This window comes from Meriones unguiculatus, chromosome 12, assembly GCF_030254825.1.
Source record: "Meriones unguiculatus strain TT.TT164.6M chromosome 12, Bangor_MerUng_6.1, whole genome shotgun sequence".
Classification (NCBI taxonomy): domain Eukaryota; kingdom Metazoa; phylum Chordata; class Mammalia; order Rodentia; family Muridae; genus Meriones; species Meriones unguiculatus.
The window spans coordinates 49,580,065-49,652,153 of NC_083360.1; positions in this window are offsets into that span (position 1 = coordinate 49,580,065).

Below are 72,089 nucleotides of genomic sequence, written 5' to 3' on the forward strand. Positions count from 1 at the left end.
GGAAAAGTGTCTTCCAGTCCTTTACTCTCAGGTAATGTCTATCTTTATGACTTAGGTATGTTTCTTGTATGCAACAGATTGTTGGGTCTTGTTTACATATCCATTTTGATAGTCTGTGTCTTTTTATTGGAGTGTTGATTCCATTGATGTTAACGGAGATTAATGACCAGTGGCCATTAGATGCTTTGATTTTGCTGTTGGCTATGGTAGTGTGTTTGTGTGTTTGGCTACTTTTGGTTTTGCTCTAGTAAGGTTATTTTCTTCCTGTCTTTTCCTGAATTTAGTTAGTTTTCCCGGGTTTTATTTTTCCTTCTAGTATCTTCTGTAACATTGGATTTGTGGGTAGGTATTGTTTGAATTTGTTTTTGTCATTAAATATCTTGTTTTCTCCATCTGTGATGACTGAGTTTTTGCTGGATATTTTAGCCTGGGCTGATATCTGTGCTCTCATAGGGTCTGCATTATATCCATCTAGGCCCTTCTTGCTTTCATAGTCTCTGTTGAAAAGTCAGATGTGATTCTGATGGGTTTGCCATTATATATTACTTTTTTTGGCCTTTTCTCTCATAGTTTTTAGTATTTTTTCTTTTTTCTGTATACTTGCTGTTTTGATTATTATATAGCAGGTGGATTTTCTTTTCTGGTCTAATTTTTTGAGTGTTCCGTAGGCCTCTTAAGTTCTTGTAGGCCTCTCCTTAAGTTAGGGAAATTTTCTTCTATGATTTTGGTGAAGACATTTTCTGGGCCTTGGAGCAGGGAGTCTTCTTTTTCCTCTATTCCTACTATTCTTAGACTTTTTCTTTTCATATTGTCCTGGATTTCTTAGATGCTCGGTGTCAAGAATTTTTTTGGATTTAACATTTTCTTTAACAGATACATCGATTTTTTTCCATTGTATCCTCTACACCTGGGAGTCTTTTGTTGGTTGAGCTTTTATGCTGACCTCTACCCATTTGGCTGTTTTAGGTGTTGGCTCTTAGTTTCTGGTGCTTCCTGGAATCCTGGGGTAGGGAGAATCCCCTTGGCAGGAAGATGATTTTTCCTGAAGAAGGCCTCCCCCACTTTTTGGGTATGGTCACTGAATGGCCAGTGTTTCTCAGGAATTACCACTGCTCACCTCAGGTGTATAGACCTGAGTAGTGGCTGTGGTTTTTGTTAGTCAGAGGGACTCTCCTCTCCTTTCACCTGTAGAAGTCCTGGAGACAGCTGCCCTGCTGCTGGGTTTCTTGTTCTGAATTTAGTGAGCTGCTGCTGTTTTTACACTGTTCTCTAGGTACAGTCCTCTTGAAGAACCTGCTGATTCCCTAGTTGTGGTGTTTTCTCCCAATAGGGAAATTCAGTCTGGTACTCTGGGGCACTCAGTTCTGTCTGGGAAGGTGAGTCTAGTGCACACCAAGTCTCTGGACCGGGGGCTGAGTGCTCTGCTCTGGGCAGGAGACTGTGTACCCCGGTCTGGGATGGCTGCTGTGGATGCCACTATGAATCAGAGGCTTGGCACCTCACTCTGGGCTAGAGGCTGTGCCCACCTGATCTGAGATGGTGGCTGGGGTTGCTGCCCTGAGCTGAAGGCTGTGCACTTCTATCTGGACTGGCAGCTGTGCACCCAGCTTTGGGCCAGAGGCTCTGCACTCCTCTCTGAGCCAGCAACTGAGGTCTCCGCTTTGGTCCAGAGGCTGGATGCCTCACTCTGGGCCGGAAGCTGTGTGTCCTCATCCGTGATGGTGGCTGGGGGTGCTGCAGGAGGAGGCTGTGTGCTTTGATCTGGTGGGATGGGTGTGTTCGCTGGTCCCCAGGACTTTTTCCAGGGTTTGACTGGGTGACCTGAGTTTGGTCCCAATTGACTTACAATCCATAGGATTTCCTCTCACTTGGCAATCAGAAAGCCTGGTGTTTTAGGTTCCAGAGTTCATTCTCCTGGTCACTGTGCTGACACTGCTGTCCTGTTCCTCAGACACAGTGTCCTCCTGGCACCACCATCTTGTCTAACCTCCGATGGGTACTATCTTAATAAAAGGAGTTTGAGAGCATTCTTTCTGTTTAATTATGTTTAATAGTTTAAGAAGAATTGGCTGTAAATCTTCTATAAGAGTAAAGCAGAATTATGCTTTGAGCATATCTGGCCCTGGCCTGCTTTAATTAGAATACATTGTATTACTATTTTAGTGTTTGTTATATATTTGCTTAAGTTGTTGACTTTTTCTTGGTTTAATTTTAGTGGTTTGGCTGAATCTAGGAATGTGTCATTTCTTTAAGGTTTTACAGCTTAGTGGAGTACAGTTTGCAAACCATACCCTTCTATAGTTTAAATTCTGAATTTCTTTGGACTATGTTGTCATGTTTCCCATTCATTTCCTATTCTGTTAAGTTGGATCATCTCTTTCTTCTATTGGTTACTTGGGCCAAGTGTCTCTCAACCGTTTTTACCTTTACAAAGAACCAGCTCTGAGATTCATTGATTCTTTGTATTTTTTTTCCTTAATTCTATTTCATAATTTCTGGCTTCAGCTTTTTAGTATTTCTTCCCAGCTAGTCTTTGGATTTTCTTTCTTTTTCTTTTTTCAAACTTGTGTATTGCACCATTAAGACATATTTTGTGCTTTGTTATCTTTTTAATATATGAACTTAAAACTATAAATTTTCTTCAGTAGTACTGTTTTAATGTGTCACAAAACCCTTGTTGTGTTGTATTTTCACTTAGTTTCAGGAATTTCTTTTTTTCTTTCCTGATTTCTTCTCTCTCTCTTTTTTATTTTTGAACCATTTTTTTTTTTTTTACTAGGTAATGAGCTGCTAGAGATTTGTTCATTGCCATTACTAAGTTTTATTACATGTTCTGGTAAGACACAGAGTTATTTCAATCCCTCTGATTTTTAAATTTGCTTTGTGTCCTTGGATATGGTTTATTTTACAGAGGCTAAATAATGTGCTGCTGAGTAGAATGTGTCCTTTTATTGATTAAGTTTTTTATTCTATGTTAGTTTCACCCATGTTCCACCATTTTCCTCATCTCTTAATATTATCCCTTTGCCCTTGCAACCTCCTCACAAAAGAAGATAAAAAGCAAACGTTAACAAAAAAAGAAAGAAAACGAACCAAAACATAGAAAACATCTTATTGTGGAAGTTTTAGTGTGTCACACTGTGGCCCACAGCATACCTCTGTGTCCATACATCTTTTCTTGCAAATGTTCATTGCAATAAGTCAATGGTCTGGTTTGAGACCTCTGGCTTCCACTACACCATCAATACTGGATCCTCACTGGGACTCCGTTCAATTATTCTGTTGTTGTTCTGTGTCATGAAGATCCTGTAGCTTTGGATCAACAGGACCAGCCTTTTTACATCCTGCAGCAGTTCAAAGATGAGATTGATATTGGGGTGGGCCAACTCAAAGCTCTGGATCTGGGCTGAAAGGTAACTGTGCCTGAGGGATATCTGAGCTGATCAGCTGGCCAACTCTCCTGTTGTCACACCTCAAGTAGTGGGGATGGGGTTTTTTGAGGGGAAGGGCCTGGTTTGCTACTCACAAAAGTCAGAAAATCTCCACCTCTCTGTCTCCAGTTTTACCTCTTTTCATAATGCTCACACTTTTCTGCTTCTCTTTCTCTCCCATCTGACCACCTGAACATTGTAGTCACTCCACCATGGGCAGGACACACAGTGGGTGGGTCTCTGGATGTCTTTCTCCTCCAAAGCTGCATTTCATGGTTGCCCTCTAGGTGTCCTTGGACAGCTGTTGTTGGCTTAGCTCTTCTCTGTGTTTCTACAGCCTGTCAGTGCCTTTTTGTAGGTGGGTCTTTCTGTCCTCTGTCTTTTGTCTTTCTTTGTATCCTATCTGCCATGGAGTGAACAGCTTTTCTTCATCCTCCACTGTCATGATATCAACCTTACCACAGTCTAGACAAATCTTTGGATATGGATTACACTATGAACAGCACTAAAGCAGGAAGTCATGACAAAACATAAAACCTTAAAATGATGTTGATCTTCACCTAGCCCAGTTTTTATGACATATGAAAGAAAAGTACATTAATAAATGTCTGCCACCCTTGGAATAATGTAGAGTAGATAAATTTCAGGACCAAGAGGACATACACCAAACACAAACCGAGTCTTTCAAGATGTACTCTGAGTTCCAAACATGCCCCATGGAAGGAACACCCTCACACATTCACACACTTTTTGTGTGTGAATCTGATCGGCCTGCTCTTTGATCACCTCCTCCTGAGGGGGAGCAGCCTTACAAGGCCACAGAAGATGACAATGCAGCCACTTCTGATGAGAACTGATAGACTAAGATCAGAAAGAAGGAGGGGAGGACCTCCCCTATCAGTGGACTTGGGGAGGGGCATGCATGCAGAAAGTGGAGGGAAGGTGGGATCAGGAGGGGAGGAGGGAGGGGCTTATGGGGGGATACAAAATGAATAAAGTGTAATTAATAAAAGTTAAATAAAAAATTTAAAAAAGAAAAAAAGAAAAAAAGAATAATGAAAATAGTCATTCTTTGACTGTAGAAAGAACCCAATACTGAAAACACTTGGATGCCATAAGAGGTGGACCTGAAGTGTGGTCTTAAGACAGTGTCTAGGGTTCAGAGACATGAGGAGCTCACTCACATTTTTTGAGTGACTTTCCATACTGACTTAGTGGTTGGAATAATATTTCCACCATCAGTGAATAAGGGTCCCTTTTTGTCTACATCCTTTCCAGCATTTTTTTTCTGACACAACTCTTTTGTTTTAACTTTTTATTGATTCTCTGTGATTTTCATATCATACACCCCAATTCCCCTCATCTTCCCATCCCTTTTTATTCAACCTTTGCCCTTGCGGTCCCCAAATAGAAAACACACCAACAAACAAAAAGTAAATAAACAAAACAAAGCATTCAAAACATCTCATGGAAGCCGTAATGTGTCAGTGTATGTCCCACAGCAAAACCCGCTGTCCACCCATTTTCCCTTGCAAATTATCATTGCAGTGAATCATTGGTCTGTTTTGAGGTCTCTGGCTCCTGTAATTTCACCAATATTGGATCCTCACTGGGACTCCTCTCAATTATCCTGTTGTTGCCCTCTGTCATGGAACTTCTGCAGTTTTGGATTGGAAGTACAGGCCCTTTTGACATACCCCAGGAGTTCTCAGATCATGTAGATTTTGGATGGGCCAACTTAATGCCTTTGATATGGACCTGTGTGGTAACTGAGCTGGTAAGCTTGCCAGCTCTACTGCATCTACACCATCAGGCCAAGTTCTTCATTGCTGCTCTGACTAGGTCATAATACCACCAGCAGCAGGAGGCAGGGTCAGCTCTACTGCTCTCAGCCCTTAGGTTATCTCCCATGCCTCCAGAGTCAGCTCCACTATGCTGCCTAGTCAAGGTACAAGGCCAACTTTCCCAAGCGCTTCAGCCTGCAAGGGGCTAGGCTAGCTCTCCTGCTTTCATCTCTTCAGGGATGGCTCACCAGTTCCTTTGCCATCAGGGCCAGCTTCACTGTAATGCCCAGGTAAGGCACAGGACTCTTTCTTGTAGGTGCTACAACTAGTGAGGGGCAGGGATCATTCTCCCACTCTCATGACCTCAAAGCCAATTCTCAATTTTTGCAGGTGGAAGGGAGCTGCGGGTAAGGAATCATCCCTGTTCTCACATCACCTCAAAGCAGATGAGTGCTAAGACAAGCTCTCACAACCCCATACCCATGCGACAGGCTCACCTGCAGCCCCTCCACCAAGGCCACCTCTACTGGGCTGCACAGGCAACACTGCCATGGCCAAGTGACCAACTCACCTGCTCTCATTACCATGGGATCAACTCTTTTATCAGTCTCAGGTGGTAAGGGGCAAGCAGATAGAGAGCACCACACCTTGAGAGCATTTGTTAATTGTGTCCTTAATGGCTGCCATTCTGACTAGGTTGAGATGAAATAGTATAGTTTTGGTGTGCATTTCTCTCTTTTGTTAATGGACAGTGAGAATAAATATTTTCTAATTTTTTTATATTAATTACAGTTTATTCAATTTGTATCCCAACAGTAGCCCCCTCCCTTTTTCCCTCCAAATACCACCTTTCTTCTCTCATATCCTCAATGGCCCTCTCCAAGACCGCCGATATGGGAGGTCCTCTTCTCCTTCCATCTGACCTTACCCTGTCAGGTCTGATCAAGATTGGTTGCATTGTCTTCCTCTGTGGCCTGGTAAGGCAGCACCTCCCTCAGGGGAAGGTGATCAAAGAGCCAGCCACTGAGTTCATGTTAAAAAACAGTCCTTGTTCCCCTTACTGGGAGACCCAAGTAGATACTGAGCTGCCATGGGCTATATCTGTTCAGGGGTTCTAGGTTATCTCCAGGCATGGTCCTTGGTTGGCGTCTCAGTCTTAGAAAAGACCCCTGTGCCCAGATTTTTAGTACTGTTGCTCTCCTTGTGGAGCTCCTGTCCCTTCCAGGTCTTTTTATCTTCCCCTTCTTTCATAAGATTCCCTGTACTCTGGAAAAAGTACAAAGTATGGCTAAGAGTTTCAACATCTGCCTCGATATCCTGAAGGGTAGAGCTTTTAGAGTCCCTCTGTGGTACATTCCTGTCCTGTTCCCTATTTTTCCCCTTCTGACATCTATCCCATCTGGATTTCTGAATAAGGATTGATCATTTTACCCAGAATCCTTCTTCTTGCTTAGCTTATTTAGGTGCATAAATTTTGGTATGATTATCCTATATTATATATCTAATATCCACTTATAAGTGTGTACAAACCATGTGTGTCATTCTGCTTCTCATGATGATCTTTTCTAGTTACCATTATTTGCATGCAAATTTTATGATTTTCTTGTTTTTAATGGCTGAGTAGTATTCCAATGTGTAAAAGTCCCATAATTTCAGTATCCAGTCCTCCACTGAAGAACATCTGGGTTATTTCCAGCTTCTGGCTTTAACAAATCAAGCTGTTATGAGCAAATGCCCTTGTTGTACACTTGAGCATATTTTGGATATATGCCTAGAAGTGGTATAGTTGGACTGTAAGGTAGCACTATTCCTAATTGTTTGAGAAGCACCAGAGTGATTTCCAAAGTGGTTGAACAAGTTAACATTCCTATCAGCAATGAAAGATGGTTCCCTTTTCTCCACATCCACTCCAGCATATATTATCACTTGAGTTTTTGATCTCAGCCATTCTGATGGGTGTAAACTGAAATTGCAGGGTCATTTGATTTGCATTTCTTTGATGACTAAAGATGTTGAGTATTTCTTTAAGTGTTTCTCTCCCTTTTGATATTCCTCTATTTGAAAATTTTCTGTTTAGCTCTGTAGCCCATTTTTAAATTAGATTACTTGATCTGTTGCTGTTTAACTTCTTGAGTTCTTTATATATACTGGATATAAATCCTCTCTCAGATATAGGGTTGGTGAAGATCCTTCCCAATCTGTAGGCAGTCGTTTTGTTCTGACAACAGTGTCCTTTGCTTTACAGAAGCTTTTCATTTATTGATTGTTGCTCTTAGAGCCTGTGCTGTTGGTATTCTGTTTAGGAAGTTGTCTCTTGTGCCAATGAGTTCAAGGCTCTTCCCCACTTTTTCTACTAACAGGTTTAGTGTGTCTGATTTCATATTGAGGTCTTTGAATCATCTGCACTTTAGTTTTGTGTAGGGTGATAAATATAGATCAATATACATTTTTCTACATGAAGATATCCAGTTAGAACAGCACCATTTGTTGAAAATGCTGCCCATTGTATGGTTTTGAATTCTTTGTCAAAAATCAGGCATCCTTAAGTGTGTGGGTTTATATCTAGGTCATTGATATATCCAGCTGGTTTCAATGACAATACCATGCAATTTTTACTACTGTCATTCCATAGCGGAGCTTGAGATCAGGCATGGAGATAACTCCAGAAGATCTTTTATTGTAGAGGATTGTTTTGGCAATTCTGGGTGTTTTGTTATTTCATATGAACTTGAGAATTTTTCTTTCAGAGTTTGTAAAGAATTGTGCTAGTAATTTGATGGGAATTGCATTGAATCTGTAGGTTGCTTTTGGTAAAATAGACATTTTTACTATGTTAATCCTGCCAAGCCATGAGCACGAGATATCTTTCCATCTTCTGATATCTTTTTCTATTTCTTTTCAGAGACTAGAAGATTTTTCATAGAAGTCTTTGACTAGCCTGGTTAGAATCAGAACAAGGTAATTTATGTTCTTTGTGGCTATTGAGAAGGTTGTTCTTTCCTTAGTTTCATACTCAGCCCATTTGTCTTTTGTATAAAGGAGGACTATTGATATTTTTTTTTTTTAGTTAATTTTGTATCCAGCCACTTTGCTAAAGGTGTTTATCAGCTATAGAAGTTTCTTGGTAGAATTTTTGGGGTCATTCTGGTATACTATCATATCATCAACAAATAGTGATACATTGACTTCTTCCTTTCCAATTTGTATCCCCTTCATCTCCTTTAATTGTCTTATTGATCTAGCAAGGACTTCAAGAATAATGTTGAAAAGATATGGAGAAAGTGGGCAGCCTTGCCTTGTCCCTGATTTCAGTGGGATTTATTTAAGGTTTCTCCACTTAGTTTGGTTTAGTGTGATGTTGGGTATAGGTTTAGTGTGATGTTGGACATAGGTATTGCCTTTACTATGTTTAGGTAAGTGCCTTGTATCCCTGATCTCTCTACGACTTTAAACATTAACGGATGTTGGATTTTGTCAAATGCATTTTTGGCATATAAGGAGATGATCATGTGGTTTTTCTACTTCAGTTTGTTTATATGATAGATTACATTGATGGGTTTCCATATATTGAAGCACCCTGTATATGTGGGATGAAGCCTTCTTGGTCATAGTGGATGATATGGTTGATATATTCTTGTATTCGGTTTGCAAGTATTTTGTTGAATAACTTTGCATCAATGTTCATAAGGTAGATTTGCCTGAAATTCTCTTTCTTTGTTGGGTCTTTGTGGTAGAATTCTGCATGAAAGCCATCTGGGTCCTGGGCTTTTTTTTTTTTTTTTTTTTTTGCACGGGAGCCTATTAATGACCACTTCTATTTCCTTAGAGGATATAGTATTATTTACTTGATTTACCTGTTCTTGATTCAGTTTTGATAAGTGGAATTGATGAAGAAAATTGTCCATTTCATTATATTTTCAATTTTTGTGGCATATAGTTTTTTGAAGTAAGACCTAATTACCGTATGGATTTCCTCAAGTGTCTGTTGTTATTTTTCCCTTTTTATTTCTGATTTTGTTGATTTGGATAGTGTCTTTATGCCTTTTAGTTAGTTTGGCTAAGGTTTTATCTATCTTGTTGATTTTCTCAAAGAATCTCTCTTGGTTTCATTTTTCTTTGAATTGTTTCTAATTTATTTTAATTGAATTTGTTTCTAATTGATTGATTTCAACCCTGAGTTTGATTATTTCCAGCCATCTACTCCTCTTGGGTGTGGCTGCTTCCTTCTTTTCTAAGGCTTCCAAGTAATCCATTAAGTTGCTTGAATGATATGTTTTGAAATTTTTCTTGAAGGCATTTAGTGCTATGAATTTTCTTCTTAGGACTGTTTTCATTGTGTCCCATAAGTTTGGGTATATTGTGACTTCATTTTCAATGAATTCTAGGAAAACTTTAATTTCTTTATTTCTTCCATGACCCAGCTATCATTGAGTAGCGAGTTGTTCATTTCCCATGTGCTTATAGGATTTTTGTTATTTCTGTTGTTGTTGAGATCCAGCTTTAGTCCATGTTGGTCCGATAGGATACAAGGGATTATTTCAATCTTCTTCTATCTGTTGAGGCTTGCTTTGTGACCAACTATGTGGTCTATTTTGGAGAAGGTTCCATGAAGTGCTGAAAAGAAGATAAATTCTTTTGTGTTTGGGTGAAAGGTTCTGTAAATTTCTGTTAGGTCCATTTGATTCATGACATCTGTTAGAGTCACTATTTCTTTAATTTCTGTTTTGTTGACTTGTTCTTTGATGAGAGAGGGGTATTGAAGCCTACCAATATTAATGTGTAGGGCTTTATATGAGGTTTCAGTTTTATTAATGTTTCCTTTACAAATGTTGCCCCTCTATTTGGGGCATTGATGCTCAGAATTGTGATGTCTTCTTGGTGGAGTTTTCCTTTGATGAGTATGAAATGACCTTCCCCATCTCTTTTGATTAATTTTGGTAGAAAGTCTATTTTATTAAATATTAGAATGGCTACTCCTGTTTGCTTCTTGGGTCCATGGGCTTGGAAAACCATCTTCAAGTCCTTTACTCCTAGGTAATGTCTATCTTTGTGATTTAGGTGTGTTTCTTGTGTACAATAGATTGTTGGGTCTTGTTTAAACATCCATTTTGTTACTCTGTTTCTTTTTATTTGAGAATTGAGTCCATTGATGTTGAGAGAGATTAATTACCTGTGGCTTAGATGCTTTGATTTTGATGTTTGTTGTCTTGGCTACTTTTAGTTTTGCTGTAGTGAAGTTATTTATTTTTTGTGTTTTTCTGAAGGTAATTCTTTTTTGGGGTTGTATTTTCCTTCTAGTATTTTCTGTAATGCTCTGATTATGGCTAAGAATTGTTTTAATTTGTTTTTTTTTTTTTTTTTTTTTTTTTGTCACTGAGTATTTTGTTTTCTCCATCTATGATGACTGAGAGTTTTGCTGGGTATAGTAGCCTGGGCTGACATCTGTGTTCTCTTAGATGTCTTAGATATCATGTCTGCATGATATCTGTCCAGGCCTTTCTGGCCTTCATAGTCTCTGTTTAGAAGTCAGGTGTGATTCTGATGAGTTTGCCACTGTATGTTACTTAGCCTTTTTCCTTTGAAGCTTTTATTATTTTTTCTTTGTTCTGCATACTTCTAGTTTTGATTATTATGTGGCCAAAGGATTTTCTTTTCTGATCTAAATTACTAGGTGTTTTGTGTGCTTCCTTTATGCTTATAGACCTCTTGTTTAAATTGGGGAAATTTTCTTCTATGACTTATTGAAAATATTTCCTGGGCCTTAGAGACTGAAATCTTCTTTTTCTTATCATTCTTAGGTTTTCTCTTTTCATGTTATCTTGGATTTCTTGGATGGCTTGTGTCAGGAATTTTTTAAATTTATCATTTTCTTTGAAGGATACACTGATTTATTCCACTGTATATTCCACACCTGAGATTCATTCTTCCATCTCTTGCAGTCTGTTGGTTATGCTTACCTCTGCAGTTCTCGTTTTCTTCCCTAAGTTCTTCCTCTACATGATTTCCTCTGTTTGTGTTTTCTTTAATTTTTCCAATTCTATCTTCAGATCTTGAACAGTTTTGTTGATTTCCTTCACCTGTCTGACTGTACATTCCTGGTTTTCCTTCAATTCCTTCAGCTGTTTGAATATTCCTCTGTTTCTTTTATTTCTTTCAGTGATTTAATCATTTTCTCTCTGAAGGCCACAAACTCTTTGGCTGCACCTTTCTATATTTCTGTATGGTTGGCCATAATCTGTTTGACTTTATCTTCCTCTATTTCTTTACAAATTTTATTTTTTCCATCCATTATCTTCTTCATAAGCATAGATGTAAGGTCATCTTCTTGAATTTCACTTATGCTAGGGTGTCCAAGGGCTACTTTCCCCTGGATAACTTGGTTCTGGAGATGCCCTATTTATTTGCCTGTTGTTAGTTGTACTTTTATTCTGGCTTCTACCCATCGGGGTCTCTCAGGTATTAGCTGGTAGTTTCTGGTGTCTGCTGGAATCCTGGAGTAGGAAGAATCCCCTTGGCAGGAAGATGCTTGTTCCTAAAGGAGGCCTCCTTAGCTTTTTGTTTGTGGTCAACCAAATGGCCTTGCTTCTAAAGAATTGCTACATCTCACCTCAGGTGTATGGACCTGTGTGGTAACTGTGGTCTTTGGTAGACAGGAGGTCTGTCCTCTCACCAAGAGAAGTCCTGGAGATAGATGCCCTGCTGCTGTGTTTCTTGCTCTGAATTTAGTAAACTACTCCTGTTGCTCATACACTGCTTTTGCTTGGCACAGTTCTCTTGAAGAACCAGGAGGCCCCACGGTTTGGTCAGTTTAGCTAGTTAACTAGCTAAACAGTTTAGCTAGATAACTGGTTTCGCCTTGGAGCAGTATCTGGGTGATGATCCAGTGACTCTCGGGTTTCCGTGGGTCTGAGTTTGGAGCTCTGTGTCCTACTACTCATTCAGCAATCTGTAGCAGGTGAGTATAGCACTCATGCCCAGCAGGAGGCTAGAGCCTGGATTTTGGAGTCTGAGAAACACAATAGCTGGTCTTTTAGTGCCCAGTTTCTCTTGTTTGCTATGCAGTCACTGCTGTCCTGCTCGTCAGACATAATGTCCTCCAGGTGCCACCATCTTGGCTCCCTCTATCTTTCATCTTTTGAGAACATTAGTTCATTTATTTATTCAGCTGTTTGCTTTCTTTCTTTTCAGCTTTTGTTGTTTTGCTATTGTTGTTTTAGTTCTTTATGTATTCTAATATCAGTCAGCTGTATTAAATATATAATTATAAATAGAATATATAAAATGTATCATATATATATATATATATATATATATATATAACTATTTTGTCCCATTCTGTAGAGACAAAATAGCTGTATCTTCATTATATTAACTGTTCTTTTGCTATACAGAAGCTTTTTAATTTTATGGTCTTCCATTTACAAGTTGTTAATTTTCAAAGCAACTGTCATCCTACTTTCAAAATCCTTTATACAGACTTCTATTTTCCTATATTTTCTTTTAACTTTTTAAAAATATTATTTCTAACATTAAGGTCTTTGACTCACTTGGAGTTAAATTTTTGTACAGGTGACAGATAGTGATCCAGCTTTTTTCTTCTACTTGTGAGTAACTAGTTTCATGGCACCCCCTTTTTTTCTCCAGTGTTTATTTTTGGTATCTTTGTCAAATACTTTGGTCTGTTGTTGGTTGAGCTATATCTGTGCTTTCTATTCTACTTCATTTATGTGTATATGTGGTCTTGCGCTTAAAAAGCATGCTCTTTTTTTGACGGTCTGTTATAATTAAAATCAAGGATTGTGACATTTTTAGAATTATTCTTTTTGATTGCTAATATGAATTTTTGGGTCTTTTATATTTTATGAATTTGCAGATGATATTATTCTATGTATGAGAGATCATGTAGATTTCACTAGGAACTCTTAGTCTCAGGTCATAACTCTTAACTATATGGATAAAATGTTTGATTATGAATCAACATATTGGGATTTGCATTTATTTTTAACCTGATGAACTTTGGAAGATTATATATTTTATGATTTCATGTATAAATGTAATGTATAAACAGTATACAGTAATTTACCATGGTACATAGAGTACCTTATACTATCTATAGTTATATTACCATATAAGCCCATGATGATGATTGAGGATAAAGTGTAGTCTATATACTATAGTGCAATATATAGACACTATATACTCTGTACCATATACTACAGTATATACTCATAATGCTTGCTTCATTTTTCTACATGGATGTTCATCTTTTTACATTCTGGAAGATAAGTGCTACCACACATTGGCTTTAAGTCTTTCTATTCTTACAGAGTACTATCTATGACTGATCATTAGAAAACATACTGTTTGGGTTTGTAATTGATATCTAAGTAATTGCTAGCAGACATACTCTCAGGTTATTAACTGTTTCCTAATTCTCCTTTTCATAAAAAAAATAAATAAAGAGCAATGCTAAAAGACTCTCATTTATTTGCCTGGTGGGACTCAAAATATTATTTTGTCTTATTAACAGTAATAGATCTTATTGAATGCTGAAACCATGTGATTGCACTTAAGAAATTTCAAATTGATGGCAGACATTAGCCCAACTTGAAAATATTTCAGTTGAATTTACTTAGTATATTTATTCCCATTTTCTTATGTATCTGAATCTGAGTTATTGAAGGTGACTTATTGCATCCCTGGAATCATTTTGTGATTCTAGAAGACAACTCTCTTACCAAGTTCACCACCTTACCCATCTTTCTCTACTCACTGAATTACAAAAAATAATAATGAAATTAAGTAAGTTAATGTAACATTCAATCACTAAGAATAATACAATTTGGCAGAGGTTAGTGGAAATGAAGAATTTATGTGTAGGACATTAATAAAGATTTGGCTACACTAATTAGTCATTTTAGGATAATGAGGTATCAGCAATTGTAAATGGGAGATTTGAATGTTCTAATCACTGTAAAAAGCTATTAACAAAACCCCAAATGCAGTAAAAATCTTTGGTAGACATGAAAGTGTGGTTTACAGGTACATGGGAATGATTGAGTCTTCCTCTGTGGTTCTTGAAGTGCTATAGGCACAATGGCAAGCTGCCTGATTGCTGTTGAATCTTCCTGTATTTCATTTCAAATATAGATAATAAAGCACAAAGCAAAGATTATATTTTATAAACATCCTATTTGTGAAATGCTGCCAACATTTGTTTTTCCAGTTATTATCTTCAAATATATCACTTGTTTAATTCTATTTATCAATGAAGGAAAAATAAAAAAATATGTCATGATTTCTTTTCCTGGCTTCCAGTAAATTACCTGAACTTTGAAGTATGTGCTATTTAAAACAAGACATCTGAGGGAGAAGGGAGAAGTGAGATATAGTTTTTAAGTAATATTGTCATTACTTAGAATCTCAGGATTTACTAAACACATTATTTTGTTAAAAACTCTAAATATGGGGAGATCCAAGAAGGGGGCCACCAGTGTGCACAGTTTCTGAGAAGCAGAGGATCAGAAATTCCGAAATTGGTGAGTGGAGGGGCAGCTAAAGCCAGAAAATTGACACTGAGGCTTCCTAAACAAGAGGGAACATCAAATGAGTTGAGACCTTTAAATTCAGGTCTCCTTCAAACTTCTCTGGGGATGGAGAAAAGTGAGATTTTTTTTTAATCACAAGTCATTCACTTGTATCCCAGCTGTAACCCTCTCTCTTTTTTCCTCCCAATCCCACCTTCCCTCCCTTGGTAGGGGTAGGTAGTGCCCCTTACCAAGTCCACTGATCCTCCTCCCCTTCATCTTACCCTAGCTTATCAGGTATCTTCAGGACTGTCTGTAATGTCCTTATCTGTGGCCTAGCAATGCTGTTCCTCCAAACTTTTGAACCCCATGAACTTCCCTTTTTTGGGCTTCCCTCCTCTGTGGAGCCAGCCTACAGCGGCAGAGACTCTCAGCACAGAACTCACCACCTGGGGACTGAGACAGCAGAGGTGGGGTTCCTAGCTCCTCAAACACTGCTGCCAGCTGCACTCATCTTCTGAGTCCCAGATCCTTGATCCTCAGCACCACCCCCCCGGGTCTTGGGTCTGCAATCAGCCATACCTATTCCACAGGGCCTCCCAGCCAGTCAGTGACTGTATGGGTCACCCAATCCCTCAGTGGTGGACAGCCAGTTGCACAGCAACCAAAGTCCAACAGACCAGCCAAACAAACCAGGTAGACCAGATGCCAGATCACCTAGGTCTGTGGAGCACAGTTGTGGCTCCCCAGGATTTCCCAGAAAGCACCTGGACCAGCCTACCAGTTCCATGGCTGTAGCACCACTGAGCTAGCAGAGTTCGACCATCTTCCAGCTTTTGATTCAGCAGGTCCAAACCTGTGAGTAGATAGCAGGGGTAGCCCGATGCTTACTGATGTGACCTGCTAGAGAGTGAGTGTGCCCTCAAGGGCCTGTAGAGCCCCAGATACAGGCTCCATCTAAGCTAGCAGCTAAACATCAGATCCCTCCCACCCACACATCCACTGTGGTAAACAGAGGAACTCTTGGGACATTGAAGCCCCTGCTCTGCAGGTTCACCAGTGGAGTTCAGGCAAATAACACCTCGAGCTTAGTCACAGATGAATACCAGTAGCTGGTAGGCCTCGGAGGTATTCAGGGAATTTGCATAAGGAAATTGTGCACACAATAATCAACAGATCCTACTACACATTCAGCGCATGCAATCTAATCAGTGCCTGCAGGTCAGTGCCTCTCCCCCCCCACACAAGGCTTCAACATTTTCTAGCACCCTGTCCCTCAAGAAACACTTTCACACACATGCACATTCTTGCTTGCATTTGTCATTCTGCACCCACAGACAATCTTCCCACAGGTACAGCTGAAATACCAACACACTCACTGAAACCACTGGACCAATCTCATCTTCCTGAAAAATTCCCAAGACACCAGAGAAAGACGGTACCAGTCTGAATTGCAGAATCCCAGAACAAACAGTAAAAGTTATGGAGAAGCAAATGGCCAGAGGTCTGAGAAAGAACACATCCAACAAAAATCAGGACATCATGGCTTCACCAGCAACCTCCCAAATCAATGGATACTCCAATTCATTGGAAACATAGGAAAATTACTTTAAAGCTATACTTATCCAGTTATTAGAGGCATATAAAGAGGAAACAAAGAAATATCTCAAAGAACTAGCCATAAAAATAGAGACAGTTAAAAAGGAAAAGAACAAATCTCTCAAAGAATTGGCTAGACAAGTGGTGGCAAATGAAGAGGAAATGAACAAGGCTCTCAAAGAAACACAGGCAAATATAGCAAAACAAATAGAGACACAAGTAGAGGTAAAATTATTGGCATATAGAGAGGAAATGAACAAAAAAAATAGAGACTATCATAGAGAGACAGAAATCCACATTCAAACAGATGAAATAAATGGTAAAAGGCACAAAAACAGAATTAGAAGCAGTAAAAAAAACACAAACAGACAAAATCCTGGGGCTGGAGAATTTAGAGAAAAGATCAGGAACCAAAAAGGGAAGCATCACCAATAGAATACAAGAAATGGAAGAAAGAATCTCTGGTGCTGAAGACACACTCACAGAAATTGATACTTCTCTCAAAGAAAAAGTAAAATCGGAAAAAAGTCCCAAACATAAAACATCCAAGAAATCAAGGATGCCATGAAAAGGCAAAAATCTAAGAATAATAGGAATTGATGAAAAAGAAGATTCCAGGCTCCAAGGTCCAGAAAATATTTTCAAGAAAATCATAGAGGAAAAATTTCCCAACCTAAAGAAAGAGATGTCCATAAACATACAAAAGGCCTACAGAATACCAAATAGACTAGAACTGAAAAGAAATTCCTCACATCACATCATAGTCAAAGCACTAAACATACAGAACAAAGAAAATATATTAAAAGCAGCAAGAGAGAAAGGCTAGGTAACATAAAAGTAGACCTATCAAAATCACACCAGACTTCTCATCAGAAACTATGAAAGCCAGAAAGGCCTGGTCAGAAGTCATGCAGACTTCAAGGGAGCACAGATGCCAACCCAGATGACTATACCCAACAAAACTTTCAATCAACATAGGTGGAGAAAACAAAATATTCCATGACAAAACTAAATTTAAGCAATATCTACACAGAAAATCAGAAGATAGGAGAAGGAAAACTCCAATCCAACGAAAACAACTATACACAAGAAAACATAGGTGTTGGTATAATGTTTTTTTGAAATGTATATACCTTACCCTTGTTGATTCAAATGCTTATTTCCACCCCCCCCAACCACTCTCTGGTTTCAATCCAGACATTGCATTGTGATACTTACTCTAAGCATCCTGTCTGAACTTGGTGTAAACTTCCAAATAAAGCAACTAGACACAATGTTGAGCAGGGAAAGGAAGTAGGTGGGAGAAGGGAGGAGCCAGAGGGCAGGAAACGAGTGGGAGAAGACAAGAGGTGGGAGAGAGAGCTGGAGGAGAGATCTTGGAACTATGTGGTGTGATGGACTGGACCTAAGATTTCCCAAAAAGCAAATAGAATGTGGGAAATCTAAATGTTAAGAAACTATGAGGGCTTGAAGGTTTAGGATAGAGTAGCTATTGCCCAACATTGTGTTCTAGGTTAACTAAATAAACCCAGTGTCTGTGTGGTGATTTGGTTATACAGCTGCTTAGAATTAACAACAGCATTTCCAGAAGACAATTAATAATAAATATTATTAATATCCTACAACACATAGGTTACAGATAATTTCCCAAGAAAAATTAAAAGAAAGCAAGCAATGAATCACAGTAACACCACCAACTCAACAACAAAAGGAAATAACGTTCATTGGTCACTGTTATCTATCAACATCAATGGACTCAACTCTACAATATAAAGACACAGACTAACCAAATGGTTGTAGATTCAGGATCCAACATTCTGCTGTATCCAAGAAAAACACCTATGCAACAAAGGTAAACACTAACTCAGAGTGAACAGCTGGAAAAATGTTTTTCAAGCAAATGAACCCAGAAAACAAGCTGGGGTAGCTATCTTAATATCTAATAAAATAGACTCTCAACCCAAACTACCAAACTTGTCAACCCAAACTAAGAAAAAATGATGAGGAAGGTCACTACATTCTCATCAAAGGAAAAACAAAAACCAAAAAAAAAAAAAACAAGAGGACATAATAATTCTGAACATCCATGTCCCAAATACAAAAGCGCCTACATTCGTAAATGAAACATTATTAAAGCTTAAATCACACATCTATCAAAACACCTTAATGGTGGAAGACTTCAAGCCCCCACACTCACCAAGGGACAGATCGTCTAGATATAAGCCAAATGAGAAAATAAAGTCACTTACAGAGGCCCTAAATAAAATGGACTTAATAAATGTTTACAGAATTTTTCACCCAAACCCAAAAGAGTATACCTTCTTTTCAGCACATCATGGAACCTTCTCCAAAATAGACCACATAGTTGGTACAAAGCAAGCCTCAACAGATACAAGATGATTGAAATAATACACTGTATTATTACTATCTGACCACCATGGATTAAAGCTCTACCTCAACAAAAACAGAAATAGCAAACTGAACAACTGAACAACTCCCTACTCAATGACAGCGGTTTTAAGGAAGAAATAAAGAAATTAAAGACTTCCTAGAATTCACTGAAAATGAAGGTACAACATACCCAAATGTATGGAAGACAATGAAAGAAATGCTCAGAGGAAAATTCAAAGCACTAACTGTCTTAAAGAAGAAATTTTTAACATCTCATACAAGCAAATTAATGGCCCATCTCAAAGCCCTAGAAAAAAAAGAAGCAGATACACACAAGAGGAACAGTTGATGGAAATAATGAAACACATGGCAGGAATCAATAAATTAGAATCAATTAAAACTATTCAATGAATCAATGAAACCAACAGCTTGTTCTTTGAGAAAAATCAACAAGATAGACAAACCTTTAGCCAAACTAACTAAAAGGCAGAGACACAATACCCAAATCAACAAAATCAGAAATAAAGAGGAGGACATAACCACAGACACCGAGGAAATTCAAACAATCATTAGGTAGTACTACAAAAGCCTATGTGCCACAAAATTTAAAAACCAAAAGGAAGTGGACAATTTTCTTTTTTTAATTCTTTTTTTTATTTTTCATCAATTACACTTTATTCATTCTGCATCCCCCCATAAGCCCCTCCCTCCTCCCCTCCCAATTCCACCCTCCCTCCTCCCTCTGCATGCATGCCACTCCCCAAGTCCACTGATAGGGGAGGTTCCCCTCTCCTTTCTGATCTTAGTCTATCAGTTCACTTCAAAAGTGGCTGCATTGTCCTCTACTATGGCCTGGTAAGGCTGCTCCCCCCCAGGGGGAGGTGATCAAAGAGCAGGCCAATCAGATTATGTCAGAGGCAGTCCCTCTTCACATTACTATGTAACCCAATTGGACTCTGAACTGTCCTGTGCTACATCAGTGCAGGGGTTCTGGGTTATCTCTATGAATAGTCCTTGGTTGGAATATGAGTCTCTGGGAAGTTCCCTGTGGTCAAATTTTCTTGTTCTGTTGCTCTCCTTGTGGAGACCCTGTCCTCTCCAGCTCTTACTATTTCCCAGTTCTTACATAAAATGCCATTCACTCTGCCCAACAGTTGCCCATCAGGCTCAGCATCTACTTTGATAGTCTGTAGGGCAGAGCCTTTCAGAGGCCCTCTGTGGTAGGTTCCTAGGTTGTTTCCTGTTTTCTTCTTCTTCTGATATCCATCCTCTTTGCCTTTCAGGGTGGGAATTGGACATTTTAGTTAGGGTCCTCTCTCTCACTTTGTTTCTTTAGATGCACAAGTTTTAGTGGGTTTGTCCTTTGTTGTATGTCTATATGAGTGAGTATATACCATGTGTGTCTTTTTGCTTCTGGGACAACTCACTCAGGATGATCCTTTCCAGATCCCACCATTTACCTGCAAATTTCATGATTTCCTTATTTTTCATTACTGAGTAATATTCCATTGTGTAGATGTACCACAATTTCTGCATCCATTCTTCAGTTGAGGGGCATCTGGGTTGTTTCCAGCTTCTGGCTATTGCAAATAAAGCTGCTACAAACATGATTGAGCAAATGTCTTTTTGTGTGCTTGAGCCTCTTTTGGATATATGCCCAGGAGTGGTATGGCTGGATCTTGAGGAAGCGCTATTCCTAGTTGTCGGAGAAAGCGCCAGATTGATTTCCAGAGTGGTTGTACAAGTTTACATTCCCACAAGCAGTGGAGAAGGGTTCCCCTTTCTCCACAACCTCTCCAGCATGTGTTGTCACTTGAGTTTTTGATCTTGGCCATTCTCATGGGTGTAAGGTTAAATCTCAGGGTTGTTTTGATTTACATTTTCTTAATAGCTAGTGAGGTTAAGCATTTCTTTAAGTGCTTCTCTGCCATTCGGTATTCCTCTACAGAGAATTCTCTGTTTAGCTCTGTTCCCCATTTTTTAAGTGGATTACTTGGTTTGCTGATTGTGGGCTTCTTTAGTTCTTTATATATACTGGATATGAGTCCTCTGTCAGATAAAGGGTTGGTGAAGATTCTTTCCCAATCTGTAGGCAGTCTCTTTGTTTTGTTTCCTTAATTTCTTTCTCAAACCTTTTGTCTTTTATATACAGGTTGGCTACTGACTTTTTTGAGTTAAGGTTTTATCCAGCCACTTTGTTGAAGGGGTTTATCAGCTGTAGGATTTTCCTGGTAGAGTTTTTGTGGTCACTCATGTATGCTATCATATCATCTGCAAATACTGATAATTTGACTTCTTCCTTTCCAATCTGTATCTCCTTGATCTCCTTCAACTGTCTTCTTGCTCTAGGAAGGATTTCCAGCACTATGTTGAAGAGATATGGAGAGAGTGGGCAGCCTTGTCTTGTCCCTGATTTCAGTGGGATTGCTTTAAGTTTCTCTTCGATCAGTTTGATGTTGGCTTGCTGTGTATTGCCTTTACTATGTTGAGATATGTGCCTTGTATCCCTGATCTCTCCAATACTTTAAACATGAATGGATTTTGGATTTTGTCAAATTCTTTTCAGCATCTAAGGAGATTATCATGTCTTTTTTTTTCTTTCAATTTGTTAATATGGTGGATCACATTGATGGATTTCCGTATATTGAACCACCCCTGCATACCTGGGATGAAGCCTACTTGGTCATAGTGGATAATATCTTTGATGTGTTCTTGGATTCAGTTTGCAAGTATTTTATTAAGTATTATTGCATCAATGTTCATAAGGGAGATTGGCCTGAAATTCTGTTTCTTTGTTGAATCTTTGTGAAGTTTAGGTACCAAGGTGACTGTGGCTTCCTAGAATGAGTTTGGTAATGTTCCTTCTGTTTCTATTTTGGGGAATAGTTTGAAGTTAATTGGAGTTAGCTCTTCTTTGAAGGTCTGGTAGAATTCTGCTCTGAAGCCATCTGGTCCTGGGCTTTTTTTGGATGGGAGACTTTTGATGACCGCTTCTATTTCTTTGGAGGATGTAGGACTATTTAATTAATTTACCTGGTCCTGATTCAGCTTTGGTAAGTCAAATCGATCAAGAAAATTGTCCCTTTCATTTAGATCTTCAAATTTTGTGGCATATAGACTTTTGAAGTAAGTCCTAATGATTGTTTGTATTTCCTCAGTGTCTGTAGTTATGTCCCCCTTTTCATTTCTGATTTTGTTGATTTGGGTGGTGTCTCTCTGCCTTTTAGTTAGCTTGGCTAAGGGTTTGTTGATCTTATTGATTTTCTCAAAGAACCCAGCTCTTGGTTTCATTGATTCTTTGAATTGTTTTATTTGTTTCTAATTGATGATTTCATCCCTGAGTTTGATTATTTCCAGCTGTCTACTCCTTTTTGGTGTGTCTGCTTCTTCTTTTTGTAGGGTTTTTAAGTGAGCCATTAAATTGCTTGAATGAGCTGTCTCAAATATCTTCTTGAAGGCACTTAGTGCTATGAACTTTCCTCTTAGCACTGCTTTCATTGTGTCCCAAAAGTTTGGGTATTTTGTGTCTTCATTTTCATTGAGTTCTAGGAATACTTTAATTTCTTTATTTCTTCCCTGACCCAGGTGTCATTTAGTAACAAGTTGTTCAGTTTCCATGTGTGTGTAGGCTTTTTGCTATTTCTGTTGTTGTTTAGGTCCAGCTTTATTCCATGGTGATCAGACAAGATTCAAGGGATTATTTCAATCTTTTTGTATCTGTTGAGGCTTGCTTTGTGACCAACTGTATGGTCTGTTTTGGAGAAGGTTCCATGAGGTGTTGAGAAGAAGGTAAATTCTTTTGTGTTTGGGTGTAAATTTCAGTAAATGTCTGTTAGGTCCATTTGATTCATGACCTCAGAGACATTGTCACTTTTTTAATTTCTGTGTTGTTGATCTGTCCTTTGTTGGGAGTGGGGTGTTGAAATCTCCCACTATTAATGTGTGTGGATCTATATGTGGTTTAAATTTTATCAATATTTCTTTAACAAATGTGGATACTCTTGTATTTGGGGCATAGATGTTCAGGATTCTGATGTCTTCCTGGGGGAATTTTCCCTTGATGAGCATGAAGTGTCCTTCCCAATCTCTTTTTATTAATTTTGGTTGAAAGTCTATTTTGTCAGATATTAGAATGGCTACTCCTGCTTGCTTCTTGCGTCCATTTGCTTGGAAGGTCATCTTCCAAATCTTTACCCTCAGGTAATGTCTATCCTTCTTCCTTAGGTGTGTTTCTTGTATGCAATAGATTGCTGAGTTTTGTTTATGTATCTATTTTGTTAATGTGTGTCTTTTTACTGGAGAGTTGAGTCCATTGATGTTGAGAGAGATTAATGACCAGTGGCTGTTAGGTCCTTTAATTTTGATATTGGCTGTGGTCATAAGGTTGTGTGCTTGGTTGCTTTTTGTTTTACTGTAGTAGGGTTAATTATTTCCTGTGTTTTCTTGAAAGAAGCTAATTTTCTTGGGTTGTATTTTCCCTTCCAGTGTCTTCTGTAATGCTGGAATTGTGTGTAGGTATTGTTGAAATTTGTTTTTGTCATTGAATATCTTGTTTTCTCCGTCTATGAGGACTGAGAGCTTTGCAGAGTATAGTAGCCTGGGCTGACATCTGTGTTCTCTTAGGGTCTGCATGATATCCGTCCAGGTCCTTCTGGCTTTCATAGTCTCTGTTGAAAAGTCAGGTGTGATTCTAATGGGTTTGCCATTATATGTTACTTGGCCTTTTTCCCTTGCAGCTTGTAGTATTTTTTCTTTGTTCTGTATACTTACTGTTTTGAGTATTATGTGGCGGGAGGATTTTCTTTTCTGGTCAAATTTGTTGGGTGTTCTGTAGGCCTCATGTATTCTTATTCGCCTCTCCTTTATGTTGGGGAAATTTTTTTCAATGATTTTGTTGAAAATATTTTCTGGGCCTGGAGGAGAGAATCTTCTTTTTCCTCTATTCCTATTATTCTTAGTTTTTGTATTTTCATATTGTCTTGGATTTCTTGGACAGTCTGTGTCAAGAATTTTTTGGATTTAACATTTTCTTTGACAGATACATCGATTTCTTCCATTGTATCTTCCACACCTGAGATTCTTTCTTTCATCTTTTGTAGTCTATTGGTTATGCTAACCTCTGTAGTTCCTGTTTTCTTCTAAAGTTATTTTTCTCTACAATTTCCTTCATTTGTGTTTTCTTTAATTTTTACAATTCTATCTTCATATCTTGAGCCATTTTGTTGAGTTTCTTCACCTCTCTGACTGTATTTTCCTGGTTTTCCATCACTTCTTTCAGCTGTTTGTTGAACCAACTTCTGTTTCTTTTATTTCATTAGGTGCTTTAAGCATTTCCTTTCTAAAGGCCACAAACTGTTTTGCTGCAACTTCCTCTATTTCTTTACGGATGGCAATATTCTGTTTGAGTTTATCTTCCTCTATGTCTTTATGTATCATATTTGTTTCCTCTGTTATCATCTTCATGAGCATAGTTGTTAGGTCATCTTCTTGGATTTCAGTTATCCTGGGGTGTCCAGGGCTTCTTGCCCCTGGGTAACTGCGTTCTGAAGATGCCATATTGCTCTGTCTTTTGTTGCTTGAGCTTTTACGATGGCCTCTACCCATTGGGTTATCTTAGATGTTTAGTGTTAGTTTCTGGTGGTTCCTGGGGATCCTGTGGTGGAAAGAATCCCCTTGGCAGAAAGCTGTTTTTTCTTGAAGGAAGTCTTCTTAGCTTTTTGAGTATAGTCCCTGGATGGCTGGCGTTTTTTCAGGAGTTGCTGATGCTCACCTCAGGGATAGAGACTTGAGTGGTAACTGTGGTCTTTGTCAGTACAGCGGGTTCTCCTCTCACCCAGGGTAGTCTTGAAGACAGCTGCCCTGTTTCTGGGTTTCATGCTGTAAATTTAATGATCAGCTCCTATGACTCAGTTGGACATCTGGCACGCAGTAACTGTTTGTGCCTCTGTCTGGTGCACAGCTCAGTGATGGTGGCTTGGCCCCGCTGGTCTGTGAGAATTTTTCCAGGGAAGGACTGCGTGATTTAAGTCAGTACAGTTTCCTTCGTTCCCTGTGGATTCTCTGGGGACAGGGACTCTCAGTCTCTTTTTTCCCCGGGGCACACCACTCAGTGTCAGCCATCTAGCTGGCATGCAGAAACTACCTGCGTCTGCCTTTCTGGCCTTTGGGAGCCTTGGCGTCTGCCTAAACTGTATAATTTTCCTGAGACCTTTTTGGGGTGGGGGTGTCGGCTGAGTGCTCTGAGATCAGACCAGCCATTTCCCTCCCTGTGGATTTGCACCCAACAGTGAGACTCAGTGTCTGGTTCCCTGGGACCCACAGTTCTAGCTGAGGCAGCAAATCAGGAGTGCAGGGAGGGTTCTGTGCAGGAGCCTGGGTTCCCAGCTCTGGCTCTTGGCTGGCTCCGGGCTGGCTCCTGGGGCATTCTCGGAACCCGAGTCTTTTCCAGGGGCTGTCTGGGTGACCCAAGGTTTGTCCCAATCATTTCCTGCACCGTGGGGTGCACATAAATGGAAGAAATTGTGGAGAGAAAGAACTTAGGGAAGAAAGCAGGAACTACAGAGGTTAGCATGACCAATAGGCTACAAGAAATGGAAGCAAGAATCTCAGGTGTGGAAGATACAATGGAAGAAATAGATGTATCTGTCAAAGAAAATGTTAAATCTAAAAAATTCCTGACATAGACCGTCCAAGAAATTCAAGACAACATAAAAAGACAAAACCTAAGAATAATAGGAATTGAGGAAAAGAAGATTCCCTGCACCAAGGCAAGAGAAAAAGGCCAAGTAACATATAATGGCAAACACCTGACTTTTCAACCGAGACTATGAAAGCCAGAAAGGCCTGGACTGATATCATGCAGACCCTAAGAGAACACAGATGTCAGCCCAGGCTACTATACCCTGCAAAACTCTCAGTCCTCACAGACAGAGAAAACAAGATATTCAATGACAAAAACAAATTTCAACAATACCTTCAAACAAATCCAGCATTACAGAAGACACTTGAAGGGAAAATACAACCCAAGAAAGCTAGCTACATTCAAGAAAACATAGGAAATAAATAACCCCACTACAGTAAAACAAAAAGCAACCAAGCACACAACCATATGACCACAGCCAACATCAAATTCAAAGGATCTAACAGCCACTTGTCATTACTCTCTCTCAATATCAATGGACTTAATTCTCCAACAAAAAGACACAGACTAACAGAATGGATGCGTAAACAAAACCCAGCAATCTGTTGTATACAAGAAACACACCTAAGTCACAAAGATAGACATTACCTGAGGGTAAAGGGATGAAAGACGGCTTTTCAAGCAAATGGACGCAAGAAGCAAGCAGGAGTAGCCATTCTATTATCCGATAAAATAGTCTTTCAACCAAAATTAATCAAAAGAAATGGGGAAGGACACTTCATACTCATCAAGTGAAAATTCCACCAAGAAGACATCACAATCCTGAACATCTATGCCCCAAATACAAGGGCACCCACATTTTTGAAAGAAACATTGATAAAACTTAAACCACATATAGATCCCCACACACTATGAGTGGGAGACTTCAACACCCCACTATCAACAAAGGACAGGTCAACAAAACAGAAATTAAACAAAGAAACAATATCTCTAACAGAGGTCATGAATCAAATGGACCTAACAGACATTTACAGAACATTACACCCAAACACAAAAGAATTTACCTTCTTCTCAGCACCTCATGGAACCTTCTCCAAAATAGACTACATAGTTGGTCATAAAGCAAGCCTCAACAAATACAGGAAGATTGAAATAATCCCTTGTATCCTGTTGGATCACCATGGAATAAAGCTGGACCTTAGTAACAACAGAAATAGCAAAAAGCCTACACATACATGGAAACTGAACAACTTGCAACTAAAAGACATCTGGGTCAGGAGAGAAATAAAGAAAGAAATTAAAATCTTCCTAGAACTCAATGAAAATGAAGATACAACATACCCAAACTTGTGGGACACAATTAAAGCAGTGCTAAGAGGAAAGTTCATAGCACTAAGTGCCTTCAAGAAGAAATTTGAGATCAGTCATTCAAGCAACTTAATGGCTCACTTAAAAACCCTAGAAAAAGAAGAAGCAGACACACCAAGAAGGAGCAGATGGCTGGAAATAATCAAACTCAGGGCTGAAATCAATCAATTAGAAAAAAATAAACAATTCAAAGAATCAATGAAACTAAGAGCTGGTTCTTTCAGAAAATCAACAAGATAGACAAACCCTTAGTCAAGCTAACTAAAAGGCAGCGAGACACCATCCAAATCAACAAAATCAGAAATGAAAAGGGGACATAACTACAGACACTGAGGAAATCCAAGCAATCATTAGGACTTACTTCAAAAGTCTATACGGAACAAAATTTGAAAATTTAAATGAAATGGACAATTTTCTTGATTGATTCCACTTACCAAAGCTAAATCAGGACCAGGTAAATCAATTAAATAGTCCTATATCCCCCAATGAAATAGAAGCAGTCGTCGAAAGTATCCCATCCAAAGAAAGCCCAGGACCTGATGGTTTCAGCGCAGAATTCTACCAGACATTCAAAGAAGAGCTAACACCAATTCTCTTCAAACTATTCCATGAAATAGAAACAGAAGGAACATTACCAAACTCATTCTAGGAAGCCACAGTCACCTTGGTACCTAAACCTCACAAAGACTCAACAAAGAAAGAGAATTTCAGGCCAATCTCGCTTATGAACATTGATGCAAAAACACTCAACAAAATACTCCCAAACCAAATACAAGAACACATCAAAGATATCATCCACCATGACCAAGTAGGCTTCTGCCCAGGTATGCAGGGATGGTTCAATATACGGAAATCCATCAATGTGATCCACCATATTAACAAATTGAAAGAAAAAAACACATGATTATCTCTCTAGATGCTGAAAAAGCCTTTGACAAAATCCAACATCCATTCATGTTTAAAGTATTGGAGAGATCAGGGATACAAGGCACATATCTAAACATAGTAAAGGCAATATACAGTAAACCTATAGCCAACATCAAACTGAACGGAGAGAAACTTAAAGCAATCCCACTGAAATCAGGGACAAGACAAGGCTGCCCACTCTCTCCATATCTCTTCCACATAGTTCTGGAAGTCCTAGCTAGAGCAATAAGACACTTGAAGGACATCAAGGGGATACAAATTGGAAAGGAAGAAGTAAAATTATCACTATTTGCAGATGATATGATAGTATACTTGAGTGACCCCAAAAACTCTACCAGGGAACTCCTACAGCTGATAAACACCTTCAGCAAAGTGGCCGGATACAAAATTAACTCAAAAAAAAAATCAGTAGCCCTCCTGTATACAAAAGAAAAAAGGGCTGAGAAAGAAATTAGGGAAACAACACCCTTCTCAATAGCCACAAATGACCTAGGTACCTCGGAGTAACCCAACCAAGGAAGTCAAAGACTTGTATGAAAAAAATTTCAAATCTCTGAAGAAAGAACTAGAAGAAGATATGAGAAGATGGAAAGATCTCCCATAATCATGGCTTGGCAGGATTAACATAGTAAAAATGGCCATCTTACCAAAAGCAATCTACAGATTCAATGCAATGCCCATGAAATTACCAACACAATTCTTTACAGACATGGAAAGAAAAATTCTCAACTTCATATGGAATAACAAGAAACCCAGAATTGCTAAAACAATCCTCTACAACAAAAGATCTTCTGGAGGTATCTCCATCCCTGATCTTAAGCTGTACTATAGAGCAACAGTTTTAAAAACTGCATGGTACTGGCATAGAAACAGATTGGTGGATCAATGGAACCCGAACAGAGGACCCAGAAATAAACCCACACACTTATGGACACCTGATCTTTGACAAAGGCGCCAAAACCATACAATGGAAAAAAGATAGCATCTTCAACAAATGGTGCTGGTCCAACTGGATGTCTACATGTAGAAAAATGAAAATAGATCCCTACTTATCACCCTGCACAAAACTGAAGTCCAAGTGGATCAAAGACCTCAACAACCAGACACATTAAATCGGCTTGAAAAAAAGTGGGGAATACCCTAGAACTTATTGATACAGAAGACAACTTCCTGAACAGAACACCAACAGCACAGGCTCTAAGAGCAATAATCAATAAATGGGACCACATGAAACTGAAAAGCTTCTGCAAAGCAAAGGACACAGTCATCAAAACAAAGCGACTGCCTACAGATTGGGAAAGAATCTTCACCAACCCTTTATCTGACAGAGGACTCATATCAAGTATATATGAAGAACTAAAGAAGCTGAAAAGCAGCAAACCAAGTAACCCACTTAAAAAATGGGGAACAGAGCTAAACAGAGAATTCTCTGTAGAGGAATACCAAAGGGCAGATAAACACCTAAAGAAATCCTCAACCTCACTAGCCATTAGGGAAATGCAAATCAAAACAACCCTGAGATTTCACCTTACACCCATGAGAATGGCCAAGATCAAAAACTCAAGTGACAACACATGCTGGAGAGGTTGTGGAGAAAGAGGAACCCTTCTCCACTGCTGGTGGGAATGTAAACTGGTACAACCACTCTGGAAATTAATCTGGCATTTTCTCAGACAACTAGGAATAGTGCTTCCCCAAGATCCAGCCATACCACTCCTAGGCATATATCCAAAAGAGGCTCAGGCACACAAAAAGGAAATTTGCTCAACCATGTTTGTAGCAGCTTTATTTGTAATAGCCAGAAGCTGGAGACAACCCAGATGCCCCTCAACTGAAGAATGGATGCAGAAATTGTGGTACATCTATACAATGGAATATTACTCAGCAATACAAAATAAGGAAATCATGAAATTGGCAGGTAAATGGTGGGATCTGGAAAGGATCATCCTGAGTAAGTTGTCCCAGAAGCAAAAAGACACACATGGTATATACTCACTCATATAGATATACAACATAGGACAAACCCACTAAAACCTGTGCATCTAAAGAAACTAAGCAAGAGAGAGGACCCTAACTAAAATGTCCAATTCCCATCCTGAAAGGCAAAGAGGATGGACATCAGAAGAAGAAGAAAACAGGAAACAACCTAGGAACCTACCACAGAGGGCCTCTGAAAGGCTCTGCCCTACAGACTATCAAAGCAGATGCTGAGCCTGATGGGCAACTGTTGGGCAGAGTGAATGGAATTTTATGTAAGAACTGGGAAATAGTAAGAGCAGGAGAGGACAGTGTCTCCACAAGGAGAGCAACAGAACAAGAAAATTTGAACACAGGGAAATTCCCAGAGACTCATATTCCAACCAAGGACTATTCACAGAGATAACCCCGAACCCCTGCACAGATGTAGCCCAGGGCAGTTCAGAGTCCAATTGGGTTACATAGTAATGTGAAGAGGGACTGCCTCTGACATTAACTGACTGGCCTGCTCTTTAGTCACCTTTTCCTGAGGGGGAGCAGCCTTACCAGGCCATAGTAGAGGACAATGCAGCCACTATTGATGTGAACTGATGGACTAAGTTCAGAAAGGAAAGGAGAACCTCCCTTATCAGTGGAATAGGGGAGTGGCATGAATGCAGAGGGAGGAGGGAGGGTGGTATTGGGAGGGGAGTAGGGAGGGGCTTATGGGGGGATGCAGAATGAATAAAGTGTAATTGATGAAAAATTTAAAAAAAAAAGGGAAAAATAATTTAAGAACCTTAAATGACTTTCAAAAGTGGAGGAAAACATGGAGTTAGTCAATTTACATGGAGCATGTCTCGCCCCTGGGGACAATGGTCTCCTGAACCTACTCAGATCTCGGATACCACCACTGCTAGTTCTAGAACTGATGCAGGATGTTCCAACGAGGGGGTTAAGGCTTCTCATAATATTTCCTATAAGCCCACACCTGTTTGTTTATATCCCCCATTTCTATTCATTATTAGCCAGATAGAGCCAAGTAATTGTGGTAATGATACTTGCTTTTTTGCCCAATGCTGGAATGCTAGTAAATTTACTAGCTGGTTACTCGCATGCCTCGCTGGGTGCCTGTGCCCGTTGATGCCCCTTATGCTATGACTCTCTTCAGACAGAAAAGGGATCTTGGAACTCCAGCAGCCATTGTTATTGCCATCTCATTGGCAGCTGTTGGAGCTACCACAGGGGCATTAGCCATGAGTCATACTGGGCAGACTGCTCAGACCCTGAATAACCTTTTAGCCAATGTAGCTCATGCCTTAGATGTACAAAAAGGAATTAATGCTCAACTAAAAGGAGGCTTGATGGTGTTCAATCAGAGGATTGATCTCGTGCAGGTGCAAATTGATACCCTATGGCAAATCGCTCAACTTGGCTGTCAATGAAAGTATGCTGGACTTTGAGTCACTAGCATACAACATGAGAATTTTTCCTGTGCTGCAAATCTGTCTAAACAATTGTCTAGCTATATTTTAGGTAATTGGACTGAAGAATTCAATACTACGATGGAGCAGCTGAGAGTGGCCATTGTCACAGTAAATTCTACCAGAGTGGATGCAGGACTAGCCACAGGATTATCATCATGGATTGCTGCAGCCATGAATCATCTGAAGGAGTGGGTGGGCATGGGAGCATTAGCAGGCCTTCTGGTCTTGGTCTCCTTTGTTTGCCTGTGGTATATATGCAAGATTAGAGTCTCACAACAGCGTAATGCAGCCATGATAATTCAGGCCTTTACAGCCATTGAAGCAGGACAGTTTCCCCAAGCATGTTTGGCTACCATAAATAGCTAAAATGTTACGCTCAGGATGTGAGGCTAAGCACTGCACTCAGGGTCAGCTGCTTTGGACCCAGAGAAGAGCATGTCTGATTGCTTGCGGGTTGATGCCCCAGGTCCCGCCTCTGAGAAAAAGGTATGGGAAGGGTCTGATGCTCTTTGGGTGGGTGACACCTAAATGAACATCAGTACAAAGTTCCAATTTATTTCTAATATCAGAGATCAGACCTCTACTCTTGCCTGATGCGTCTAAAACAAAAAGGGGGAACTGTAGAGAGCTGCGTAATGCCGCGCCTTAAAGATGGAGCTGGTTTCTGCCTTCCACCTTCCCGATGGTGAGTGCTCTCTGTCACGAACAACTCCACATTTGGCTAAGGCTGAGGATCTGGCTTGCTTCCATGTATGTGGACCTATCTGCATTGCCTACGTGGCATGCTGGGGTTGGCTACCCAGAGGCTATTTAAGCTGTGGGCTGGCTTTCCCCAGGGTCAGATGATTGTTCAAGGTTCTTGAATAAATTGCATTGAAAAAAAAAAAAAAAAGCTGATTGAATCCCCCACCGTGGGGCATCCTCTCACCTGGGAAACATAATCACCTGTGTTTTATGGCCGAGCGTTCTGATTGCTGGTCACTGTACCGATCCTGCTGTGCTGCTGGTCAGAATGAGAGTCCTCCTGATGCCTCCTTCTTGCCCCACCTCGACTTTCATTTTTCTTAATAAGACCAATACACCCACATACACTTTTGTGTGCACACTTTCACTCCTAAATACAGGTCACTATTTTCTTTCCTTTTTTCCCACACAATTAATTCATTATATACACCAATTGAAGCCCCCTCCCTCAGGTCACTATTTTATTTTTTGAGAAATCTTGTATTTGAAGATGTCTCAGAAGACAACAGTTTAAAGTCATGCAATTAATGATTACAACTAAGTACAAAATTCCAGGTAAACTTGCCTTTCAAAATAAACAAGGCTCTTGTTTACAAGAGTTTTTTTTGTTTTGTTTCATTTCTTTTAAAAAACAGGTAATGCCACTTTGATAAAAAGCATACAGAAATACAGTATTTCAATAAAAGTGAAAGACCCTAGCATGTATCTCAGCAGCAGTTTATGAAATGCCAGCCACTCAGATGAGACCTCAGCCTGTTCACCATTTGTCCTCCTAGGACGGAGAACAAGCATTTCTCTTGCTACCTGAAAACCCAGCCACTTAAAAAAATGTCAAAAGATCTTTTTTTTTTTCAAATGAGAAATGTCTTTTGTAAAACTCACATTATCTTGTACAATGTTCACTTTTCTTTGCATGTATCAGATATGACAGCTGGAGCCATGGTACTTAATACTCTATTCTCTTAATAGCTGCCTAGATTTAGTAAATCCATTTTTTGTAAAAGATAGAAAATATACATGTTAGCATGCATTTCTACAGATTCACCAAGATGGACCTTCCTAGTGATATTCTTCTTTATTCTGTACTGGAAATTTCTTTTTTCCAGCTTTTCTTATTTTCTACTACATACAGAGAGAGATTGTATTATAGTACTGTTTTATTCTTTTAAATGCATTGAAATTACCTTTTGTATTTCAGGAACATTTTTTTTTTTTACATTATACAAATCCTCCCACATAAGGCATTAGAACAAGAGAACCATCCTTGATGCATTTTAAATAGTGTCACTTTGCAGAATAAATTCAAACTGGGTTCTGTGGGAAGAAGAAACTTTATCACTCCTACAACAGATCTCTTAATAAGAATCGCTATGCTAACTTATTGCTAGTAATAATATTAGGATATAATGAGAAGAGAATAGAATAATGTAGTTATTCTTATGATAGGTATTACAATAAGGCTGGGACCAGACAAAAAAATAATAATAATGAGTTAGCTGAAAGAAAATGGGCTAGAACAGCTTCAGTTCTTGTTGACTTCTGGAAAAGATGATGCTCTTATCAGGTTCTGGTTAAATCCATGTCCTTGCACAAAGGTTCTTTTATGGATAGTCAGTCCCCTCACTGGACCAGGCACAAAAATAATAAATCCTGCAGAATTTAATATTTTTTATTTTAGGAAATTAATTCTGTGAGGTCCTAATCATAACAGGGAAAAAATGCTTTGGTAAGTTGAATCTTGCCTTTTTCTTCCCTCTGTGGTAAAGGTTTAATTGCTAGAAAATAAAAAAATTGGTTTTATATTAACATTTTCACTTTGAAAATGAGACAGGTGGCTAATTGTGATTGTGTTAGAAATTCTGATAATATATATTTTCTGGGCCAATGTAAAGACTTCGTGAATTTTTCAAGGGTATTTTTAATTTTATGGTGATTAACATATATTGTTAATATTTAGAAACTTTAAGTTTTAGCTTTTTTAAGCTGTCTGTGTAAATGATGTGATAGTGAAAGAATGAGATGACAATAAAAATAATTTTGTGGTTAGAAACTTTAAAATAAACTGCTCATAAAAAATTTACAAGGAAACAAGAATAAGAAAAATTATTTTAAGACAAGATTTAGTGGGAGAAAGCTAGGTCTCTATTTGGATTGGGAAACAATAAGGGAGGTGTCTTACTGGAGACATAGATTGGGGCAGGAGTGGTTATACTATTTGTTATTTTTCAGTATGCCTTGATTTTACAGTACTAACTGAATTCCAGCAGTGGTGGTGATGTTGTTATGTCTCATTTATCCATCTTATAATGAAAGCTGTACTGAGAACCAATGCTGTCCTCAAAGTGGTATTTACACACTGTGGAACCAGCACCACTGGTTCCACTGCTAAAAAATACTGATTAGTAAGATGCTTAGTAGAAAGAATTCAGAAAGGAAGAGCTCAGCTTGGAAACCTTGGTACTCACAAGTATGTGAGAGCCCTGTTTTAAACCTGAAGGGCCAGGCTCAACATCACCCTGAAGTGTGATGTTACTTAACCTTTTAAGTTACTGTCTACCCACAATATTTGCCATTATTAAAATGGAAGTAGCATTCACACCTTCATTTACATTCATCAAAGAAGTCAGGCTTTCTCAAAGGGAAGAAAACTCTAAAATTTAGTGTCTCAGTGCATGTGATAGTTATAACACCGGATGGAAAACATATTTAAAACATCTGTGAATAAAAGCATCAAGTTGTATCCTTGAATAGTTGTATCCTTGAATTAACATAAAGTTGTATCCTTGAATAGTTGTGCATTCATCATAAAATTAACTAGTTCATAGCAGCTCTCTTCTTTTCTTTTGTGATCCTTTTGCCATTGATTAGACATTACTCCATGAGTACAAAGTGAAGAGACATTGGATCCAATCTGTAGATTCACCATTTACTTAATGGGCAATAAAAGTTGAGTCTAGTGATTTCCTTTTAAGAATTTTTTTCACAGAATTGATACATTCATAGAAATTGAAGTGCTAATAATTTCAGAATACTGCTTCAGAAGAATGTGTTGATAAATGGGCTATTCAACTACCCTATCTGATATTACTTAATCCTTTTTCAAGAAATTAAGAAAATCATACACACTTTACAGTAGAGTTCTTCACAAAAGAAACCTTTTTTAAAATATGAGTAATATTAAGATATCTTTTAAAGAAAAAAAGCAAAAAACAGATTCATATACTCTGGAGAACCTAAATTTTTCACAGCATTAAGATCTGACAGATTTGGCATGGGCTATTTGAAGTTTTATTTGGCAGTTTTGAGGTTTGATGAGAAGTTCATAAACTTCATCAAAATCTTGGGTCCAGATGTATTTGTACATTTAAAGAATTGTTTTCAGGTAGAGGAAATTTCACAGTGCAGTTGTTGGGCCCATGGATAGGCAATATTATGCAGGGAAATAGATGAAGTAGCACTATATAATAAATATAACAGATATAGATACTATCATGACATCATCAGGAGTTGCTTTCAAATGAATTGTGTTGAATTCACACACACAAGGAACTCTTAGCTTTTAGAAGTTTGGAATTGTAGCCAAGGAATCATTAATTTCAAAATAGTCCTTATTTCTAATACAACAAGCACTTCTACTCACTGTTACTGTTACTCCTTCTTATGTAAATATTTTTACTAAACACCTTATAAATCTTTCTAAGAATCTGTTGGATATATTACAAAACCCATTTTAAGAAATTAAGAAAAACACAGAAGGTGAGATGTGAAGTCATCATTCTGTTCTATTCTATTTTACTCTATTCTAATGTCTTGCACAAAAACACATACATTGTTTTCCTGTTACTTCTTTAATACATGCATTGTGTTTGCCCTTTTCATTATTTTTCCCTTTTTAATTGAACAAATATTTTTTGAGAATTTACTACATGTCAAACATTTTTCTTTTTTAATTAAATTTTTATTTTTTATATTAATTACAGCTTATTCACTTTGTATCCCAGCTGTAGTCCACTCTGTCCACCCCTCCCAATCTTACCCTCCCTCATCTCTTCCTTTGCCTCTCTCCAAGTCCACAGAGAGGGGAAGTCCTTCTCCTCTTCCATCTAACCCTAGATTATCCAGTCTCATCAGAACTGGCTGCATTGTCCTCTGTGGCATGTCAAAGCTCCTCCCCTATTGGGATGGAGGCAGTCAAAGACCTAGTCCCTGTTCCCCTTACTAGGGAACACACTTGGATGCTGAGCTGCCACAGGCTACACCTGAGAAGGGGTTCTAGGTAATATCCATGAATGGTCCTTGAGTATCAGTCCCAGAAAAAATTCCTGTGCCCAGATGTTTTGGTTCTGTTGCTATCCACTTTTTAACTTTATGTACAAGTGCTTTGCATATATACCTACATGCAAGAAGAGGACACCAGATCACATTATAGATGGTTGTGAGCCACCATGTGGTTGCTGGGAACTGAACTCAGGACCTCTGAAAGAGCAGCCAGTGCTCTTAACAGGTGATCCATCTCTCCAACCCCTTCTGTTGCTATCCTTGTGGAACTCCTGTCCTCTCCAGGTCTCATATGTCCCCCTTATTTCCTAGGATTCCTTTTACTCTGCCCAAAGTTTGTTTATGAGTCTCAGTATCTGCCTTGATACAATGCTAGGTAAAGTCTCTCAATGGCCCTTCTTGGTAGGGTCCTGTCCTGTTTCCTGTTTTCTCCTTCTTCCAATGACCATCCTGTTTGCTTTTCTGAGTGATGATTGATCATCTTATCCAGGGTCCTCCTTCTAGCTCACTTTCTTTAGGTATACAGATTTTTGTAGGTTTCTTCTATATTATATGTCTAGTATCCAGTTATAAGTGAGTATATACCATGTATGTCTTTCTGTTTCTGTGATACCTCATTCAATATGATCTTTTCTAGTTCCCACCACTTGCCTGCAACGTTCATGATTTCCTTGTTTTTAATTGCTGAATAGTATTCCATAGTGTTAATGTACCACAATTTCTGTATCCATTCCTCCATTGAGGGACATCTGGGTTGTTTCCAGGTTCTGGCTATTACAAATAAAGCTGCTACAAACAAATGTCCCTGTACTTGAGCATCTTTTGGATATATTCCTAAGAGTGGTATAGCTGGATCTTTAGGAAGTGCTATTCCTAATTGTCTCAGAAAGCACCAGATTGATTTCCAAAGTGGTGTACAAGTTTACATTCCCACCAGCAATGGAGGATGGTTCCCCTTTTTCCATAGCCTCTCTAGAATGTGTTGTCACTTGAGTTTTTGATCTTAGCCATTCTGATGGGTGGAAGGGAAAATCTCAGGGTCATTTTGATTTGCATGTCTCTGATGGCTAAGGACATTGAGCATCTCTTTAAGTGTTTCTCTGCCATTTTATATTCCTCTATTGAGAATTCTGTTTAGCTCTGTACCCCATTTTTAATTGCATTACTTGATTTGTTGCTTTTTATCTTCTTTATTTCTTTATATACTTTGGATATTAGCCCTCTCTGTCAGATACAGGGTTGGTGAAGATCCTTTCCCAGTCTGTAGAGTGTCATTTTGTTTGACAATGGTGTCCTTTGCTTTACAGAAGCTTTTAAGTTTCATGAGGTCCCATTTATTGATTTTTTATCTTAGAGCTTGTGCTGTTTGTCTTCTGTTCAGGAAGTTGTCACCTGTACCAATGAGTTCTAGGCTCTTCGGACACAGATTTACTGTGTCTGTTTTTATGTTGAGATCATAGATCTGCTTGCCTTTAGTTTTGTGCAGGGTGATGAATACAGATCGATTTGCATTTTTCTACATGTAGACAAGTAGATAGATCAGCACCATTTGTTGAAGATGCTGTCTTTTTTCCATTGTATGGTTTTGAATTTTTTGTCAAAAATCAGTTATCCATAGGAGTATGGGTTTATTTCTGGGTCTTCAATTCGTTTCCATTGATCCACTATTCTGTTTCTATGCCAGTATCATGCAGTTTTTATTACTATTGCTCTGCAGTACAGCTTGAGATCAGGGATGGAGGTACCTCTGATGATCTGTTGTTGTACAGGATTGTTTTGGAAATTCTGGGGTTTTGTTTTGAAATTCAGAATTTTTCTTTCAAGGTCTATAAAGAATTATGTTCGAATTTTGATGGGAATTGTATTGAATCGGTAGATTGCTTTTGGCAAGATGGCGATTTTCACTATATTAATTATACTGATCCAAGAGCACAGGAGATTTTTTTCCATTTTCTGATATCTTCTTTAATTTATTTCTTTGGTAGACAGGAGGGCTTGTGTCTTCTTTGTTGTTGTTGTTTTGTTTTATTTTAGTTAATTTTATATCCAGCCACTTTGCTGAAGGTGTTTATCAGCTTAAGGAGTTCTCTGGTTGAATTTTTGGGGTCGCTCATGTATATTATCATATCATCTGCAAACAGTGATATTTTGACTTCTTCCTTTCCGATTTGTATCCTCTTGATATTGTTTAGTTGTCTTATTTCTCTAGCTAGGACTTCAAGTACTAGGATGAGGAGATATTGGGAGAGTGGGCAGCCTTGGCTTGACTCTGGTTTCAGTGGGATTTATTTAAGTTTCTCTCCATTGAGTTTGATGTTCATTATGGGCTTTCAGTGTATTGCCATTATTCATTATTATTTTTAGGTATGTGCCTTTTACCTCTGATCCTTCCAAGACTTTAAACATGATTGGATGTTGGATTTTGTCAAATGCTTTTTCGGCATCTAAGGAGATCATCATGTGGTTTTTCTCCTTCAGTTTGTATATCTGATGGATTACATTGATGGATTTCCTTATATTGAACTACACCTGCATGTGTGGGATGATTTTGATCATGGTGGATGATGCCTTTTATATGTTCTTGAATTTGGTTTGCCAGTATTTTATTGATTATTTTTGCATCAATGTTCATAAAAGACATAGGTCTGAAATTCTCTTTTTTGGTTAAGTCTTTGTGTGGATTAGATATCAAGGTGACTGTGGCTTCATAGAATGAGTTTGGTAATGTTTCTTCTGTTTCTTCTTCGTGGAATACCTTGAAAAGAATCTTCTTTCAAGATCTGGTAGAATTCTGCGCTGAAACCATCTGGCCTTGGCCTTCTTTTTGGAAGGGAGACTTTTGATGACTTCTTCTATTTCCTTGGTGGATATAGGCCTATTTAATCTTTCTACCTGATCTTGATTTAATTTTGGTAAAGGGACTCTATTAAGAAAATTGTCCATATCCTTCAGATTTTCAAATTTTATGGCATATAGGTTTTTGTAGTAAGACCTAATGATTGTTCAGATTTTGCCAGTGTCTGTTGATATGTCTGCCTTTTCATTTCTGATTTTGCTGATTTGGATAGTTTCTCTCTGCCTCTTAGGTAATTTGGCTAAGGGTTTGTCTATCTTGTTGATTTTCTCAATGAATCAGTTTTTGGCTTCATTGATTCATTGAATAGTTTTATTTGATTCTAATTCATTGATTTCAGCCCTGAGTTTAATTATTTCCAGCCTTCTACTCCTCTTGGGTGTGTCTGCTTCTTCTTCTTCTTCTTCTTCTTCTTCTTCTTCTTCTTCTTCTTCTTCTTCTTCTTCTTCTTCTTCTTCTTTTTTGACTTTCATTTGACCCTCAAGCAACATTAATTTGCTCGTATGAGATGTTTCAAATTTTTTGGCACTTAGTGCTATGAATTTTCCTCTTAGCATTGCTTTCATTGTTTCCCATAAGTTTGGGTATGTTGTACCTTCATTTTCATTGAATTCTAGGAAGTCTTTAATTTCTTTTTTTATTTCCTCCCTAACCCAGCTGTCATTAAGTAGGGAGTTTTTCGGTTTCCATGTGCATGTAGGATTTTTGTTATTTCTGTTGTTATTGAGGTCCAGCTTTACTCCATGGTGTTCGGATAGAATACAAGGGACTATTTCAATCTTCTTGTATCTGCTGAGGCTTGCTTTGTGAACAACTATATGGTCTATTTTGGAGAAGGTTCCATGAGATGCTGAAAAGAATGTATGCTCTTAAATTTGGGTGAAAAGTTCTGTAGACATCTATTAGGTCCATTTGATTTAGGGCCTCTGTAAGTGCCTTTATTTCCCTATTTAACTTCTGTCTAAATGATGTGTCCCTTGGTGAGAGTGGATTGCTGAAGTCTCTCACTATTAAAATGTTTTGAATGATGTGTGAGTTTAGCTTTAATAATGTTTCCTTTCACAAATGTAGGTGCTCTTGTATTTGGGGCATAGATGTTCAGAATTGTAATATCCTCCTGGTGGATTTTTCCTTTGATGAGAATGAAGTGCCCCTCTTCATCTTTTTTTATTAATTTTGGTTGAAAGTCTATTTTATTAGAAATTAGAATAGCTACCCGAGCTTATTGTCTGGGTCCAATTGCTTGAAAAACATTTTTCCAACCCTTTACTCTGAGGTAGTGTTAGTCTTTGTTGCAGAGGTTTGTTTCTTGGATGCAGCAAAATGTTGGATCCTGTTTCTGAAACAATTCTGTTAGCCTATATCTTTTTATTGGAGAATTGATTCTGTTGATGTTGATAGATAATAGTGACCAATGAATTTTAGTTCCTTTTATTGTCGAGTTGGTGGTGTTACTGTGATTCATTGCTTGTTTTCTTTTAATTTTTGTTGAGAAATTATCTATGTTCTATGTTTTCTTGGGTGTAGTTATTTTCATTGCATTGGAGATTTCCTTCTAGCATCTTCTGTAGGGCTAGTTTGCTGTGTAGATATTGCTTAAATTTAGTTTTGTCATGGAATATTTTGTTTTCTCCACCTATGTTGATTGAAAGCTCTGCTGGGTATAGTAGTCTGGGTTGGCATATTTGGTACTTTGAAGTCTGCATGACTTCTGCCCAGGCCTTTCTGACTTTCATAGTTTCTGATGAGAAGTCTGTTGTGATTCTGATAGGTCTACCTTTATATGTTACTTGGCCTTTTCCCCTTGCTGCTTTTCATAACTTTTCTTTGTTCTGTAGATTTAGTGTTTTGACTATGATGTGATGTGAAGACGTTCTTTTCTGGTCTAATCTATTTGGTGTTCTGTAGGCCTCTTGTATGTTTTATGGACATCTCTTTCTTTAGGTTGGGAAATTTTTCTTCTGTGATTTTCTTGAAAATATTTTCTGGACCTTGGAGCCTGGAATCTTCTTTTTCATCAATTCCTATTATTTTACCCTTTCATCGCATCCTTGATTTCTTGGATGTTTTATGTTTGGGACTTTTTTCCGATTTTACTTTTTCTTTGAGAGAAGTCAATTTATGTGAGTGTATCTTCAGCACCAGAGATTCTTTCTTCCATCTCTTGTATTCTATTGGTGATGCTTCCCTTTGTGGTTCTTGATCATTTCTTTAAGTTCTCCAGCTCCAGGGTTTTTTCTGTTTGTGTTTTCTTTATTGCTTTTAATTCTGTTTACATGCCTTTTACCATTTCCTTCATCTGTTTGAATGTGGATTCCTGTCTCTGTATGATAGTCTTTATTTTTTTTGTTCATTTCTTCTCTATATGCTACTAATTGTGCCTTTCCTTGTGCCTCTATTTATTTTTCTATATTTGCCTGTGTTTATTTGAGAGCTTTGTTCATCTCTATTTATTTGCCTCCATTTGTATGGCTATTTCTTTGAGAGAGTTATTTCCTCTTTATATGCCTCTAATAACTGGATAAGCATAGCTTTAAATTCATTTTCCTATGTTTCCAATGAATTGAAATATCCATTGGTTTGGGGGGTTGCTGGTGGAGCCATGATGTCCTGATTTTTTTGGGTGTGTTGTTATGCCGACTTTTGGCCATCTCTTTATCTGTAACCTTCACTGTTTGTTCCCAGATTCTGTTCTCCAGACTAGTCCATCTTTCTCTGGTGTCTGGAGTATTCTTTTGAGAGAGAACCACTGGTTTGAGAGTATGCTTTGGTGTTTCAGCAGTACCTAAGGGAGAAACGGCTGCTCTGCATAGAATTGCCATTGCAGGGGAGGACGTTTGTAAGTGTGCATGGAAGTGTGTCTTGAACGAGAGAGTGCTAGAGAGTGTAGATGCTTGGAATGTGGGAGGGTTCAGGCGCAGGAGGGGGTGTGGATCCTAGCGCTGTTCATGGCCCAGTTTATGAGTCCTGTTGTACTGTTGTACTGTTGTACTGTTAGTTCTGGTATTCAGATCTGTCTGGGCTCCAGGAGTTGATTGCCTGGACTTCACTGGTAGACCCGCAGAACAGGGACTTCAATGTTGATAATGCTTTCCCAAGAATACCTCTGTTACTGCAGAACTTGGGGGGCTGGTGTTGCATTCCACTGGTAGTCCAGCCACCACAGTAGAACTAGGAGACCACTGGCACAGATGCCTTCTGGTAGGCCCTGGGGAGCCAGGAGCCCTGTTGGCCTGGTGGAGCCATCAGGACTGTGCTCTGTGCAAGGAGCTGTGGGCACTGCAGACCAGGCACTGTGCTCTGTGTGGGTTGGGCACTACACTCTGTGGTGAGCCCAGTGGCCTGCCTCTGCAGCCTCCGCCTCTGCCAAGGAGGGAGAAGGGAGACCTGTCCTGCGGAAATGCCAGAGGATTGAGTATTCTCTGTCTCAAATCTCAAGCAGGGTTTTCTGTGCTAGGAGCAACCAGCACTGTGCTCTGTGCTAGGAACTGAATGGACTGCGGGACACCTCTGCTGCCTGCACTGCTGTCTTCACTGTCTCCACCACTGCCTCTACCCTTTAAAGGGGAAGTGCCTGGGAACTGAATCCCCAGGAGAGGTCCTCAGAGAAGTCTGCAATTGGCCTGTGTCCTATTGGTCTCAGTTCAGGGTTTGTTCCCTTTCTCCCTGGAAGCTTCAGTGTTGTTCTGGGTTCAGCTGCCCCTCCACTCATCAATTTTGGAGTTTAAGATCCTCTGACCCTCAGATATGGTGCTCACTGGTCGATGCCATCTTGGATTCCCCAAACATTTTTCTTGACACTAAGGAGTCAGTAGGAAATAAGCAAATGCTCTACTTCTAGGAAGGCAAACCAGTATTTAGACCCTCTCATAAGCAGCATGTATAAAATACATAAAATATAATACTATATTCTAGTATAGAAGCCAAACACACAGAGATATTATAAGATTGCTAAATAGTAACACAAAGTTGGTAAAATAATAATAAATAATATGGACAGGAAGCTACAAAAGTAACTAAGATCTAAACTGAAAGGGGCAAGGTATCTAGGGAAAATGCCCAAAGTTAGTAAATGGGATTCCCAGAAAACTTTATGTCAAGTGTCTAGAACCATGGTTATGTCTAATGTGTTGTCAGAGTATCCCACAATGTTGTGTGTCTTTTCCTGTCACAATTTGGAATGCAATTATGTGGAAATTATTTTTTAATTAATTTGTTATTTTATTTATTTTAATTTATTCACTTTGTATCCCAGCTGCAGTCCCCTCCCTCATCCTCTCCCCATCTCACCCTCACTCCCTGTTTTCCTCCCAATCGTCTCTCCCACTCCACTGATGGTAGAATCCTCTTCCCCTACCATCTGATCCTATTCTATCAGGTCTCATCAGCACTGCATTGTCTTCCTCTGTGACCTGGCAAGGCTCCTCCCCCCTCAGGTGGAGGTGATCAAGGAACCAGACACTGAGTTCATGACAGAGACAGCTTCTGTCACCCTTATTAGGAAGCCCACTTGGACACTGAACTGCCATGGCTATATCTGTGCAGGGTTTCAAGGTTATCTCCATGTGCAGTCCTTGGCTAGAGTATCAGTCTCAGAAAAGATACCTGTGTCCATATTTTTTGGTCCTGTCCCCCACTTTCTAACACCCCCCACTTTCATAAGATTCCCTGCACTCTGCCCAAAGTTTGGCTATGAGTCTCAGCATCTGCTTCAAATACCCTACTGGGTAGAGTCTTTCAGAAGCTCCTGTCTTATTTCCTGGCTTCTTCCTCTTCTGATGTCTATCCTGTTTGCCTTTCTGAATGAGGATTGATCATCTTACCCAGGGTCCCTCTTCTTGCTTAACTTTTTTAGGTGTACAGATTATTTATTATTTACCTAATATATAAGGTTGACTGACCATCCTGTATTTTTGTTTCCTTAGGGTTGCATCATAGATTTGAAGATATGTTTTCCCTTTTGCAAGTACAATCTGCATGCTAAACAAAAGGACCAAGCAGAGAAACTGGAACATAATAAGACTTTCATAATGAATCACTAGCCATTCATTTGTGTATGTGTGGCAGGTTTTATTCTGTAATGGCAGAGTTGAACAGATTCAAGTATTCAAAATGGAGACTATATGACCTATAGTGCTTAAAATATTTACTCTCTAGCTCAATACAGAAGAAGGAAAAAGAGAAGGAGGAAAAAAGGAGGTGGAGAATGAAGAAGGGAAGGAAGAGGAGGAAGGAGAAAAGCTTTTGGTTTGCTCAATCAGGTTCCTGCCAGCATTGGCATCCAATATACTTCACCATAGGAAACTTAATTGTAGCAAGGGTACATGTGTTAAAAGGTGAGTAACAGTCTTAGACCCCTATTCCCCCCACATTTGAAATATCTATGCACCTTTAGACAGTTGTTTTGCTATCCACATCATTCTGATAAATGAGTCAAACACCAAATTGCTGTAAGGAGTTCCAAGGGAACAGTTTGAAAACAAGGCTGGCTTTCTGGCCTATGTTTCATGAAAATGTATGAATCACTCTCAGGTAGGAGTGCACTGTGCTGGCTCCTCATTTCAGCTTTGAAAAACTGCTGTCTTTGTGTGTAGGGAGATTTTTGCCTTGCAAACCAGATCAACAAGCAGTGACATTCTGTTTATTTTACTTTCTGGAAATGCTCAAAGGAAAGGAGTCTCAAAAATTTCTAAGCTGGTATCTTAATATCTCTGTCTACACACACACACACACACACACACACACACACACACACACACACAAAACTCATATAAAATATGTATATCTTCTTTCACAGATACTGCCTGAGTGGCCATGCAGAACAATTGCTTTAGTTTCCCTAAGACTGCTTGGATCATCTCACTATTCAGCAACTACCACACTATTTACCTCTGGCAGGCCAATCTCCACTCCCTCCTTATTACTACTTGATACAACACTGAAGGGATTTCCCTGGATAATTCCTCCCCTCAACATTTAACCCAAGACATATAAAAGTGATCTACCTTTGTAGTTTTGAGAGAACAGAATTCATTTAGAATAATGTCAAGAACATAAAAACTCAGTCACTAAGTGATTACTGACATTAACTTTCACAGGTTCAAAGAAATCCTATATTCCACAAGAGAGCATTTTTCTCAAGATGTATATGTGTTTCAGAAAAGGTATATATATTCTGACATGATCAAATAATTGATTCTGAACGATGAATAATTCCACACCAAATACAAAAGAAAATAACAGGAATAAAGAAAATAAAGCATACTGTAATTTTCTGACAATTTAACAAGAATGTGCTACTGATTGGTGTTGAGAGATGCTTATGTTTTCTTTATGAAAGACACCTTATTTTCATTTCCTTGATTGTTAGAGAATTCAATAGAAATACTTTGCAATATATTGTGACTAAGATCTGAAATGTCCCTCACAGGCTCATGATTTGAGCGCTTCTACCTCCAACTTTCTGCACAATTTTGAAGGGTATGGTGCTTTTAGGAGGAGGGTGAGGCTGGCCAATGTAAATCACTTTTGTGAAACTTTGAAGATAAGATTTGTTCCTGGTACTGGCTATAGATTCTGCTTCCTGATCCACCAAGGTGGAGTAGCTCCTAATAGGCCTTCATACCCCAAGATAAGAGCTGTTTTCGCCACCACATCTTACATGCCAAGGTGGATGTAAATATCTCTGAAACCATGCACCAAAATTAACTCTACCACTTTTCTATTGTTTCTTTGAGGTATTTTGGTCACAGCAACATGAAACTAAGAGTTGGGCAGAACTGACCTCTCAATATGTGTACATCACATCCCTGTACATTGCTATAATAGGATAAGAATTATGGAAAATAGAGATATGCTTTTTATAGAGAGAGTTTGGGAGTATGGAAAATATGGTCTTTCTAAAATTAATGCTGAAATTTAATTTCCAGGGCAATAGTATTGTGTTGAATCTCCAAGGGTAGTTAGGTCCTCCTTTTTAAATAGGATTGTTTACAAAACAAGAGTTGTTTACAGTTTAGATTTCCCATTTTTCTTATATTCCTCTGCCATGTGAAGAAACCTAGATGATATCATCATGAAAAACAGGATTGCACACTAATTTAGACATTAATAGTTTCAGAATTAATGATAAATTAGGTTATGTTATTAGTAAAATATTCAGTCTCCTATATTCATGTATGGAGACAGAATGTTTAGGGAAAACTTAGCTAATAGAACATACATCTTCAGCTACTTGACCAACACCTCTGTTAAAATAAGCCTGAAACCATCTCCAACTTCTGCAAGTTTATTCTACTCTAATTCACGCTTGCACACTTGTACACACACACACACACACACTATTCCTATAATTAGTTCAGGTATTTGGGAACTGGCACTGATATACACTAGGTATCATGAACATTGATGTTCCCCTCCCCCAAAATAAATAAATAGATGCTATATCTGACTAAAGCCAAATGCAAATCATGAAAAGTTTCATAATAGGGACTGAAAGGTCACTCTGCTTTTAAGAGTGTGTACTACTTTTACAAGCGGCCTTAGTGTAGGTACTAAAATTCATGCCAGGCAGCACAAACAACCTGTAAGTCCAGCTATAGAACATCTGACACGCTCTTCTTCAACCTATGTGCACATGAACATGACCTATATGTAGATGCACATGTATGCACATAATTTTAAAAACTTTAAAATTATAAGAAAATTAAAACAACAGTGAAAATTATAAGACAAGATGTCTGAGAAAGTGACAGATTGCTTTTCAGAGTGGTTGTACAAGTTTACATTTCCACCAGCAGTGGAGGAGGTTTCCCCTTTCTCCACACCTCTCCAGCATGTGTTGTCACTTGAGTTTTTCATCTTGGCCATTCTGATGGGTGTAAGGTGAAATCTCAAGGTTGTTTTGATTTGCATTTCCCTAATGGCTAATGACATTTCTTTAAGTGTTTCTCTGCCATTCGATATTCCTCTATTGAGAATTTTCTGTTTAGCTCTGTTCTCCATGTTTTAATTGGATTAGTTGGTTTGTTGCTTTTCAGCTTCTTTAGTTCTTTATACTGGATATTAGCCTTCTGTCAGATAAAGGGTTCATGAAGATTCTTTCCCAATCTGTAGGCAGTTGTTTTAAGATCTGGAGAGGACAGGAACCACACAAGGAGAGCAACAGAACCAGAAAATTTGAACACAGGGGTCTTCTTGGGGACTCATACTCCAACCAAGTGCCAGGCATAGAGATAACCTAGAACCCCTGCACTGATGTAGCCCATGGCAGTTTAGTGTCCAAGTGGGTTACATAGTAATGGGAAGAGGGACTGCCTCAGACATAATCTGATTGGCCTGCTCTTTGATCACCTTCCCCTGAGGGGGGAACAGCCTTACCAGGCCACAGAAGATGACAATGCAGCCACTCCTGGTGTGATCTGATAGACTAAGATCAGAAGGAAGGAGAGGAGGCTTCCTCTATCAGTAGAGTTGGGGAGGGGCATGCTTGAAGAAGGGGGAGGGAGGTGGGACTGGAAGAGGATTTGGGAGGGGCTTATGGGGGGATACAAAGTGAATAATGTGTAATTAATAAAATTAAATTAAATTAAAAAGACAAGATGTAGGCCAAAATAGCTGCCATGTAGAAGCCACTGTTCTTCTGCTTTCTAGACAATGACTCACAAACTTGTACTAGACCATAACATTTGTTCTTGTAATTCAGAGAGCGCTTCTTATGGTGTAACATGAGCTGAAAAGCAGAAGCCAGTTTCTAGAAGCTGCTGTCTTCAACTTTGGTTTTTCTCCACAACTTTTGGATATTGGTTTCTAGTCTTCCCACTTATTTAGAAGTAATTCCTAGACTCAGCCCAGCCTCCATCAGCCGCTTGGCTACCTGGCAAGTCTGAGTGCAGAGAGGAAAAGCCGAAACGCTTTTGTTGGCACCAGTCAGTAAACTTTTACTAAATGTCTGGCACATGGAGAGTGCCTGCAGGCATAAAAAGAAACAATGAATTTGGCTTCATTCCACTGTAGTCATATATATAACAAAACTGAAATACAGAATACAGTTTGTCCAGTGACACAATATGCTTTGCCTTGTGCAGTGTTCAGATTCAATATAATCTAGGCTAGACCCCTTCTTCTTCCCTGTTTCTCATGATTCTCAGAAAATGCTTGAGAGATCATTTCTAATTGAAATGTATTTTCCTGGCAGTAATATCATCTGGCACACATATTTCCAACAATTCTCAAAGAAGTAAATAAATAAACAAGTGGACTTGCCCTTGTAGGACAGACTGTGGGTGGCCATTCTGAGGTTAGTCTCCAGAGCTGAATACAGACACTTGTACATTGCAAAGTCCCAAACAGCTAATTAATCACACTCAGAATTCAGATGTTCTTTTAATCTTCTTGGCAGGGAAGTACAGCATTGTGACATATAAAGTGTGTTATGCCCAAGTCTGGGGTAGGCAGTGGACACATATAAAAACAAAAGCGACTGTAAAGCTGTGGTAGCAGTGAAGCCTAGCTGCCTTTTGTGCTGACCATAGAGTCTGACTCACATGTATGCCCTCTGTACAGGCTCCATTGTTGTAACAAATGCAGCTGGCTAAATGCAAACACATCACAACCTCTGATGCAAAGCCAAAAGACAACTGCCTCACTTGCCAAAAGTTGGCTGCCTCCCCAGAAGTAAAATATTCACAGGCAGACTGTGTATGAAGAACACCTGAATTCTTGGGAATGCATCATTCATCACTTTTTTTCTTTTAAAATGAAGAATCCTGTAGTTTAATGCCTATTTATAGGCTGTTAATTATGGGAGAAGCTGTTCAGATGAAGCCAAGCTTTCTCATGTAGAATGATCAGAGGCGTGCCACATTGCTAAACACATGTCATCTGCCACAGCTGTTTATTGTGTTGTATACACTTTCAGACTGATGTTAATTGGGGAAGCACTCACATTCTCAAAACTGTGCTTTGTTTTGTACACAACTGCTACCAATAATAAACAGTGGGTGGCTAGACTCCTCACATCCCTATAGGAAGATACCCTTCCTTCAATTTGCTCTAAATCTAGAACTTCTGAGATCACTGGGTATAATACTGCAGCTATTTAAAGCTACTTCCTTTTAAAGAATTCAAGAGACATATTGGTTCAGACAACCTCCTCTAAGAGACAGTGACAAGCCTCACACATACTTTCATAGTTCACATCAAAACACTCCAGTCTTCTACAGACAACTCACAGAAGCCATATTTTAAATCTTAAAGAGAAACAGAGCAACACTACTTAAACGTTAAGAAATTGGCAAACACCACATTTCTATGAATTCGGAAATTTTCCACCTAACTACTTAGCAAACAGAATGACTAAATGATGAGAAGTGTCATGAAAAATATTGTAGAGGTCAAAGGAAATCAGAATGTGCAGGAATGTCTAACACAGTCCTAATGTCAAGAACTCATGGTTATATATGGTGTCTGGTACATTCTACATACCAAAAAAAAAGAAAAGAAAATAATTATTTATCAAATAATTATTTGATAAAGAGCTGATTGGATTAAATATAAATTCCAGGACTTGTTTTCTCGCTTTAACAATAAAGCCTTGATAAAGGAAAGGGCATTTCATGACAGAGACAAGCATATTTTGTGATTGCAATATAGGAAGAATTTGTGGATTTCATTGGAGGAAAAGCCAGAATCTTGCCTCTGTATTAGTTAATTTTCTGTTGCTGTGATAAAACACCATGTCCACGGCAACATATAGAAGTATGGACATATTTTGGCTTATAGTTTCAGAGGGTTAGAATCTATAATGTCAGAGAGGAGGTAGCAGACAGGTATAGTGGCTAGAGCAGGATGGGAATAGCTCATATTTGAACCACCAACACAAAGCTGAGGGAAGACTACAAGCAAGGTTAGGCCTTAAATCCTCAAAATGTACCCCCAGTGACATGCTTTCTCCAGGAAGGCCACACCTCTTTGGTCATCTAGCACTTGGAATCACATGTTCAAGTGCCCCAGCTTTTGGGAGACAGTCTCATTAAAAACACTGCTGCCTTTATAATTTCTCTACTTCTCTCTGTGCTGTAAGCTACAAACCATCACCTTTTACCTAGAAATGGCATTAAACCCACCCTGATTTCTTTCACATGGGTCCTCCTTATTTCAGTGTCCTAATCTTTAAAACAAAAATATGATTTTACCTCTTAATTTAAATCCATCAGAGGCATGTAAACATGTTAGTGCAAAACCACAATCTTCCTCCATGTTCATCCCTCTGTAGTCCCAAGTTTTCTTCACTTTCAATTCTTCTTTTCTGATCCTCTCCAGGCCCTGGTAAGGCACTCCTGTTGCCATGTATTGTTTTGCCACTGTGACACAAGTTTGTCTCACAGAGGAAAATGCCTCTATCAGAGTGATTTGTGGACAAGTCTGTGGGCACATTTTCTAGGTTGATAGATATGAGATTAGTTAATCATGGCCAGATTTGTCACTGATACTCCCTCAGAAGACTTTGAAAAATTAGTGTCTTGGAATTACACGTGTAGTGTAAGCATTCACATCTCTATTTATGTAATGGCTTCAGCAGCCTCTTGATTTGTTCTACACCTGAGCAACATAGATGACTACTGTTAGAGCCTATAAAATCCCATCAACCTATTCATTGGCAAAGTTCATAAGACATCATTGACAACAGGATTTAAGTAAATGAATATTTTCAACATTTGAAGCTTATTATTTGATAAAGTTTAGACATGAAGGTTTATATCTTTGGATTTCATAACTATATGCCATGAAAATTCTCACTTTTGCCATTTATAGCAACATATTTTATTCCATGCAGTCAGCTGCAACAACAACAAAAATCCTATGGCTTATTTCTGTAATGATACAAGTCAGAGGACAACTTAAAAGATTATTTAACAACCTCTGTTAAATTGCAGTTTTGTTAAATTTATTATTTAAAATATGGGTTTTTAAATTATTTTTTATTCAATTTACATCCTGGTTGTAGCCCCATCCTTTATCCCATTACAGTCTCATTCTGTATCCCTCCTACTTCACCATTTGCCTATTCCTCAGATGTAGGAACTTGCTGTGGCCTGGCCCAAAAGATAACACAGATCACCGGGCTATATTAATGACTTTTAATTCTGAGCTCTCTGCATAAAAGGACAAGTTTTTGTTTTGTTTTGTTTGTTGATTGCAAAGAAAATCCTGTGTGTTTAACATTCCTGGGTTCTTTGAAAATCTGTAGCCTCAAGGAGGACCTTCCAGCTATGCTCCCATCACATCACAGCAATAGTATCCATAACAGAGACACCTCCATAGCATTCATGCTATTGCTGTACAGTGGACATATCTTCCCTTCTTGACTCATAGCTGAGGGAGATTATTCTCATCATCAGCCTCCTTTGCATATTCTCACACTATGAACAATCAAGGAAGAACTTGGGCTGAAAACAGTATATAAACACTACACTTTTCAGAAGCTACTTTCTTTAAGATTTAGAGTATTGTCAACATGGAACAGATATTATTTTCACTTCATATCACCATACATTATTCCCTTAATTATATTAAGAAAATTTCCTGATAGAATATTGAAAATAGAAAAATGAAAAGAGGAGGGGATATATAATTTCTTATACAATATAAGTCATATGTAAAATAACTGGTTGGCAGCCATGAGAACTTAAAATTTTAGTCACAATCAAAAATCTTCTTTTTGTCAAAGCTAATGGGTCCAGGACCAGTATGCTAAAGTAGTATGCTAAAGACTCTTCAGCCAAAAGCAAAAATAAATAAAGTAAAAATCTCTATTTTTTTCTCTAAACTCAGGATACAGGAATATGCCGGTTTGATCTGTAAGGTTAAAAAGTCAGTCAGCCAGTCTTGTTAGATACCTAACCTGCTCTGCATCCTGGGTAGTCTGCCAGATCCAATAATCACTGTTAAAGCCCTTTTCATTACCTGGTAGTAGAAATAACTAAACACTATGGATAATCAAGAGTTACACCTCACCCTTGTTTTCTTCTTCCCGCTTTCAAATTTCCTATAATCCTTTGAAAAGATTTGCTTTTCTCGGTTTCCTACATATGTGTTGTTTTTTTTTTTAATATTTGTTTTCTTCCTCAAAAATAACTGTGCTTATCTATAGTAACACTGGGTAGTTCACTAGATTTTTGGTATCAGAGTTTTTTTGTTGTTGTTTTGTTTGGTTTTGTTTTCCTTCTTGTTGAATGGGTCATAAATCTAATTAGAGAGGTTTTGATTGCCACCAACATATGGATGCCACTACCACATCCTCAGAGTTCTCATGACAGAATAGTCATTAATGTGGTTTGTAGGTGTCATATCTGGATTGGACTATTAGTTGCCTCTTTCTTTTGATTATTGGAGGATAATTTACAGCCAATAAACTTACAAAAGTAGCAAAATCCTTAACAACAAACAATCAACACACATTTGTCCTTCCTTATACATATATATAAGCATAGTCTTCACCCTTCAAGGAAATTTCTCTTTGCAACAGACGGAAAGCACTACAGAAAGCCACAGCTAATTAAAATGCAGAATTGTAGAACCCAGCCTAACTGGATCCATCCACAAAGTACCCTTGCACATAAGGTTCAGGGAATATTATTGAAATTATATAGAAAGAGTATAATAATCAGAAAGTCTAAGAGTTTTCTGTGAAATTGTGTCTCCTACTAATATCAGAAGCCATACTTGCACTCTCACCAACATGACTGGCCAAATTTAACCTTAACAAGGACAGCACCAACAAACATGCCTGAGTAGACAGGGAGAAGTCCACAACCCTACAAAAATGAACTTATTAAATAACATAGTAACTTATTAACATAGTAACTTATTAAAGCTGGAAGCAGGGAAGAGTTCTTATTTAGAAATAGCACACCAATTTGATGTCCAGTGAATAAAGTTAATGCTATAAACACACATACAAGTAATATTATATGAATGGAGAAGGTTATATTTAGGAATATGTATTAATATACATGTACATATCAGTATGCAATAACAATTAATGACAGAAGAGACCATAAATTTGAAGAAGAATAGGGAGAGGTATATAAAAGAGTTAGGACTGGGGAAAGGGAGAAGAGAAATAGTGTAACTTTATTTTTCTCAAAAAACAAACCAAATAAGTAAAAACTCCATGACTCTAAATTAGCAAATACAACTGTTTTATGTTCTGGTAATATGAATTATTGTTAATGTTAAACAATATTAAATTATCCTTCAATAGTACGACATAACCAGATAACCAAATTATGAATCATATGAATCATATATTTATTGATGGTGTTACATTGTTTTTACTGTTTGTATCCAATATACATCTTGCCATTTTTCCAAGAACATCACTTGCTTTTTCACAACTCTCCCCTACACACCATATAGATGCATACAAATGCACCACAGTACACATACAACAACATACACATACACACACATATTCAGGGTGGTTCACTTGGAAACTTTTTATGGTCCATCCTCTTGATGAATTTCATTTAGCAAAAAGCATAGTAGATGAAGTTTTGCACTGTTAGTGCTAAAAATAAGGCCACTACTGACTCAAAATCCAAGAATCAACAAAGTGGCTTTAACTTAAGTGCTCTAAAAATTCATTCATTTTTGTGACCCATTCAGCAGCCTAAAAACTTGCTAGGACCTTGTTGCCTTACTTAAGTTGCAGATAAATAGAACAAATCTTAATTCCAGATATTTCTTCTAGCTACTTCCTGTTCTGCACATATATGAAGACAGAGTTCTGACCTTTCTGGGTTTGCCCTGCTGTTCCTATCCATGTGAAGGCCCAGTGAGTGGCATGCAGTGGAGAAGGGCAGTAGTATCTTGAGCACTCTATACAACTGAGAGTTCTCCAAAAACCTAAGGAGATCTGAGTCTGTTAAGGCTATCTGGCAGAGCACAGGACTAGTAAAATACATAAGCCCTTCTGTGTGTACCTATTCTGCTCTTTCTGACTCTCCTCACACCTTGGATCCTGAGTCAAGATCTTAAATTTGGCTCTCTCAATTTGGACCTTATTCTGTGGTTTGAATGTGAAATGACCTCATAGTATTTAAACGCTTGGTCCTCTGCTAGTGATGATGCTTTTGACAACTATAGAACTTTGTAATCGCAGTTAGGTAGATAGCATGGACTTCGGGAGCCAGGCCTAGAATATGAGATTACCCACTCCTGAGCTCTTTGCTTCTGATCTGTCAACATGTAAGAAGACTCCACCATAGTGTTCCAGATGGCAAGTCACTCAAACTGCCTCAATTACTCCACATATTTATTGTATTTATAGCTAATATTTGTATTATGTTAGCACCATGTTGATTGCCAAGGTTAGCTAAGACTCAAAGTGTATTCAGAAATTTGATTCATATTGGTTTATATCTAAAGCTGAATTATGTTACTGAGTGAAGCCATTTTAACAAACTCCATCAGCAAAATAAAAAAAATGTTTAGACAAATGGTAAATCAATTTAACATAACTGTAATTTCAAACCTTAGTGTGAATTTAAAAAATAAAAACAAGCTTGTTTCCCTAGTAAAATCTTCAGAATTAAACTCTCATGTATTCATGAAAGTGTAAGTTTCAGAGACTTTCAATAATAAAATCTAGTGTATGCATGCTTCACAGAAGACATTAGCTACAGTGCAGAGCTTTTCTTGCTAGTAAACAGTATCCAGACAAGCTGAAATAGCACTGAGTCAAATTGCCAAGTAATACATGTGGTTTTTTCACATAGTAAGGGGAAGCACAGTTCTGCTACATCACAGATCATCTGTGGGGGTATAACATTATCCTTTGATTTAGCTTGAAGGCATTGTAATTGGAAAATTTGTACATCTCTTAAACGTATTTACTCATTCCTTAATTCCTAAAGCTTGTAAGTATTGTTTTATATAGGGAAAAAAGGGACATAATTAAGCTAATGATCATATTATGAAAAGATGAGAACATTCTGTCCTATCCTACTGACAGCTCATTCCAAATGTTCTTCTAGAACTCACAAGGAAAATGTGGAGAAGGGTAGGGGCTCACTTGGATAATCCTTGGAAAGACTACAACATCCAGCTAAGAATAACCAGAGACACCATAATTTGAACAGCATTGTGAGAGAACATGACCCTTCTAACTTTAAACTATAATTCTTCAAACTATGACAGGCTTACACTATTTTAAGCCACATCATATGTTATTCTTTGTTACCATACCTACGGGAAGCTGATAAATGCATACGTTCCTCTTTGCAGTCATGTTCTGATACTGTTTAGAAATAGAAATTATAGATTTCCTACATGTAATAAGCCTTTAATGAAAATTTAGACTAGCCTCATTTTTAATTTAATTTTTGTATGTTTATTTATTACAATTTATTCATTGTGCATCCCCAGCGCATCCCCTCCATCATCTCCTCCCCTCCCAACCACCTTGCCTCTTTTTCCCCTATGCCCTTTCCTTAGTCCACTGATTGGAGAGCGCCTCCTCACCTTCTATCTAACCCTAGCTCATCAAGGATGGCTACATCATCTTACTCTGTGGCCTGACAAGGTTGCACCCCCCCTCATGGGGAGGTAAAACTCAGTGACCCCCCCATGGTCACTGAGTTCATATCAGAGACAGCCCCTGTACCAATTACTAGAATACTTGCCAGTCAACCAAACCTAATAAACTCTAGACCAATAAAAGACCCAGTCTTAAAGGAGGTCGATGGTCTTTCTGAGGATAGCAACAGAGGTTGTGGCTCTGGCTTCCACATTTATGCATACGTATGCTCATACACACACATGAAAAAATTAAAATTTAAATAAAAAATATTTAAAAATTTGTAAAATAATACAATAATACAAACATTTTTATAATTTTAATTTTAATTCTGTTTTATGTGTATTGGTGTGCAGTGTCAAATCCTCTGGAATTGGAGTTAAAAAAACAGTTGTGAGCTGCCATGTGAGTGCTTGGAATTGAACCCGGGTCCTCTGGAAGAGCAACCAGTACTCTTAACCACTAAGCCATCTCTCCAGCCCAATAATACATAAGTTATATGATCATATGGGTCTTTTTTTAATCATGTCTTGTGCTTGATGTCTTTTAAGTAGCAAATGTCTGCTTTGTACCACAAATTTTCTTATGTGGTAGTAAAGGAAATAATTAATTATTGCTTAGGTACAAAAAAAATACTATTTTAATATTTTTTAAATGTTCAATAAGGCAGAAACCAAAACACTTTTTTTACACCACTCTTATTCTTTGTAATTCATTAAATTGGGATGATATAAATCTCTGAAGATGGAAGTACAAATTTTAGAACTGTATTGATTTAACCTTCCCTTTGTAAGTATTTCAGAGTTCCATAATGTGCACATTCGGTCACTCAGAACAAGTAATATCAGTTTTATGTTGGTCTTCAGAGGAAGGCAACTGATAATTTTTAATATACTGTTGGGAGACAATACATATAAAAATATTTGAAGATATTTGCCATTATTATGGATGTCAAGAATTAATAAAACACTGTTTTTAAATAACATTTTTTAGAGATTGCTGTGTGTCCATTCATACGCAAATGTTTTCCTTCTCAGTGTTGTATTTCTTTGCTTTTACTATTTTTAAATGTAACTTACTGTTTTTTTCCCAGTAATAGGCATTATTTTGTTAGCTTTTTTTTTTTTTCAAAAGTAAATGAATGAAATCAATTATTTATTTATTTAAAAGAATTGCCATCGTCAGTGTCTCTTCACAACAATAAAACACAGTTTATCTAAGACACAGTTCATTGGCCCATAAACAAAACAGCGGAGCTTATCAAGTGAGATTAAGTGATGAGGAACAAATACAAAGTCATCAAAGAAAATCAGGACTTAAGCAAGAACAAAATTCATTTGTTCAACATTTCTTTTTTTTTTTTTTTTCAATGAAGTTTATTCAGGAACCTTGAACAATCATCTGACCCTGGGGAAAGCCAGCCCACAGCTTAAATAGCCTCTGGGTAGCCAACCCAGGCATGCCATGTGGGCAATGCAGATAGGTCCACATACATGGAAGCAAGCCAGATCCTCAGCCTTAGCCAAATGTGGAATTGTTCATGACAGAGAGCACTCACCATTGGGAAGGTGGAAGGCGGAAACCAGCTTTTTATGTGTTTAGTTAACAGTGGAGAAACTCAAAGTTTAAATACCAATTGTCAAGTTACTTCCATAAAAGCACACTATGAATGCATGGAGATATAAAATAAATATTTTCCTGAAGTATCTTGTGAAGAAAAAAATAACCTTTCTCAGTTTAGTGCTGAATGTCAGCCTTTAAATGGCAGCTATGTTCTATTACTGTTTATTAATTTCCCTTTTAAGTGTTTATGTACAAATAAAGTCATAGTAAATGCAGAAGAGCATTAAGAATGTTAATATACCTAGACTTAAATGTTACCTTTTTGTTTATAAATGTGAAAAAAAAGACCACTATGTACTTTGTGTGTGTGTTGTATATTCATAAATGTTTCTGCATTTGTTTGTGTATGTGGTGTGTTGTATATTCATAAATGTTTCTGCATTTGTTTGTGTATGTGGTATGTTTGTGTGTGTGTGTGTGTGTGTGTGTGTGTGTGTGCATATGTCTGTTGGTGTCTATATATGTGTGTATGTGTGATTGTGGGCACTGCATGTGTGGCTGTGTTTGAGGTAGGCATATTCACAGGGGATCTGAATGTGTATATATGGTGCCCAAATATGTGGAGAACGGAGGTTGAAACTGGATGTCTTCAATAGTTTTTTGCCTATTTCATCAGACATTATCTGCCACTGGCACTCATTTGGCTCTAGCAAACAAGCTTCAGGAATTTTTCATGTCCCTACTGTCTCCATTCCACAGTTCTAGGATTACAGTAATATATGTTCACATCCAGATTTTTATTTGACATGGAGCTAGGAATCTGAACTCATTTTCAAGTTTATGTGACAGGCACTTTACTAAATGGGGTATTTCTACAGTCCTACTTATTCTTTTAATATTTATTTTACCAAGAAGAAACAAAGACAAAAAATGGGCAGATGTCTGGTTTGTAACTATATGTGAGCATACAAGCACTTCAAGGAAAGGTTAACACAGGCTTACTGAAGTTTTAATGCTAGAAACTGAAGTCAGGGCTTCACTAGGGATGTGCTCTAGAAAAAGAACTAAGGTCCCAGCTGACATGGTCAAACAATGAGGTACCCTGAAACAAAATTTTTATCTACCTCAAGTAAATTGCATTCATAATTCTAGAGATACAGTTCACCTTTAAGAAACTTTCAGCAAACAGGAACCAATTCCTTCACTGGAGGGAAAGTAACTAGTAGAATAGAGTTTTCAGTTATGTTATGCATTATCTCATAAAAATCATAATACAGATTTGGAAAGTTTTTGATCTAGAAAAATGTATGGGACAAAGTGTTGAAAATAACTCCAAAATAATAGCCTAAAAGGTAGCAAAGTGATTCCAGTTTTGGAATATGTCTCATATATGTACTAAATAATACCAAGTAGATAGAAAGAACACATAAGAAGTTGAGCTTTTGCTAAAATATATAATAAGGTATCTTTATCTTTTGCAAAGGAAAATAAATATAAAAAATAGATCAATGAAGTCTTATTTGTTTCTAAAAGTAAATTTTATTTTGAATGTGACTGTACAAAACATGGTTACATATGAAATCTATGTGAAATCTGAACACACAAATTAATACATAACAATGGTATAACAGAAAAAAAGACACCTACTACTCTGAAGAGTATGAGTATAAGAAATATGGAGCTAAACAGAGAATTATCTGTAGAAGAATATAGAATGGCAGAGAAACACATAATGAGATGCTCAATGTCCTTAGCCATCAGAGAGATGCAAGTCAAAACGACCGTGAGATTTGACTTCCACCCATCAAAATGGCTAAGACAAAAACTCAAGTGACAACACATGCTGGAGAGGTTGTGGAGAAAGGGGAACCTTCCTCCATTTCTGGTGGGAATGTAAACTTGTACAACCACTTTGGAAATCAATCTGGTGCTTTCTCAGACAATTAGGAATAGTGCTTCCTTAAGATCCAGCTATACCACTGTTAGGCATATATCCAAAAGATGCTCAAGTACTCAACAAGGACATTTGCCCAACCATGTTTGTAGCAGCTTTATTTGTAATATCCCGAACCTGGAAACAACCTAGATGTCCCTCAACAGAGGAATGGGTACAGAAATAGTGGTACTTTTACACAATGGAATACTACTCAACAATTAAAAAAAAGGAAATCATGAAATTTGCAGGTAAATGGTGGGCTCTAAAAAAGATCATTGTGAGTGAGGTATCCCAGTAACAGAAAGATACACATGGTATACACTCACTTGTAAGTGGGTATTAGACCTATAAGATAGAATAAATATACTAAAATCTGTACAACTAAGAAAGACAAATAAGAAAGAGGATCTGGGATAAGATGATCAATCCTCACTGAGAAAGACAATTGGGATGGACATTGGATGTAGGAGAAATCAAGTAACAGGACAGGAACCTACCATAGAGGGCCTCTGAAAGGCTCTACCTAGCAGTGTATCAAAGCAGATGCTGAGACTCAACCAAACCTGCAAAAGTGCAGGAAATCATATGAAAGAAAAGGGAGTTATTATGACCTAGAGAGGACAGGAGCTCCACAAGGACCAAATATATCAGGGTGCACGGTCTTCTATGAGACTGTTTCTCCAACCAAGGACCATGTATGGATATAACCTAGAACCCCTACTCAGATGTAGCCTATGGTAGCTCATTATCAAAGTGGGTACCCTAGTAATGGGAACAAGGACTATTTCTGACATGAACTCAATGGCTGGCTCTTTGACCTCCCCCCCACCCAAGGGAGGGGCAGCCTTGCTAGTCCACAGAGGAGGACATTGCAGCCAGTCCTGAAAATACCTGATAAGCTATGGTCAGATGGAAGGAGAGGAGGACCTCTCCTATCAGTGGACTTGGAAAGGGGAAGGGAGGAGATGAAGGAGGGAGGGTAGGGTTGGGATGGAATTAAGGAGGGGGCTTCAGCTGGGATACAAAGTAAATAACCTGTGACTAATATAAAAAAAAGAAATAATATAATTATTCTTGTAAGAGATGATAAAAAGTACCACGAAAAAGGCAACTTAAGAAAGAGACTTTTGTGTTTTGTACATCCAGAGGGAATGTATAGTAGTTTGAATATAATTGGCCCCCATAGGTCCATATGTAATGGCGCTATTAGAAAGTATGACTTTGATGAAGTAGATAGGACCTTGCTGGAGGAAGTGTGTCACTGTGGAGGCAGGCTTTATATGTTCATGACATGCCCAGTGGAACAATCTCCTTCTCCTGCCTGTGGATCAAGTTGTAAAATTCTTTGCTCCTCCAGCATCATGTCTATCTGAACGCTTCCATGCTTCCACATGGAAGCCATCCCCAATTAAATGTTTTTCTTTATAAGATTTGCTATGGTCATAATGTCTCTTCACAGCAATAGTACACCAACTAAGACAATTCATGAAGAGAAAGCATAGCAGAAGGAGGCTGGAGTATAGAGCTGAAAAATCATATCTCCAATTAAAAATAAGTAGGTAAAGAAGCCTAGAAGTGCAGTGAGGTTATGAACCTTCAAAGCTAAGTACCTTGCCTCGTATTGCCTGGCCTCAACATCAATCTTTACTGCAGAGGAAGAATCCACAATTCCTCACTATTACAACTTTCATTCAACGTAAATCCCATGTGGATGACACTGCCAAATTCATCCATCACATCTTGAGATGTATTCTGCCTCCCTTCAACCACTTTACCATCAACTTTTGTAGGTTGAAAGATTTCTTTGTAGGAGCAATAAAGTCCCTATTGGCTCTCTTTCACAAATTAGAAGTGTGCTGAGTGAAGTCTGGTGCTCTGGGCACTTTTCTTATCATTCCAATGCATAGCAGACCTCTTCTTAATATTTCTAATATCCTTAACAATGGCAGCCTCTGTTTCAGCAAGTGCCTCAGCTATAACATTAAGCTTCCTTGTGCTTTTTCCTCTCAAAACTTCATTTTGCGTTTTTCTGCTTTACCTCCTCTTTTCATTGACAATAATGTGAATATGTGTTACTACTGATAAGTATGCTGCACCTTCACTATTATGCTCTTTTGAAATTTCACTTGTCAAATAACTCAGTCCTTTAGATTTTAAATTAGTCTCACTCAAGTTTTTAGCACTTGGATTGAAAATAGCCAGATTCTTTGCCAAAAAAATCACATGAAAGGCCTCTACTCTACGTGATGTTAAAATCATTGATACCCCCAGAAACCTCATGTGCCATCCCTCCATTTGGTACATTATTCTCTGAACTCCTTTCTTTTAGGATCTTATTGAAATGCCTTGAAGTTTTGTTTACAACATTTAACCACTTTTCTTGGACCTAGTTCCAAAACCCTCTATATTACTGCATCTAACAAATTGCTTAGGCTCTTCATATCAGCAACTCACGTGCTAGTACCAAGTTATGTATTAGTTTCTTTTAAGTTGCTGTGATAAAATACCATGACCACAGAAATGTATAAAAAAGTTTATTTCCTCTTAGAGTTCCATAGGGAAAGTTCATAATAGCATAGGAAGCATGGTGCCAGAGTACCTGAGCAGAAAATTAAGACATCATATCTCTAACCACAAACACAAAACAGGAGAGAGTGAACTAAAAGCAGTGCAGTATAGTGGATTTTCAAACTCATCCCTAGTGATGTACTCTCTCTAGCAATGCATTTCCCCCTCAAACAGCATTATTAGTTGGGAATCAAGTGTTCAAAGGTCATGGGAGACATTTCTTGTTCAATAGACCACATTGGAAGAAAAAAAAAAAAGTCTGAAGCTTAAGTATGAGCAAGATGAGGAATTTGCTTCCCAAAAAGAGATTTCACCCAGATTGACAACTTCTTAGACTGTCTTAAAGAAGAAATGGTAGTTAAGATAATGATAATGGGTCCACAACAGCCTAACCAGGATTGCTCAGCTATATGTACCTCTTGTTTTCTACTTAAGCCTAGATAAATCTCAGATCACAAACACAAGGTGGACTGGGAGGTGTCATGGGAAGCCTTTGTTCCTTTGACCAATATGGTCACAATGAACAAATCTTCCATTTCTATGTTTCACAATTATTTATCTGTTCTATTGGTCTACTTTAGACAGTTGGCCCAGCCTTGCTTGTTAGAGCTATAAAACCCAGACTCTGACCATAAAAATTCCATAAAAATGATACTAGCTAGACTTAGTTGGCAGCTCTACAGGTGGTGGATAATGACTAGACTCTTGATATTTTAAACATTACAGGTTTTCAAGAGTACAGAATGAAAAATAAAAAAAAAAACTAATCAGTGTCACAGTTTGCAGTTAAAATCTAGAAAAAATGTAAATTCTGTTAAAAAATTATAGAAGACCAAAGGTGGAATAGATTCAGGTTGAGGAAGATTGAGACTTCAACTTCAAAAAATCTAATGGGAAAAAATTTAGCTGAATTTGACTTAGAAACACCAATATATGTCTCAACTTGTAGAACATATAAGACAATAAAAGTAGTTGCCATGATTTGGGGCAGATAAATGGATCAAAATATCTGCAACTGCACAGATGTTGGATAAGTACATCTAGAAGTATTATATGTAACATGAGGACTACAGGTGATCACATTACACCAGAGTAGAGACTTTCCTTAGCCTTTAGCTTTCACACAAACTATGTAAGATAACATACATGTCAGTCTGCTTTACTACAGTGAGTTTAACTATTCGATATGTACCCTAAAAGATCATGTTGTGAGACCATCAGATCCTGATAGATACACATGATAAAGCCACTCAAAATGAAGCAAGCTGGTGGGATCAGATCACAAATAGAAAAGAGCATGAAGAGATACAAGAGACGGTTAATTACATGATAGGCTATCTCAACATTCACAAGTAGGGATTCTTCTCCAAGGAAAGTAAAGACAGAAAAGCACATGGCAAACTAGGACAGGACTATGTGCTTTTTCCTAAAGGAAAAAGGAGCTACTGTAGAGGTGCTAGTGATTGAAGAAAAGGACCAAGAGCATTTCAAAAAATTTGGAGAGTTGAAATAAAAGTCCCTACAAAAATGCCTTTATTATAAATGGGATAAATGTTGGAACTTTGAAGGTATGGTCATACTTTTTATTACATGCAGCTCAGAACATAGAACTGTGGTGCTATGTGGTATTCAGGGTGTTGAGTGCATCAACCTGAGGATATCTTGAATGGCTCATAAATATCCTCAAGTCTGTTTGACTGTCCCCTGCCATCTGTCTTCAACTTTATTTCTCCTTTAGAGTGGGTCACAGAAGCCAAAATCTATACCTCTACTTCAATGGAAGCTACACAAATTAGAACCCCTCTGCCTCAAAGCACTTGATAAAATATAAGAATGACCACTTCACCCTTCCTTGAGATGTGTATTTTGGAGGGGTCCTGTCCTGTGTCATGAAGACAAGCCTATTCATGTCCTTTATTTCTCCAAACTGCAGGACTCCGGAGACTCAAGATATTTTTGCCTCCTAAAGGCCTCTACATAGTTATCCATAGTCTCAGGTTTGGTGGACACTGTAGATTGACTAAAATGACACAGTGTGGGAGGCAAAGATTTCTATTTTTGCTTTTCATTAAGATGCTGCTAAACCACATGGAAGGCAACGGCCTCTTCATTTTCAGGCCTTTCTCCTCTTTGCCAGAGGAACTCATAGACACTTTTTGAGCCTCACAAGACCTTCCGGGAAGCTTTTCCTTTCTAAAAGTGGCTTAAGGTGTATGTAAACGCTATCATTTACTACCCATGGTTTCCCTGTTTTTTCCCCCTTCTGCTAACTCATGCACTTCATAAACACAGCAGATCCCAGAAAAGAAAAAGTGTTCCGATGAGTAGTACAGGAAAATTTCTTCCTTGCAACGTCATCCACTATGCTAGTAATTTTGCATTCTCAGACAAAAATCACTGTCTCTACCATAAGCCTGTTCCTGCTTTACTTCCTAGTCTGAAGCTGATTCCATATCCTATGTATTGAGAATAACAGTTTTCTTTAGGAAAATTAATAGGTCTTTATAGATCATTCTGAAGCTGCCATACTATCTGTTCTGAAGTTGCTTCAAAGTTCCAGTTTTGACAACAGGCCTTTTTGATTGGATTTCCTAATTGCAGGTGCCATTGATTGGTTTGTGTATTAATTTTTAGAACAAATAAAACTAGCTTCCAAATCAAGAAATACTATGCTCAATGATACCACAAATTAACAATTACAAAAACAGAAAATCAAAAATATTAATGTTGTGCTTAACTTGAGAAGGCTTGAAGAAAAGTGTGGTAAGAGTGAGTTCTGTCATCATTTCAGCAGTTTTAATCTGGACCACTATGACTATCACTATGTAATGATGTAAGGCGCAATATAGAACATCAGAGAGAAAAGATATCATTCTATTGGATTCAGCATCAAATCCCAGTTTTGCAGTTTCTTAGAAGGTATCATATAGAACATAATATGTTAAATCCTTGCACTTCAATTTTTTTTAAAGTTTATAATTATAGTTTGTCACTTTTAGCACCATATGTATAGTATAATAGCATCTATAGGCAATAGGTATTCACTAAGCAAGTAATGGTACACTTGTATTACTGTAAAGAAGCTAATAAAGAACATTGACATAAGGTTATATTCATATTTTATCATAGGTCATAGTAGAACAGTCAAAAATTTTAAAAATATTGTTTCATTTTAGAGAAGTTCAGTAACTTCTTCAAGTTCCGAGTAGGAGAGCGGCCAAGCCAATGTGAACAACATATAAGTCATGAAGTGCAAGGAGCCTTTCACTCTAGTTCTCTAGTGGCTGTATGTTTTCCTAGCATTAGTTTATCTAATTGGTCGTTCAGCTCCTTGAATAAATTAATCATTTTCAAGATGTGATTTTTATCTTATTTTTAATTAAGCTGTATAATTATATAAAACATGTTGGCAGTAAAGACTAAAGGACAAGGCTTTAGGAGACACCAAGTCTGCCTTTAAGAGACATCACACTGTGCAACCTCCTTCTTCAGAATGAAGAATGACTCTGGACTGGAATTTAGTTTATGGTCTTTGTAGTAACTTCTTTCTGGCACTTGGTCACAATTACTGATTTGAATGTTCTTTGCATACTTTCTATGACAGCACAATGTTTGAGAGCCTTTCATTATGTAATTGCAAAGAATTCAGGTCATTATAGGTCTAAGGATCTCATTTTTATGTTTTACATCTCTAGATAGATCTTTCCTAGTTTGAACTTTCTCACTAAGAATCACTAAATATCAGCTGAGAAACATAGATATTAAGAGGTTCACTCATTCCACAGAACACTGTCTACAGATTAGGAGGAAAACTGGTGAATAGGAACCAACATTTTCTTTTTTCCCCACACATTAGCCTGTAACAAGCTTACATTCTTTAGAACTGCCACTTTCACTGCTTAGTCTTCTCCCTGTACTCACCATTTAAGTAAGGCACTGAAAGCATTCTGAGTGCTATGGAATGATAGAACCCCAGCATTAAGGAGAATAAAATCTGAATTGTATGAAAAGTCTCCCAGCAACTTGAGAGACCCAATATAGAAACTATCATCACAATCAGGAGGTTATTATTTTTAATCAGGTTCATATCTATCTCAGAGAAATCTCATAAAGAATTCTACAATTATAGTCTATTTAAATGATAGAAAATGAACAGTAATTGAATGAGAATGCCCCCATAGACTTATGTATTTGAACACTTGGTCCCCAGTTGGTGGTACACTTTAGAAAAGCTTAGGTATGGCCTTGCTAAAGAAACAGAATCATAGGGGCTTCCAGAACTAAGATCCTCCCCCAACTCCCAGTTCACTCTCTCTGCTTCTTGCTTGCTACCCCAGAGGTGAATGCCTCTTGCTCCTGCTGGACTATACTGCTGCTTGCTGCCATGCCTTTTCTCTGCCACCATGGACTCTTATCCTTCTGCAGACAAAAACAAACAACAACAACAAAATGAATGCCTTCTGCTATAAGTTTCTGTAATCAGTTTGCTCTACAACAGAAACGAAAGGGATCTAATAGAGTGAGTTTCCATTATGAACTAACTCATGATGACTAGAGAAATATTCTAGGAACACATAGTTAAAGAACCTGAACCTGTTACTATTCTACCTAGGAAGTGTTAGGGCAAGAAGTATTGTGCAATGCAGTTACAGAAGATGATGGAATAATAAAACTCAGTAAAGGCTTTTTACTTTGAGCAAAATCCCCAGCAACATCTAGAGAAAGTATATGTTCATTCTTTTAGTTAGACAATTCACCCAAATAGGTTTTGTATATTTCCTTAAGAACTTCCAATAATTATGCTTCAATGATTTGCCTTAACACTCCTCTGCCTCCTTCTAAATTTGGAGCAGATGATTGGAACTTGTCAATAAAATAGAGAGCAAATTACATGGACTTCAAGTTCTTGAATTATGTTTTCTAGAACCTGTTAACAGCAAGGGGAAACTTGGGTGTCTTCTAGATATCTCTCCCAGGCAACCCTTCTGTTTCTGGTGAAGAAAATACAAATGTAGCATCCTTCTGCTTCTGCTTAGTAATTGCAGGAGGCTTCCGTTTGTGCTGCTTGAACATCTCCAAATACAGCACTAATTCCAACTGTTATAAAGTCATTTCTCAGACTTCGTTGTTCTCCTGTGTCCTATCCCCACCGTTCTTCCAGCTCCCCATTCTTCTCTCTTTTCTTATTCACACTTGCCATCCACTTTCTCCTTTCCTTCTAGCCTTATTTCCCCCTAATTTCTTCCCTTCCTCAATCTGTTTCCTGCCTTGTCAAATTCTCTCCCTTCTCCACCCCAACCAAGGATACACTAGCTGAAACAAAGAATAAATTTATCAGTACTAGCACCTGGACCCTGTTTTAAAATGATACACAAAAGTACACAATGTCTTGGACATGTGCCCTCTATTTAGTAGTTAGGAAGATATTTATGACCCATTCTTCCTTGTTGCTTGTGTTTTCATATTGATATGTGTTTGTAGAATCTATGAATACATATTTTACTGAGATTTTAGATAATGCTTTAAGAGAAATGAGAGTAATGTAAACATTTCTTTGATATATATTCAGGTAATGAACTATTTGTGGGTGTGTGCATAAATAATTATTGTTCAAATAATCTACAAATGTGTAAAAAATAGAAACATAAGCTATAATATAAAAATCATGTTTTCTCTTTTGTTGTAAAATCTTAGAATATATTTTTTGAGTATTTTTTATTCATGCAATATTTGAATTAATTCAGTACAGTTATATTAGGAATATATAATAATTTATAGAATAAGATTAGTATTAAATAAATTACATTTTATTTATCTCATGAAAATTTACATAAATGCATAAGTTAATATATGATGATATCAAATTAGAAACAAAGAATTCTTTTGTCAATGCATAAATTTAAAGAAATATTTAAAATGTGAGTGAGCTATATATAGAAGTGAAGAAGTTACAGATTAAGGAAGAAGTATTGGAAAGAGTAAGCTATTACCACCTCAAGTGAAAATATACACTAATGATTTTAGTGGGAACGAAGTTACACCGAAATAGATAATTAAAGCTGTTTACATGAGTCTTGGAATATTGTCATAAGAGAGGCAAAAATACTCACACATGTACTCTGACACTTGCATATTCCCCTTGGACCTGTATGAGTGGTGTTAAAGAAGTACCTGATTAGTGAAAATAAACCATAAAACATTCTGTTACTGTTGAGTGACTGAGGATGACTCGTAAGTTGGTTTTACTACTCAAAGCAGTCACTGCACAGGCAGGAGTGTCTTTTGGTGAATGGAATGATGTCCTTTTTTCTCATTAAGTTCACTCATCTAGCTTTGGAATAAAAGGCATCTCAGTAACATTTTTATATTAATTCAGTTAATGAAGGATATTAAAATCCAGGGAGGCAAATTGAAGGGCTGGGAATCATTAAGTCTTTCCAATCAAGAACTCTTCTCCCTGTTTTACAGTTCTCAACCTCAATTATACAATAAAATCAATTAGTAAACACTTAGTTGGGACTTTCTGTGTCCAGGAAGACATTTAAATGTGGTGGTAATGAAAATTTTCATTCCATCCCCAATGTCCATAAGGAATTCACAGGAATTAATCAGCAACAAACCTAAAATTACTAAGATGTGCATTAGACTAAGCAATAGCAGCTATAAAAAGGGGGAATAAGGTAGGAACTTATTAAATAGGATCTTTTAATATATCTTTTTAATTTTTATTTATGTGAGCACATGTATGTTTCTCTCATTCTCTCCTCATTTCCCTTCTTCTCCCTTGCCTCTCTCTCTCTCTCTCTCTCTCTCTCTCTCTCTCTCTCTCTGTGTGTGTGTGTGTGTGTGTTTGCTTGTGTGTGTGTGTCTGTATTTGTGCCTATTGCTGTGCTTGTGTGTCTATATGCCACATGTGTTTGGGAACCAATGGATATCAGAAGCCAGCATTATAAAACCTAGAAAACCTGGACCTGGAGTTATATGTAGTTGTGATCAGCCCAACTGTAACTGAACTCAGGCCTTTTGGAAGAATCACTAGCACTTTTAACTACTGAGACAACTCTCAGTCCCCCAAAACAGTGGTTCTCAGCCCTCCTAATGCTGCAACAATTTATTACAGTTCCTCCTGTTGTGGTAACCATAGTTTTTTTTTGTTTTGTTTTGGTTTGGTTTTGGTTTTGGTTTGTTTGTTCTTTTACATTGCATCTGTAATTTGTATCTACTATGAATTGTAATATAAACATTTGTGTTTTCAGATGGTCTCAGTCCACTCCTGTAAGTCATTTGACCCCAATAGGGGTTACAACCCACATGTTGACAGCCACTGTCCTAAAACCTCATTTTAAAGAAAATAGTATTTTAGAAATAGGATTTAGCATTAAATAGAATTGCCTTTGGAAACTATTATCATAGTTTATAATTTTGAAATACTATTTTAAATTTTGCTGTTTAAACACTCTTTTAATTAAATTTTTATTTTTTATATTAATTACAGTTTATTCACTTTATGTCCCAACTTTAGCCCCCTTCTTCCTCCCCTCTCAATCTCACCCTCGTCCCTCATCTCCTCCTATGCCCCTCTCTAAGTCCATGGATAGGGGAGATCCTTCTCCCCTTCCATCTAAATCCAGTCTCCTCAGAACTGATTGCATTGTCCTCCTCTGTGGCTTGGCAAAACTGTTCCCCCATTAGGGGGAGGCAGTCATAGAGCTAGCCACTGAGTTCATGTCAGAGACAGTCCCTGTTCCTAGGAAACCCACTTGGATACTGAGCTGCCATATGCTACATCTGAGCAGGGGTTCTAGGTTATATTCATGAATGGTCCTTGGTTTGAAATATCAGTCTCAGAAAAGACCCCTGTGCATAGACATTTTGGTTCTCTTGCTTTTCTTGTGGAGCTCCTATCCTCTCCAGATCTTACCATCTTCCCCTTCTTTCCTAAGACTGCCTGCACTCTGCCCAAAGTTTATGAATGAGTCTCAGTATCTGCTTTGATACAGCGCTGGGTAGAGTCTTTTAGAGGCCCTCTATGGTAGGTTCCTGTCCTGTTCTCTGTTTTCTCCTTCCAATGTCCATCCCCTTTGCTCTTCTGAGTGAGGATTGATCATCTTACCGAGGGTCCTCCTTCTTGTTTAGCTTCATTAGGTGTAATTATTTTTGTAGGTTTGTCCTATGTTATATGTCTAGTATCCATTTATAAGTGAGTATGTACTGTGTGTGTCTTTCTGCTTCTGGGATACCTCACTCAGGATGATCTTTTCTAGTTCTCACCATTTGCCTACAGATTTCATGATTTCCTTGTTTCCTTGCTGAATTGGATTCCATTGCGTAAATGTGCCACAATATCTGTATTCATTCCTCTGTTGAGGGACATCTGGGTTATTTCCAGGTTCTGGTTATTCTGAATACAGATGCTATGAATATGGTTGAACAAATGTCTTTGTTGAGCATATTTTGGATATATATGTGGAGTGGTATAGCTGGATCTTGAAGAAGTACTATTCCTAATTGTCTGAGAAAGTGCCAGATTAATTTCCAAAGTGGTTGTAAAAGTTTTCTTTCCCACCAGCAATGGAGGAGGGTTCCCCTTTCTCCATATCCTCTACAGCATGTATTGTCACTTGAATCTTTGACCTTAGCCATTCTGATGCATGTAAAGCAAAATCTCAATTTCATATGGAAAAACAAACAAAGAACAACAAAAAATGAGAATTGCTGGAACATTTCTGTACAACAGCTCATCTGGAAATATTGACATCCCTGATCCCCAGCTGTACTACAGAGCAATAGTAATGAAAACTGCATGGTATTGGCATAGAAACAGAACAGTGGATCAATGGAATTGAAGACCCAGAAATAAACCCATAAAACCTTTGGATCCTTGATTTTTGAAAAACAAGCCAAAATCATACAATGGAAAAAAGACAGCATCTTCAACAAATGGTGCCAATCTAACTGGATGTCTACATGTAGAAAAATGCAAATTGATCCATATTTATCACCCTGAACAAAACTAAAGTCCAACATAAAACCAGACACACTCAATCTGTTAAAAGAAAAAAAATAGGGAAGAATCTTGAACTCATTGGCACAGGAGACAACTTCCTGAATAGAACACCAACAACATAGGCTCTAATATCAACAATCAATAAATGGGTCCTCATGAAAATGAAAAGTTTCTGTAAAGCAAAGGACACTCTAATCAGAACAAATGACACCTACAGACCAGGGAAAGATCTTCACCAACCCTATATCTGACAGAAAGCTAATATCCAGAATAAATAAAGAATTCAAGAAGTTAAAAAGGAACAAATCAAATAATCCAACTAAAATATGGGGTACATAGCTAACAGAGAATTTTCAATAGAGGAATATTGAATGGCACAGAAACACTTAAAAAAATGTTCAACATCCTTGGTCATCAGCGAAATACAAATCAAAATGACCCTGAGATTTCACCTTACACCCCTGAAAATGTCTAAGATCAACTCACAGTTTTTAAAGAAGATAATTTTAAAATTAGTTTATGCTGTTCCCCACTTTTTTTTCCAATTGATTTAGGGTATCTGGTTTTATGTTGAGGTCCTTGATCCACTTTGACTTTAGTTTTGTGCAGGGTGATAAATATGGATCTATTTTCATTTTTCTGCATGTAGACATCCAGTTGGTCCAGCACCATTTGTTGAAGATGCTGTCTTTTTTCCATTGAATGGAATTGGCTTCTTTGTCGAATATCGAGTATTCATAGGTGTGTGGATTTAGTTCTGGGTCTTCTATGCGGTTCCATTGATCCTCCTTTCTGTTTCTATGCCAATACCATGCAGTTTTTATTACTGTTGCCCTGTAGTACAGCTTGAGATCAGGAATGGAGATACCTCCAGATGATCTGTTGTTGTACAGGTAACAGGAACTCAATGACTGGCTCTTTGGTCTCCCCACCCCCGAAGGGAGGAGCAGTCCTGTTAGGCCACAGAGGAGAGCTTTGCAGCCAGTCCTGAAGATACCTGATAAAACAGGATCAGATGAATGGGGAGGAGGTCCCCCCTATCAGTGGACTTGGAAAGGGGCACGGTGGAGATGAGGGAGGGAGGGAGGGACTGGGAGGGAATGAGGGATCGGGACATGGCTGGGATACAGAGTTAATAAAATGTAACTGATAAAAAAATAAATAAATAAATTAAAAAAAAATAAAAATAATAAAATTAGTTTATTTTTTATTAATTACAATTTATTCATTTTGTATCCCAGCTGTAGCCTCCTCCCTCATTCCCTTCCAATCCTACCCTCCCTCCCTCCTCTACTCCAATGCCCCTCTCCAAGTCCACTGATAGGGGAAGTCCTCCTCTACTTCCATCTGACCCTATCCTGTCAGTTCTCATCAGGACTGACTGCGTTGTCTTCTTCTGTGGCCTGGTAAAGCTACTCCTTATTCAGGGGGAGGTGATTAAAGGGCA